Source organism: Callospermophilus lateralis, chromosome 4, assembly GCF_048772815.1.
Source record: "Callospermophilus lateralis isolate mCalLat2 chromosome 4, mCalLat2.hap1, whole genome shotgun sequence".
NCBI lineage: Eukaryota > Metazoa > Chordata > Mammalia > Rodentia > Sciuridae > Callospermophilus > Callospermophilus lateralis.
The window spans coordinates 78,354,257-78,415,204 of NC_135308.1; the positions used below are offsets into that span (position 1 = coordinate 78,354,257).

The following is a 60,948-nucleotide window of genomic DNA, read 5'->3' on the forward strand; positions in this document are numbered from 1 at the left end:
AACAAATGGGCCAAGGACCTGAACAGACACTTCTCAGAGGAGGACATACAATCAATTAACAAGTACATGAAAAAATGCTCACCATCTCTAGCAGTCAGAGAAATGCAAATCAAAACCACCCTAAGATACCATCTCACTCCAGTAGGATTGGCAGCCATTAGGAAGTCAAACAACAAGAAGTGCTGGCGAGGATGTGGGGAAAAGGGTATACTTGTACATTGCTGGTGGGACTGCAAATTGGTGTGGCCAATTTGGAAAGCAGTATGGAGATTCCTGGGAAAGCTGGGAATGGAACCACCATTTGATCCAGCTATTCCCCTTCTCGGACTACTCCCTAAAGACCTTAAAAGAGCATACTATAGGGATACTGCTACATCAATGTTCATAGCAGCACAATTCACAATAGCCAGACTGTGGGACCAACCTAGATGCCCTTAAATAGATGAATGGATAAAAAAATGTGGCATTTATACACAATGGAGTATTACTCAGTACTAAAAAATGACAAAATCATGGAATTTGCAGGGAAATGATGGCATTAGAGTAGATTATGCTACGTGGAGCTAGCCAATCCCTAAAAAACAAATGCCAAATGTCTTCTTTGATATAAGGAGAACAACTAAGAACAGAGCAGGGAGTAAAGAGCATGAGAAGAAGATTAACATTAAACAGGGATGAGGTGGGAAGAAAAGGGAGAGAGAAGGGAAATTGCATGGAAACGGAAGGAGACCCTCATTGTTATACAAAATTACATATAAGAGGAAGAGAGGGGAAAGGAAAAAAAAACAAGGGGGAGAAATTAATTACAGTAGATGGTGTAGAGAGAGAAGATGGGAGAGGAGGGGAGGGGAAGAGGGAGAGTAGAGGATAGGAAAGGCAACAAAACACAACAGACACTAGTATGGCAATATGTAAAAAAGTGGATGTGTAACCGATGTGATTCTGCAATCTGTATACGGGGTAAAAATGGGAGTTCATAGCCCACTTGAATCAAATGTATGAAATACGATATGTCAAGAACTATGTAATGTTTTGAACAATTAATAATAAAAATTAAAAAACAAAGTACTATATGTTAGGTTAATTTCTGGGTTTGATGATTACAAAGAACATTTGAGAAAAGATTTACTACTGGGCTAGTTAGACTAGAGAATCTTATGGAAGGGCATTATTTTAAGTCATATTAGATGTGAAGGGGTGCTAAGTCTGGAATTAAATGACAGTAAATATTCCAGATGTGGTAAAGTAGAGAAGGCAGAGAGAAATAAAGCAGTGTTTCATATTGTATATGTGTCAATTAAACAATTAACTTGATATTCTGAACTTTAACATAGATTTACCTGAGACAAAGCTGACCTAACGGTAATAATGTCATATTCTAAAAATCATTTTTATTTCTGCGAAAGTATTTTAAATATCTGATTTCCAAATGTGATTTCTTTTTCTTTTCCTTTTTTCAGGTTTAAAAGTAACATAAATGACTTAAATAATAAGAATTGTGGATATATACACAGACTCCATGTTTATTATGCTCCTTGCTCTTATAAGAAAAAAATTATGTGTGAGAAGATGGCAAATTCAGTGAAGATTGAAAGTATATTAATGAGTGAAGATCCAGATGAAAGAATGTAGTCAATGCAATTATTTTGCTAATATCCTAAAATTGATAGGACTTTGGGGCAGCATGCATCACACAGATCACACGAGTTGGATAAAAATGATATAACTAAATTGCTGCCTCTCTCCTAATATTTATGTTATCAGACTTTTTTCTTTTGCCTCATTTGCTGAGGAATCTAAATCCTATCTTCTCACCTACATACAGTCCAGATATTGTTCAGCATAAAGACAGTATTTCTGGTAAATATAGGAATTTGAAACTAATATTTTTTTTGCATTTTCAGAAATAAACCAAGGAAATTTCTGTCTTCTAGAAAATCAGAGAAAATTAATATAGGAATAAATTTAATAATACAATATGAACAATTTTGATTTATTCTAGTAATGTAGATTAATTAAACATTTAAAATGATAAAGAAAAAACTATATAGTTTTAATAGATGTGCAAAAAGTATATGTTGATATACAATACACAATTATAAAAAAGCTTCTCAGAAAACTAGAAGAATATTTCTGTAACGTTATAAAAGATTGTTGAAATAAAACCAAACTTTAAGCAAACAAAAAACTCTAAAGTTTCAATTAACAGTTAACATCATGCTTCTAATAAGAAAATGAAAGTTTTTCTTTTGAGTGCTCTGGAACAAGATGAGGATGATCTTTATCAAAAATTTCATTTAATAAACCCTGTTGTCTATTAGAGGTCCTCAGTGGAAAAAAACAAGAATAAAAATTTAAAAAAATGGAAGAGAGAGAAATAAAACATTTTTATTTGTAAATAATATAACTATGCACATAAAAACAATGATTTATAAGCTATTAGAATAAATAATGTATCAAGGTCAGTGGATAAAATCTCACCATACAAAAATCAACCATATTTCTATGTATTGTGTATTCTATGTATGTATTTGTATGTATTATGTATTATCATTGAACCAATGGAGATAAAATTTTAAATTTAATATAATTTATAATGGCACACAAAAAATATAAAATAAGTATCTAGTAAAAATGTAGACAACCTTCATGTGCAAAAATTTTGTGCAATTTCCCCCTTTGTCTCCCTTTCCTAGAGATCTTTACATTCCAGCACAGAAACTTTGTACACATTCTCCAACATGATCCATTTCAGTTTCAGAAGTTTACAGAGACAGTCAATTATTTTATTAAGAATACATCACTGATCAATTTCTCCTTTTGTCAAACTTTGCTTATTTTCCTTCTCCTGCACAGGTAGGGTCCAGACACACATGCTCCATATTAAACCTGTAAGCTAACTTCTGTCAAGGGGTGTTTTGTGGAAAACAACCTGCAACAGTAGGTAGCAAAAAATATCTAAGAAAACAGATGCTAAGGTGGGATTTGGGGCTTGAATCACCAGCTGCCCACTAGCAATGAAAAACAAATCACTGCTGTTAGGGAAGAAAAAAACACAAAGGCAAAAACTTATGGTGTAATTGTTAAAATCTTGGGAATTGTGAAGACCTGGAATGACAAACCAATGGAGTCAAGATTGCATTAGGAAAATGTATCAGATACTTGAAAAATATGGGTAGAATAAAAACAATAAGGACGGTGGAATTACGCATTTGTTGGCAATCTCAACTGACCTTTCAGAAAAATAACAGGGAAATCTGAAAGTGAATAATCAAGGAAAAAAATCTAAGGGTGAATATTGATAGGTATTAAATGGTAAAGGTTAACATTTCATCAATTAGAAGGCAGGAAAATAGGAACCAGTCTTATAACTTAGTAATAAGACAAAGGCGACAGAAATTCAAAGAAAGTTAAAATTTTAAACTGGGAAAGCCTGTTTTGCCAGAATCAGGGTCCTGTTTGAGAAAGCATAAAAGGAAGACATCTTTGGATGATAACTTCCCAAATCTTGATTCACATATTTTTATGAGACCTCAGAAGTGACCCAAGTCTCTCAATTAATGGCTAACGCACTCTCTTTGATTAAAATATGGTATAGGTTTCCAGTTATAAGTCAAATTGCATGCTCCCGGACAAGAGCTTCATTCACCCATTCTCCTGTCCACAGGGCAAATAAAAAGATAACCTGGCTAACGATATGACTTGTCTCATAAAAAAAGAGATTGTGCACCTACCTATTATGTCTCAGCAAGATAGAGAGCATACATCTGATGAGACTTTCTAAATGCTAGACCAGGTTGGTGGGAAAAGTGACACAAAATTGAATAAGGGAAGTTTATTAATTTAGGACCACTCTCTTGGAATAGTGAATTTAGTAACTGAAAAAAAAGACTTTGAGAAATGGTGCAAACACTCTGACAGGAAGCTTTCAAAAAATGTAGAGAAATAAATGGCCCACACTAGATTAAGAAGAAGTACCATATTTGCTTTGGTAGGAAAAAAGAGAATAAAAATTTCAAAGATGTGGAAATATTAGAGTGGGTACTATTAAAAAATAATAGTTTTCTTAAGCCAATCAAAGAATAATATTCCTTAGGAAGCAATAACATATATGTTGTTAAGAGGGTCACAACATCCTTAAGAAGCTCTTCAGTGACTCCTTAATTGTCAGTGATGGTAACAATAGAAGTAATTACATAACTGAGTTAATTGATAGCAAAGTTGTTGATAGTACACTGAAACTGTAGAGTGCAAATCATTGTTCATCTAGTCTATGACATCATACTAATAAGGCCATACTAATAAGATTTTCATTTTATTCATCAGAAACATTGTTTTCCTCATTATAGAAGTTGTATATATTTTATTACATTTAATTACTATTTTTTGTTTGAGGATGCTCATATAAATGATGTTGTGCTCAGTTTCAAATTGCACTCTTCCACTTGTTCATTACTGATATATTGGAAAGGAATTAACTTTTATATATTAACTTTGTGTTGTGCAACCTTAATTCTGTTGCTTATTTGTTCCATTAGTTATTTTGTATTTGTTTGTTTCCTTTTCTTGATTCTCTTTGGATTTTGTATGTAAACAATAGGTGATCTGCAGACATTTTCATTTATTCCTTCCCAATAAATATATCTTTTATTTATTTTTCTTGTCTTATTTTATTATCTAGTATTTGCAGTATAATTTTGCAAAGGAATAATTAGAAAGAACATCTATGTAGAAAAGTCTAGTTTCTCATCATTAATTATGATGTTATCTGTAGATATTCTCCATTAAATTGGAAAAGCCCCCCCATTTCTAGTTTATTGGATATTTTTTTCATGAATGGGTGTTGAATTTTGTAAAATTCCTTTACATCTACTGATATAATCATATGATTTGTCTTCTTTAGCCTGTTGATGTTCTGGATTACACTAATTGATTTTAGAACATTGAACCAGCCTTGCAAACCTCAGCTAATCTCACTTGGCCATGATGTTTAATTCTCTTTGTACATTATTGGATTTTGTTAGCTAATATTTTGTTTAGGACTTTTCATCTATGCTTATGAGATATATTGGTTTATAGTTCTCTTGTCATGACTTCATTTGGATTTACTAGTAGGGTAATGTTAGGATGAATTTGAAAAGAATAGAATAGTTTCTCTTTTGAAAGAGATTATGGAAAATTGATATAATTTGTAAATCCATTTGATCTTGGTAGTTTATGCTCCAGAAGCTTATAAAAATGTGTTGATTTCTAAAAATTGATGTAGGCCTCCTTAGGTTGTCTATTTTTTCTTGTTTATTTTGACTGATTGTCTTTTAAAGGATTGATCCAAATTGATTTATTTTTATCTCAGTTATCAAATTAGTAATTTGAGTCCTCTTTTTTCTTAGTCTGGCTAAAGGCTTATTGATTTTATTTACCTTTCCAAATAATTTGGGGTTTTATGGATTTTCTATTTATTTCCTACTTTCAATTGTATTTATTTATGTTTAAATATTTATTTATTTTCTTCTGCTTATTTTGGATTTATTTTGCTCTTCTTTCTCTAGTTTCCTAAGGTGAAGAATAGATTATTCATTTGGGATCTGTCTTATTTTCCAATATGCACATTCATTGTTATAAATTTTCCTCTAAGCACTGCTTTCTATCCCATCCCACATATTTTGATAAGTTGTGTTTTCATTTTCATCTAGTTAAAAATATTTTAAACTTTTCTTAGGATTTCCCCTTTGAATAAGAAACAATTTGGTTTGTACATTGAGATGTACAGTGAGAGGACAGAATCAAGTGTCCACAAAGAGACTCATATATAAAATAACCTGATTTATTTTTGAAAAAAAGCAACTTATAGTGAAAAATAGTGGACTTTTAAATAAATGGAGCCAAATCAACCGGATATCTGCATAGAATAAAGAGGAGCTTGCTATCTACCTTATACATAAATGCTTGTTGAAAATGCATTATACAACTAAGCACAAAAATACAAAATATAGTTTCTAATAGAAAACATGAAGAATATTTTTGTGGTTTTATGGTGGACTAATAGTTTATCAACAGGACTTCACAAACATCAATAATAAATATAGGAAAATTAGACTTAATTAAAAATAAGAGCACCATTAACAGAGGAAAAATGCAACCAGGTCTTAGAAAGGATGTCTGCTGAGTTTGTGCTAATATAACATATGCATATGCACAGTTATATAGGCATTATTGTCGCAATATGCAATTAACCCCTATTAATCAATAATAAAACATTCTTATTAAGAAGCAGGCAAAAAGATCTACAGAGAAAATTTATGAGAAAGGATACTCAAATTCCTGAAAGCATAAGAAAGATACTTAATGTTGTAGTTCACTAGAAGAAAAAAAAAAGTCAAAATACAGTGAATGGGGCCTCTAATTCTTCTATTTCTTCACTAAATATTATTATAAATGAAAATAAATCATAAAAATTATAAGTTATAAAAAATTATAGCCACACTACTGTCCTGTAAATCACTAGAACTTATTCCTTCTAACTAGAAATGATAAATGTTTAGGCTATCAATGTTGTTTACATTGATTTGGTCAGAATGGCTTAAATTAAATATATTTCCTAGAATCCTTTTTCTTATTTTATTTCTAATCATATTTGGCAAATAAAGGGAACTCTTGAAATAACTGGAAGACAAAATTAAAGGAGAGGTCTTTATTCTCAAAAGAGTGCTGCAGTCAAGCAGGATGACAGGTAGATGCTGTTGTACCTGTTAGGCCTTAGAGCATCATCTACATCCTTCTCCTTCACATCCAGCTCATCTTGCTGACTTCTTGCCTGTCAGTGGGCAGTAATCCTGGCTCTATCAACAGATACACTGTAGTGGTTCTGCAAAGGAGCATTTTACACAGAAGCAAAGATTCCATAAAGACAATGATTGATGAAGAGAAGTAGTGCTCCATAGAGGCAATTGCTTCCACAGAGGAAAAAGTTTCCATGTAGAGTCTGGTTTCTACCAAAAGGGTGGATTCCACAGCCCTCTCCAAATAGTCCTTCTTTCTAGTCTCAATTTGAAGGTCTGATGAACATGGCTACTTGGAATTTTTCTCCTTCTGGATTGCAGTAGAATGAAAATGACAACCCAAAGTTATCAATGCCCAATTCATGGAACGTATACAAATCAATTTACAAGGAAAAGAGGGTCTTTGCAGATGCAATTCAGTAGAGGGTCTTGACAAGGGAAGATTATCCTGAATAATCCAGTTGGCCTTTCATCTAACCATATGTGTTCTTAAAAGTGAGGCAAAAGGAGTTAATATGCACAGAAGAGGATGCAATGTGGATATCAATGCTACAGAAATCCTGACCAAGACATTTTTCTGATACTTCAGTCAAAGTACATTTTCATATAACATGTTACCCTGTGTCTTTGGGCAGCTACTACATGAGATTAAGTTAGAATTGGCTACTCAATGTACCTAAATTAATTAAAGGTAAATAGGCCCTATTATTCTGAAAAGTGGTTTAGGATCATAAGTTGTTTATACAGAATACAAAAAACTATCTGCTTGGCCAGTGAAAATGGCTTACCATATGTACCAGCATGGTTCAACTCCAAAGTGGTCTTTTTAGGTTATTGAAAATCATGCTCAGTTTACAAATTAATAAATTATTCCAATTTCCCCAGCTTATTCAATAATTTTAATTATTATTTATTCAATTTAAATTTATTCAGTTGAAATGATGGTACCAAAAATAAGTGAATGAAGAAAAAAGAGAAAGTAAAAAAGAAAAAAGATTAAATCACGTATTCAATCTCTGATTCTTGAATCTCAAAAACAAACATACATTCTTTATTTTAAAACAGCCTAAAAGATTAGGGGCATTTTGATATCTGTGAAAATATGCAAATAAAAACATTTACTCACATATCTAAAATGAGTTTTAATGTATTTTTACTTTATCTTTGGCTATAATTCTAAAAATGTTGTTTAGAAAATAAAGAGTAGAACTTTATAGATTTATGTAAAAATGGGAAACTATTGAAATCACCAAAGGAAGCAAAAATGAAAGAGTTCAGCATAGTTAAAAGAAAGAGGAAATGAATGTTTGAAGTGAAACTAGTAGTACTCTTGCTATTTTGGAGATTGATATTCTTTAACCCCAAGTGAAGAAAATTCTACACTTTAAAAAATAAAGTTCTTGCTACCAGTTATATGGAAAACCCTTTTCAAGTTCTACCATATTTCAGCTACAGTTTACTTCACAAATCTACCTTATGCACAAAAACCTGGTATGATAATTAACACAACTCTCATTAAGATTTAAAAGAGTAGAATTATTTGTTGCCTCACAAAGCTATTCTCTAGAAGAAATGGGAACCAAACCAATTGAACAAAAACTAATTTTTTTTCCACTTCACAACACTACCTTTGTTTTATGACACACCTCCAGCAAGTCCTGCTATGTTCTTAAAAACCTTAAAAACTTTCTGTCTAATATTCCGCTTATGTATTAAAGTTCACTCTAATAAACATTATTTTTCCTATTTTCTTTTCTTCAAGGTAAACTGCCATTTAAATAATTGGACCATTAAATTATGCCTAAGAGCTGATAGCAGAGAATAGATACTAGAATTTAGGAGTGGTTCAATAATAAAAAAAATACACCTGTTTCTGAGAGAGAGAGAGAGAGAGAGAGAGAGAGAGAGAGAGAGAGAGAGAAAGAGAATGTGTGTGTGTGTATGTGTGAATATATACAGAGCTAATTTATACAGAGCTAATTAAGGGATGCTCATGGCCTGTACTTAGGAAAACATAAGTAGACTGAAAAACTTGTGGTGTTGTGGCAGAGCACTTGCCTAGCATGTGTGAGGCACTTGGTTTGATTCTTGGCACCATATATAAATAAATAAAATAAAGGTCCATTGATGACTAAAAAAAATTTTTTTAAAAAGAACTAAAAGGTAGAAGGGATTTCCAATATTTAGTTAATCCATAAAGAACAACTTTTCTTAGAAACAAATTCTGTCTAAAAACACAGAAATCTGGGGAATTAAAAATGATGGCCTTTTTATTTGGTAACTCCAAAAGTTATTGATTCTCTATAATTTCCAGTGCTGATTGATAAAGAAGCAAAAAGAGGAAAAGGCCTGTACCCTATACTTTTCTACCTTATGTCTGGCTTCCATATCGTGGGAGGCACAGAAATCATTAAAATAATCCATAGGCAATAGTGCCCATCTCAGGTAGATACCTAGAGTTAACATTCACCTACCATCTCCACTGTTGCTTCCTGCTCTTTCTTCCTTGATGTACTGGCACTTGGCTACATGAAACCACTTTCATTTATATTTGTATTAAAAATGCTGCCTTTCAGTTATGCTAAGATAATTTTCCTAAGATGAATGGTCAATATAGAAGTTGACATTCAGTGTCTCTGTGCAAGAACAAGAATATTGGTGGTGAGAATCAAGGGAGCATTCCATGCAGCAGTGTGCATAGACCTTAGGAATCTGTTGCTCAAGAGGAAACAGGAGATAAAGATAGAAATGATGACTAAATCTAATTGGGCATTTGCAGTAGCACGTGCATCTTACCCACTGCCCCCATATATTTTTTTTCCTTCACAAATATCTCAGGGAATAGAAGTTATTTTTTGTTACCTTTTAAGCAAACTTAAATGCTGCTTTTTATTTGTAATTGGCATCATTGTGATTATATATGGTTATGAGGCACCATGTGACATTTCAATACATTGTATAATATATAATGATCCAATCAGAATAATTGGCATATTCATTCCCTTAGACAGTTATCATTTATTTGTATTGGGAATTTTTATGATCCTCTCTGCTAGCTCTTTTAAAATATATAATTAATTGTTGTCAGCCATAGCTATCCCAATATACTATTGAATATTAAAATGTTCCTCCTATTCAGCTGTATTTCTGTATACTTTAATGATCCTTTTTCTGTTCCTTCTCCCCATGTTCTTCCCAGGCGTAGGTAATCACTATTCTACTTGTTAGAGTCTATCAGATCAACTTTTAAGCTCACACATATAAAATGTGTGGGATGTCTTCTCTGTACCTGATTTTTTTTTCCATTGAACATGATTTCCTCATCTCCATTGAACATGATTGCCATGCATGCTACTGCAAATGACAGAATTGTATTCCTATTTTATGGATGAATAATATTTCATTGTGTGCATGAGTGTGTGCATTTTTTGTATATTTTAATATATCCATCTGTAAATAAATACCTCGGTCTATTCTATATGTTGACTATTGTGAATAGTGCTACAATAAACATAGGAGTACAAGTGATCTTCAGTACAGTACAACCTTCAAAACGTTGATACCTTTCCTTTGGATATATATCCAAGAACAGAACTGCTGGATCATATAGTAGCTCTATTTCTCTTTTGGGGGGATACTTCTATTCTGTTTTTCATAATGGTTATACTAATTTACATCTCCACTAACAGCCTATTTCTCCTTTCTCTGTGTTCTCATCAACATTTGTTATTGTTGTTTTCATAATTGTCATTTTTAGTGCAGTGGGATGATATCTCATTGTGCTTTAAACTTGTGCTTCCCTGATGGCTAATGAAGTTGATCATTTTTTCATAAACTTGTTGTCATTTGTATATGTTCTTTCCAGAAATATCCATCAAGGTCGTTTGTCCATTTTTCAGTCAGATAATTTGTTTGTTTGTATGTTGAGTTGTTTGAGTTCTTTATATATTCTCAATACTAATCCTTTGTCAAATGAATAGTTTGCAAATATTGTCTCCTATTCCACTGGTTGTCTCTCCATTCTATTAACTTTTTTTTTAATTTGTTATAAACCCATTTGTCAATATTTGTTTTTGTTGACTATGTTTTTGAGGTCATACCTAAAAAGTCTTTTTCCAAAGTCCTTATGTTTTCTTCTAGTAATTTCACAGTTTCCATTTTTATATTTATACCTTTCATTTATTTTGGTTGATTTTTAATATGATGAGAAATAGAGGTCTTGTTTTATTCTTCTGCATGTACATATCCAGTTTTCCTAGCCCTATTTACTCATTGTCTTCTTTCACTGTCTTTGTCAAAAATAAATTGTCTGGAACTATGTAGATTTATTTCTTGGTTCTCTTTTCTGTTACCTTTATCTATATGTATGTCTTTATGCCAGTACCATGCTGTTTTGGTTAGTGGAGCTTCATATAACATATTGTTAATGGCACCACCTTTGTTTTCTTGTCAGGGATTGCTTTGACTATTGGAAGTCTTTTATGATTCCATAAAATATTAAGAGTCTTTTTCTTTTTTCTTTCTAGTTCTGTGAAAAATGTCTTTGGTATTTTGATAGAAGTTGCATTAAATCTGAAGATAGTTTTGAGTAGCATGGACATTCTAACAATTGATTCTTCCAATTCAGAAACAGGGCATGTCTCTCATACTCCTCCCCTCTTTTGTTTCTTTGTGTCTGTCCTCTTTAATTTCCTACATCAGTGTTTTATAACTTTTATTTCATATATCATTTACTTTCTATGTTAAATATTTTTCCTAGATATTTTAGAGATGAAGAATTTTAAGAATACTGTCTGCAACGATTTCACTGTTTATTTAAGATTCATGTTGAAATTTAATTACAAGTATAGCAGCATAAAGCATCATGATCTTTAAGATATGATCAAGGAGCTGGAGTTGTAGCTCAGTGGGAGAGCACTTGTCTCGCAAGTGTAGGCATTGGGTTCAATCCTAGCACCACATAAAAACAAATAAAGGTATTGAGTCGTATACAATTAAAAAAATTTTTTTAAAAAGTTACGATGATCAGTCCCAGAGGGCTCTGAATGGGATTAATGTTATCATAAAAAAGCAAATTTAGTCCTTGTTTGCCTCTTGGCCCCGCTGTCTTCTGCCATGTTAGAATATCCAGCCTTCCTTCTTAAAAAGGACATAGCACATGAGTTGCCATCTCGAAAAAAGAGATTGACTTCACCAGTCACCAAACCTGCCAGTTACCACATTAAGCTTTCCAGCCTCCAGAATGTGAGCAAATACATTTCTTCTGATAAATTATTCAGTCTCCATATTCTGTTTTAACAGCACAGAATGGATGAGACATTATCTAAAACACACAGCTCTTAAATTAAGAATAAGAACATAACCCATGGCTGTCTCAACTCAAAAAATTATGGTTAGGTGGGCTGGGAATGTGGCTCAAGCGGTAGCGTGCTCGCCTGGCATGCATGCGGCCCGGGTTCGATCCTCAGCACCACATACAAACAAAGATGTTGTGTCCGCCAAAAACTAAAAAATAAATATTAAAATTATCTCTCTCTCTCTCTCTCTCTCTCTCTCTTTAAAAAAAAAAATATGGTTAGGGTGTAACACAATAGAAAAACATTCAGGCCCTGAGTTTGATCCCCAGTAACACACACACACACACACACTGGTTCAGGACCACCTTGTTAATTCTGATCATCTTACTCTCACTTTCAATTTTTAGATTCAAAATGGATTCTCAACTCAAAAAGTTTATTATCTCCTCTTCTTGTCCAGTTTTTCTACCATCATACTTACCCCAAGTAAAATAGTATTAGTGATGTGTCATACTTTTCTATATGCCCACACAAATATGTACAAACACAAATGAACATGCTTATATGCAGTCTGGAATATACAATTAGCCCTCGATTCAAATAGTCAGTCTTCTAACCCTGTCAATCACATGGAATTCTTACCAATGGAACTAGTTTACCTGCTTTCTTGATATGTAACAGAGGTTTGGTTATTTTACTGATAAAATTGGCACTGGAGTGACTTCAGTACCATGATTTTTTAATCTTAGCTGCATATTATCATCACATGGGAAACTAATTTTTTTAACAATCCAGTCATATTCAGATCAATTAATTCATAATCTTAACATATGAAACAATCTCAGACATCAGAATTTATTCACAGCTCCCCAATAAAATTTCAAAGTTTCACAAAATTATTTTCAAAAAGTGACATAGATCTAATTACCTATTACCTGTCTATCCTGACCATTTCAATAACTTTCGTAAGTCAGTCATTGCTGTCCAAGTTTACAGCAAAGAAATTGCTGAGCATTGTCATTGTTTCTGTCCTAATTTTTACTTGCCCTGACCTAACTTGGACTGATTCAGGGAAAAGTCCATTATACAAGAATCCACCGCTAAAGTTGGAGAGTGCCATGAAATCAGAGACAGAAGCTAACAGACCCCGGATTGCACAAAGTACAATTTATTTGGGACTTATGGGTACATCTTAGGCTACAGCAAGATAGGAGAATCTCTGCACCCCAAGGCAGAAGGAAGGAATTTATGGTAAGATAGACCAAAATAGGTCTTAACCAACTAGAATATACTCGTGACTGCTCATAAACTATTAACATATTAAACATCAGTTAAGAAACAGTCTGGGTGTTAGTGGCCAGCAGGAAAAGTTTGGCTTCTTATCTCAAAGACTTTGTTTAGCACTTTAGGGATTGTAATGCAAGGGTCTCTTGGCAGACAAGATGTTGGTTACAACTAAGGTAGCTGTTTTCATGTCACACTACATCCCTACAAAAACCCAAACTATTTTTTTTCTAATGTTACAATAGAAATTTGTCCATCTGGAGGTTGCTTCAAGCACATTTGTCTCTGGGCCTGTTTGCTCAGGAAGTTGGTATTAAGGTCATTTTCCAAACATTGCCAAATACTTACACTAAGTTACTAAAAATCACTGCAGAGTTTTTGAAACTTGAGAATTTCCAGTTTTGCCCTTAAGTTATTCTGATTATGTACATCTTAGACATAGCCCCAAACTCTGTGCTTTAAATCTGTTGTGTATACAGGTTTGGAAACCACCCTTGATGGAAAAAAGTTATCTAAAATAAATATTAAACAAGGTTGTTTTAGTCAGTTTTTTCACTGTTGTGACTAAAAAAACCTTACCAGAACAACTGTAGAGGAGGGAAGGTTTTAGAGGTCTCAATCCATAGACAGATGACTCCATTCCTCAGGGCTCAGATGAGGTAGGATGTCATGGCAGAAGAGTATGGCAGAGGGGAAACAGCTCAAATGATGATGGAAACAGACAAAGAGGCCTGTCTCACCATATACAAATATATACCCCATAGCCATGCCCCTAAATGAGCCACTTCCTTCAGCCACATCCACCTGCCTCCAGTTACCACTCAGTTAATCCCATCAGGGATTAATTCACAGGTTAGGCTGAAGCTATAATCCAATCATGTATCCTCCAAACCTTCTTTCATTGTCTCTACACATGAGCTTTTGGGGGGATACCTCACATTCAAACCATAACAGTGATCTTTCCCCAGGAATGTTGAAAGTATATGTAGTATGTGTGTGTATAATATCTATCTATTTATGAATCTATCTATCTATCTATCTATCTATCTATCTATCTATCTATGTGTCTACTGTCTATCATCAGTTCAAATTCACTAGGAAAGGATTTAAGATAAATGGAAGGCTTTATTTAAAAACAAACAGCAGTTCTCAAAGTGGAGAGTTGTAATCTTCAGTAAAAAATGAAAATGTACCCTTAGGGAACTGAGGAGCCTGAAAAAAATGCAGGTCCAGGTTCCCACTCTGCTCCTTTATACAAAAAAAAAAAAAAAAAAAAAAAAAAGATGCCAGCCTGCAACCTGCTCAGTCCTGATGCATTGCAGGTTAGAATTCATTGGTCAAGCCAAGTGGCAAAATGGGGCTTTCTGAGAGCTATTTATCTTGGCAGCTAGAACAGGAACAGGTTTGGGCAAGGGCCACAAAATTTTAATTTATGGTTCTTCCAGGAAGAGTACATGTGTGACCCCCAACTCAGCAACTGGCTACCAGATTTTACTTGGGGCCCTTCTTAGAGACTCAGCTTTTCTTAAAGTTCATTTTATCCATATATCCATCTAAGTATAAAATGTCTTCCAGGAATTTTGATTGGAGAGATTGGGAAAGAGAGGGAAAAGAAAACTGAAGTTCTGGGATCTAACCCTGTCACATAAGCCAAGATAGGAGAAAGCCACAAAGAATGAAGTTTTTTGACAAACAAAAGAACTTTGGATTTCCTTGCCAACTGCAGAGGCTGCTGGGAACAGCGTGAAGCTGTGATGACAGCAGGACAGCAGGGAGGGGGTTATGAACAATAGTAGCTGATCCAAACCCAGAGCCACAATGAGGTCAAGGTCAGATGCAGAAATCCCTTCTAATGAGAGTAAAAGATACGAACAAAAGAATACAGGATACCAGGGGAAGAAAAACTGTAACCTCTTTACAGGAAAAAGATAACAAAGACAGTTAGGTTACAAATAGTACATCATTCTTTGGTTAGAAATAAATAAATAATAGAAGAGATTATCTTTCCCTTGGGAACAGAGAAAACCAAATGTGCGGGAGTCTGGTGCAGAGTTTTTAATTTTTAATAAATAAATTTATCTATGTGAGAGTGGAAGTGACAATAAACAACTAAAGAGAAATGAAAGAAAAAAATTTCTCTTTTAATCCATGTATATGTAACTTGTGTTTCAGTCCTGGATAAGAACCAGTAAACTCTGTTCACCTATGCTATGATTTAAAAAATGATCTACATTTAAAAATTTGTGTTTAAATATGTTTTGTTTATAAATCTTACTAAATATTTATGTTGAACATTATTCCTTAGTTCTAAAGTTTCTTTCCATATATAGAGGAAAATCAATTAGCTAATAGTTTTAAATCTTTAAAGAATAATAAACTACTAGATGGAATATATAAAGTTGTTTCAAAGAACTATAAAAGTATTCCACAATGCAACTGGCTTTGAACTTGAATCATATCCATTTTCCAGTAAATTATAGATCACTGTCCTAGTAAAATTAATATCACAGATTACTTTAGTTTTTAGACTATACATAACAATGCAGTTATTTGGGGGAGAAGATGAAATCTTTATCTTTTGAAAAAATTCTGCAATCAGCAATTTTGTTCTGGAATAGGTCTTGAAATCATTTGCTTTAAGCTTTGAGTGTGCCAATACTGACAAACTATTTTATGAAAGGTGTAAAAAGTAAGGATTCTTATATCTTAATATCTTCAAATGTTTCTGAAGGAAATAAAATATGAATTTTAAAAGACTAAAGTTTTCTAAATATACTAATGCCCAGATTACCAAAACAATAACTTCAATATTATTAATTTGAATCAATGATAAAGTTGTAAAGGTGAAGTTATTATGCTACATCACTAGATTATGAATTGTCTAAATTTTAAAGATTAATAAGAATATATTTTCATAGGAAAATGTAGGAAGAGTGGTTATGCACATGAAGGCTATGGTAGACAATAGTACAGACAAACATTTGCTAAGCTGGTACATTGCTACTGCTCCACCTACCAGGACCCTTACCTTGAGATATCTCAGACCTTCATGTGATCTAGTAACCTTCACAACAGGAGTTTCCTTAAACTTGTTCCAGTCCTGACCTTTGTCCCTTCTGGTTATTCGTATTTAAATATCACCAAAGTGCACATCTAAATATGTTATAATAAAGCAAGAAAAGAGTCTTTTATTTGAGAGAGAAAAAAAATCAGTGAGATGATGCTGAGATAGAAGCATAGAACAAGTATTCTCCTGGGTCCAAAGGATAATTTTAAGACCTGAATAATTAGAACATCAGATCAGAAGGCATCAGACAAGAAGTGGAGACTGTTCTGTGAAGCAAGTTCATTTGCCTGAGAGATTCGATACAGACACTTTTTAATCTGTTTTTGACTCTACGACTGTAGCTTTTTTCTTCATCACATGAGCTTGCAATCGCAAGTCCCTTGTTTCTTGGTGAATTTGAAAGAAACATATTAATATAAATCTTCAATCTTCACTAGTTTAGCTGTCTTCTCACATATCCAAGAAATTTCAGCACTACAGCGGGATACATAAATATTTCCTCTTTGAAAATAAGCACATCCTTTGGATCCATTGATCTGGGAAAGTTCACTATTACTAAATCTGAAAATTAAATGATTTAAAATTAGTAATAAATACTGTATTTGGAATTTGATCACCATTGAGTATTCCTAGGTACCTTTGCAGTCAACAACTGGAATATTCTGATACTTTTGTCTTATAGTATCAAAATCCTTAACCTGACACATCCAAATTCTTTATTTCTAGTTAATTATTTTTCTAGGTAGAATTATTATTTAAGAACACTTAAGTTCTATGTCAAGAATTTGTATTTCCTTCTCTAGTATGGGATTCCATTAATGGAATTCCCTTGGTCCAGATTAAATTAGAAGTGCTAGAATAATTGTACTTTGGGACTGTAAAAAGAAAAGTAGAAAAAATGAATCACATTCTCTACAAAATTTCATTACATTCTATTATGCAAAAGCCTAATTTTACTTGTGTTTACTTATATGTAGGGTTAACAAGAGAACAAGGCTGAGATTAAGAGAAGAAATGAATTAAAATATAGATGTGGTTCTGATAATAGTTCTCAATTTCTCTTCTAGGAAATTGATGATAACTCCCAAATAATGTCATTATAAAATTAAGCTTGACAACTAAATCCTCTATGTGATCAGTATTGTTCTTGTTCAAATGACCTGCATTACTACTACCATGTTCTTTTCTTGCTTCAGGATAGGCTTCTTAAATCTTAGTCTTAGTTAAACACTCGATCAGCACTTAAGGCCTCAGGAGCCAAGGAAATGGCTATGTAATCCCGAAGATTACTCTAACTTGAGTATGATGAGTGGTTTACCTGAAGCTGCATGTTCCCTGGGGTCAGTGTCTGCAGGCTCTGAACCCTGCTCTGGGACCCTCTTCCATATTTTGATCAGGAGTTAAAGGAGGGACTAAGGATGATTAAAATCCCTTTGGGTGAGGGGAAACATCTTAGATTCCAAAACGAAAGCTGAATTGCATTTACATGAGGTTGTGGCACCACCTCTTAGATATTCTTAGTCTAGTAGCAACACGTGCCTCAGATTAATTTTAATCAGCGCGTGACCAATATTACTCCAGGTACTAAAAAGTTGCTGTAATTTTGTTTGCTAATGTGTTATTCAGCACATGCTTTTTGCCATTATTGCTTATGTGAAACCAGACTAATCAATTTAATATGACTAGTAATGGTGATTAGAGAATATTAGAGATTGTTATTTGGGTAGAAATAGCCATGGCAAAACTTGAGGGAATGAATGAAAATAAAGTGTCTTTGGGAAGAAAACAATAGACATATTGTTGTTCAAGGAGTTTGATGTATAAGAGCTGAAGCACAACATCTTTTTTCAAAAAATGAATACCATAAGTCAGTTTAAGAAAACTTTGACAACATGCTTCAATGAGTAAAATAGAAGCAAGTTGGATGCATTAGGTACTTGTTGGGAGAGGGCTGTGGAGAAAAAAACTATACCCAAACTGATGCCAATGATCTTAAATTTCATCTAATACAAAAATACTATATATTACATTTAAAATATGAAAAACATTATGCCATTTAAACATAGTTATCAATGAAAGGTTCACCAAAATTTTTGGTTTTGTATTCTTTAAAAGAATCTTTCAAAGCTATGTGCTCCCTTACACATTTTTTTTTTTTTTTTGGTACTCTGGATCGAACTCAGGGGCACTCAACCACTGAGCCACATCTCCAGCCCTATTTTGTATTTTATTTAGAGATAGGGTCTCACTGAGTTGCTTAGCACCTCGCCATTGCTAAGGCTGGCTTTGAAAGCATAATCCTCCTATCTCAGCCTCCGGAGCCACTGGGATTACAGGCGTGTGCCAACTGGCCTTACACATACATTTAAAAAAAAAATGTTTTTCTGAAGAAACTTTCATCTGTGACATGTCCTACAGATAGAACAAACACTTACCAGCACACCCCTGCTTCCAAGTGGCTGCCTATTTTTGGCCCCAGACTGATGATCAGAAGCAGCACCTGGACTTCCAGGTACTAGGAGATGGAGTCTCTTTCCAAGGTTTTTTTACAGTAGATACAGAAAATGGCAGACATCTATTTTTTCCATAACTTTAGATAGTTGGAAAAATGCAATTTTCAATTGCTGTATCCAAATGTACTTTAAATATTTTCATCAAAATTTTGCAATGGCAGATTTAGCTCAGTTTAGTTTATGAAAGACATTTGCCATATAACCTAATTGGAAAGTCTTCATCATGAAATTATTTCAAAATTACTCTCTGTTAGAAAGTGACTGACTATTATTTGATCCAAATAGATATGTTAATTTGTGTTCTTGTGACAAACACAATTCTGGATTCTAAGTGCTGGAGAGCAGAATAGCTAAGTGACTAAACACAGGGTCCCTAAAGCACTAAAGTCCTGATTTGGTCACATTTGAGCTGAGTCATCTTTAATTTAGTCTCTTTGTGACAATATTTATCTATAAAATGGGAATATAACAATGCTCTATTCAAGGGTTTGTATTTATAAAGTTCTCTGAAGATACTAAGCATTATATTTATATGTTAAATAAAGAAAAAATTTAATAGGCAAAGTCTAGTGACTTGCCCTGACTTGGTCATAAAGATGAAATTAGATATACCACTAAACAATATTTGCTACTCTTTTCTTTGTACTTTGCACTCCTTTTTAAAATCTAGATTTATAATTCTCATAATTCACTCTCAGGACTCTAAGGAAATCTTGGTTTTCCATTCCCAATAGACTTACAAGTATGGAGAGGGAACTGAGCCATCTTCCCATAGCCAATTTCCATCAGATGGGTGCCATGATAATCCCAGCCAAAAAAAAGAAATCATGGGTAATGGCTGTGACGTTAGAAAATTCTGAGGGAAAAAAACGGAGGGAAATCTTTAAGAGAAAGTCACATTCTAGGTTATAGAAATAAGACAGAAATATTTACTAAATTCATCTGCTGGTTCTTATTCAGAATCCACTGAATTTCTATTATGTGAATCAGAAATTTCATTCATATACCTTTCATTGTATGGGATAATTTCTATAACCAAGGAAGGAGATTCAATCATACCTTTTCTTCCAAGCTGTCAATCTTCAGCAATGTGGAGTTCTTTTCTATGCAGTCCTTTCTACTGTTACTCCAAGTTTTCTCTTTGTTTATTGTGAAATAATAGCAACTTTCTTGGTACCACTGCCATGTCTTAGGACAAGGATTACATTTATGATCTGAAAAAGGAAATTATACTCAATAGCATGAACAATGAAAACTACATTGGACAATAGAATGTGAGGTCCAGCACCCTGAAAACATGCTGTTTTAGGAGCCTTTGAAAATGAAGTCACTCTGGTTATGGTTTGCAACACTGTAGATACTCTTTTCAGGGTTTGGTCTTCTGGCCTCAGAATTTATAGCTATGCTTTTAACTTCATATAATAATGGGATCGCTTACAAATAGTTAATAAAACAAGGGGATGAAGTTTCCAATTGATATTCTAAAATGATTCCCATATTTGCTTCTGCGTCTTCAAAATTATTAAATAAATCTATATCTTTTCCTAAATTCTATCTTTTCCTAAATTTAGAGTGACATCCTCAAAACATCATTAAATGACATAACTGTCTCATACTCTGAGGTGCCACACATGGTCAGCTTAAATCAGAGCAACTGATATATTGTGACTGGTCAGCATATCTAATTACCTGAAGTGTGAATGATTAGCTCTCTGCAGAGTTTGATAGCTATTTGCCCCTGTCTCTTTAGTAGATTAGATATCTGAGATTTGAGAAATTCTTCTTCCATGGGTAAGTTCCTGTGGTTGCTCAGTTGCTGGGATAAATTTTCCTGCTGGTGGTGGATAATTTTCTGAAGTCGATTCAATGTCTCTGAATCTGAGTTAATTTTGTTAGACATCTGCAAAACTCCAAAAAATAACATGACAGGAGAGAAACTCAAATATCCTTCCATTCTCATAATAGCCAACCATAATTCTCTTGATTCAAAAACATTTCTTATTGTTTAATATTTATTAGTAACTCCTAATAATTGAGATTTCATGAAAGAAACATACCAGATACTTTTCAACCCCAAATTGTTTAGAGTTTACCTTTATAATTTTATTCATGTTTTGACTATTGTACTTGTGTTAAATAATGAATTAAGTATTATAGTACTTGTGTTAAAATAATGAATTAATGATTACATATCTGATATTTCACCAAAATTGGTGTCAGTAATTTTGCCCCTTATTTTGGTATTTTTTTTTCTAATTGGAGTTTTTGGATAGAATTATAGTTTTAATAGAAATGAAATTCTTTGAGACAAGGGATGTCTCAAAATATAGTATCTTAACCGCCCTTTTATGGTAAATAATTGAGCATATATAATGGCAAGTTTATTCATTTTCAAAGAGTACATCATTGCAGAAGATTAGCTTCTAATTCTCACAATATTGAGCTACTGAATATGTTATCTCTGCTAGAACATTTCTTTACAAAAGAAGAAGCTACATAATTATCCTTTATTTGTCCAAATAGATGTGTAGAAATCCTAATTATCCATTAGATTTTAAATATATAGATAGAAATTTTAAAAATAGAGATGTTAGTATCATTCAACAAATGACAGGTTTTTTACTTTAAGTTGCCTGAAAATGTTGTACCAAATCACTACTTTATTTCACGCACTGAACAACATTCTATAAAATACGTATTCTCAGGATGTTTTTCCACTTCGTTAGTCCTGAATTCCCACTCCCAATGGAGATAAAAGCAACCCCAACTTTCTAAGATTACAATAATAGGTCAGAATCAAGAAAATATTCCTTTTTGGCTCTGGTGTTGGGGAGCAGAGCTTCCATTGTCCTGTAGAGATGGCTCAATTCTGTCTGCTGGGTGTGGTATAGCAGGGCACTCCCTCCTTGCTTGTACTGCCACTTAGACGTTTTTCTCTGCACTAGAAAGGTCTTGGGTAAACAGAGGGAGCTAGTCTTCAAGGTAAATGAACAGCATGCCATTTCTTAAACACAATCCCCCAACTCCTTTTTGTTACCACTGGCATAGTAAGTGAATGTGTATCTGGAAACAAAGGCTCCTTGCTCTGACTAAAAATTATAAAAATAAGTCTATTTTGCTTGTCAAGAGAAAGTAATGAGTTGGGACTGAACCTCCATATTAAAGTATGTCCCAAAATGATTTGTTTTGACAACATGGAGATGGGACACTTATGAGATGGCAAAATTATTAAAGGATTCAGGATGCTGGCACTTGTCCATAAATTGAATTTACGTAGTTTACAAGTTATACTTAATTGCCTTTCTTGTGTTTTATGCAAATATACTTACACATAATCCCCAAGGTCACCAGCCCAATCAACAGCATCAGGCAAAGAGTTAGCAGACCTTGGGCAGCCTGACGCCATATGGGGGATGGAGCTCGATGCCCTGTAAAGTCAACAGAGGAGTGAGCCAGTAGAACTGCTATGTGGGTTGTACACTTAGGGCTGTTTATTCTTCCAACTTAGGAATCTTCCAGGTACTAAAATTCCTCTCTTGTTTCTTCAATGACATTATTTAGAAAATTTCTACCATGAAGCCTAATAAGAGTCCATCACCAGTTCTCCTCCATTATTTCACCACTATCTTTCCTTCAAGAGTAAATGCCTCCTAATTTTTAGTTTTTGTTTTTATATCATCACCCACCTTTAATCTTCAAGTTCACTGATTTCACAAATAACGTGCTATGAAAACTTTCCCTGGACTGATGCTGACAATAGGAGAGACCTATTGTCTCCATTACGATTACAAATCTCCAAAAGGCAGGTTATTCTATACTTCGCATAAAGGTGAATTCTACCTTTAAAAGCAACTGTTATCTACTAAAATATAATGTTTATATATTATCCATGCTATTTATCACCCAGTAAATTATGAATTAATATAGAAAAAAAATAATGCACAGTTTAAACTGCAAACAGCAGAATAGGCCAGGAAGTCTGTGTCTAGTTCTTCAAATTTCAGCATCTTATCTTTATTTTTTTAATGAAAATGTTCTCCTATTTCTCTCACCTTCTCTTTGATTCAGGTCCTAAGGTGTCAAGTCCAATGTTTTGATAGATTGAAACAATCTCCAGATGCACTATCACATGCACTATATCCAGACCTCCTTTTCCCTCAAGCGTTAGAGTAAATAAAAAAAGCCAAAAACATATAATCACCTTCATTTCACACATGTAAAAAGCCCATTCTAATCATCTTTTTGGTATATCCTCCCCACAAACCTCACTCACACATGTACACATATTCATAAACTAAAAATAAGTCTAATTAGTACATGAGAAAGTAATTCATAAGATTCAAATGATTTAACATGATGGCCTGAACATTGAGCAGACCTTCTGAAGTTAAGGGATAGGGATGTCGCCTTTTACATTAACCAGAAACTTCCATTTCCTCCAGTTGGTTACAAGGGAATAAGCTGAAGACCAGAACTGAGACTGGGCTTCCTCCATAGCAATTGTATGGACTTTGTTCAGACATTTAATTTATTTCAGTCTCAGTTTCCTCCTCTCTGAAACCAGTAATATCATTTTGTTTACTTTATAATTATATCTCAATAAAAATATGACGATGAATATATAATACTATACAAGTATTGCTATTAATGATTCAGTATTACTAATTATACTTGGGATTTCAACTATCTTAATTGAAAAAAAACTTATAAATGTGAAACTGACACTTGCTCATGCCTGACCTGGCCATCCTCTACTTTTCGCCTTCAGTTACTTACACCATGTAAGAAAAATGCCATGTTCTCTGTTTAGAAGCCTCCAATTTGACTTATAAAAGAATATTCTTCCAGCAACCTTATAAAGTATAATTATCAAGGACATTTATAAAATAGAAACGTCTCAGTTTCCAATATCTATCTCTGAAACATCCAACAAAAACGTCTCACTAAGAGGTACAGCTTCTTGACACATACAGTTATCACACAACTTAAAACAGGTCCCTAAAGGCACAGATTTTCTCTTCAACATTAGGAACACTCACTCCATGAATCAATTCCATGACTGTTTCCACCCTGAAGATGCCACTGCCCATGTCAAAACCAGCACCTCAAAGCTTTTAACACCTGTCATTCCACAGTCTCAGCTTGCTTTCTCTTAAACTCCTACCTCTTTTTCTCAGGTTATTTCCATCTTGATTATTTCTTGCTCCAGAAGAATCCTGAAATGTGAGTGTCGCGTAGGTCACTTCGTCGGACATTATAGAAGAAAGCACTACCACAAATTATGTAACTAATGTTTCAATATCTTCAGGTCTGTGACAGAGTGTTCTTTTCAAAGCTGGAAACTTCTCCATAGACACTCAATTGACCCTACTGGCCCTTTGTTAGAACAGAATAACAGTTTCTCTGCAGTAAAATTGAGAGAAGTCAAATATTCTCCTTAGACATTGAAATGTTACAGATTGCAAACTGTAGCACCATTGTTCTTTGTTGGGAACCCAAAAGGGGGTGCCTGGAGGCAGAGCAGGAATGGTGATTTCATCCTGAGGCTGCTCTGAATATTTGAAAAAATATCCAAGTTTGCTAATTTACAGACATCTAAAGCTAGCTCATCCTGTATAGAGACCATATAACATAGCAAGCAAAGGTACACATACTAAACCAGAAGAGCCATGTCACATGCATACCTATCTACTGTTACAAGTAATCCAAACGTTTGTGCTTGTGTGTGTGTGTGTGTGTGTGTGTGTGTGTCCCACACGTGCGCACAAGCCTGCTCACATGGGAGACAAGGAAAAGAGGGAGGGAGAGAGAGATGGTTTCCGTAATAGGGGTTATGTGACATAGAAGGAGATTAATAGCTATTGGTGAACAAGAAAGGCACAAAATATACGTGTATGGAAATGTCACAGTGTAACTCATTAACCTGTATAATTAATAGGTGTCAATTATAATATATATTATATATGTGAAATTAATAGCTGTTAAAATTGGACATGAATAAAATATGGAGTGCATATTCATAAAATTAATCATTCCTTCTGGAATAATTAAAATCTTTAACAGTATAATCTAGAAGAATCTTCCTGCAGGTAACCAATACTCTAGAACAAGATTGTTGAAATAACTACCTGAAGTTTCAGGAGAGTGAAAATAGCTGGAGGTTCCAGAAAGACAGACTGGTATATGGTAAAGTGTTTTTATTTTTTAATTTGTTCTATTGTCTTTTCTTAATATTTTTATTAGTGCATTATAGTTACACATAATAATGGAGTTCCTTTTGACCCAATTATAAGTGCATAAAATACAATTTGTTCCAATTCAGTCTCCAATGCTTCCCCTTTTCCTCTTCTCTCCCTCCCCCTATTCCTCTTCCTCTACTGGTCTTCCTTCTATTTAATTATTGTTTTTTTAACTGTTGCTTTATTCACTGTGATATATTCATATAATGTACCTTATAAAATTTGGTCAGTTTCATTCCATGGTTCCTTCCTTGTCCCATCCCTCCTCACTCCCTGTCAATCTCCTTCCTCTACTCTACAGATCTCCCTTGTTTTCCTTCCCACTCTTCTTATTTTTTTCTAGTTTCCAAATATGGGAGAAAGTATTTGATTTTGGACTTTCTGAATCTGGCTTATTTCATTCAGTATGATGTTTTTTTTTTTCAGCACAATGGCAGTCTGCAGCTAAAACTCTTATAAAATACATTCTGTCTTTTGGATTTGAAATATCAGAAGATGGAGCTTGGGGCAACTACACCCATAAATACTGCTAGAATAACTGGATACCCATATGGAACACTTACTATGGGAAATGTCAAGAGTGTTTTGGGCCTTGAAGCCTATTGAGCTACGATTTACCTATATTTCATTTTAAAATATTTGATAAAATAACCTACTTCTCTTTTCTATTTCTTAAGTCTAAAATTGCTGAAAAGCATGTTTCCAGTAAAATTGAATTAAAATCTCTACATAAGAATTTAAACTGCAATACTAAACATTTCAACAACATGACATGAATGATAATGAGTTGAGAAATTTTATAGAAGGTGTTGTGACAATAATTTGGAAGAAGGCAAGAAAAGATAGCACAATGGACATGCCTTGGGTTATTTAGTCACAACAGCCATAAGACTCACAGGGGTCTTTCTGAATGACTGCATCTATTTCTAATCTCACCACAATTTTTCATACAAATCTATTAACATATATAAGAAAATAAATTATTTAGAATCTTTGATAGGTATAATAAGAGGCCCTAAGGATGCCTATGGTTCCATCCCCAGACACTATAAATATAATATAGTTCAAATGGCAAAACTATCATTGCAGATGTGAATAAGGTTTTGGACCTTTAAGAGGAAGAAATTACCCTGTATTACGTAAGTGTACGTAATTTGATTATGTAAGTCCTAAAAATTGGAGATGACCTCTAGGGTGGTCAGAGTTGTGTGACAATAAAGAAGAGTTAGAGAGATACAGCATCTTTGGGTGATAATGAAGGAAGAAAGCTAAGAATCACAGAATCTTGACTAGAAGATGGAAAGGTAAGGAAGCAGATTCTCCCACACAGCCTTCGGAAAGGAGCTTGTCCCTGCCAACAGCCTTCATTTTAGTCTAGTGAGACTCGTATCAGATTTTTAACCTACAAAGCTGTAAGATTATAAACTTGTGCTGTTTAAGTGGCTAAGTTTGTGATAATTTGTCATAGCACAAATAGGAAACTAATTACAAAAATCCCAGAAAATATTTAGGAGCTACACAAGAGCAAGGGTATCTCCTTTAAAGTTTTCCTTTGGACGAGGCAAGAGAAGATTAAATAGCTATGTTTCAGGGAGGATTTGGCATTGGTTTTGTGTTTTCAGATAGCTAGGGAGTGATTCAAGATGTCCCAGGTCTATATCTGTGTGATGTGGTCCACACAGGGTTCATATCTGTGTGAGATGATCTCAAAAGATCTCCAGAATGGGGAGCAACCACTACCAACGTGGGAAAGAAGAACAGGAACATTTGTACATGATCTCCAATAGTATTAATGTACTTACATATCTTGCTCATGTTCATTTTTTTTTAACCAATGGAGTGTTGAATCAAAAGGTGTTTGGAGGCTCTATGTTATACATTAACTGAACTTTGCTGTCAGAATATATGAAAATGAATAATAAATCTATCCTCTTATTTACCATTCTAGGTAAATTAAATAATGAGAGAGAAAATTAACATGAGAGAAAGTTAAACCAAGTAGATGATTATAAAAATAACAAATGAAAGTTGTTCATCTGTCTCTGCTCTGCTCCTCCATTTTCACCAAATTTTGCAAACTATTTTGTTCTAATTTTTCCTGATTTTTCATGTACCTTAAATTTCCCTGAGAATGTATGCAACCTCTTGCTATGGTACAGGAAATGATGCTTGGATAAAAGAGTGATATATAATTGCACCTGACTCATGATTATTTCTAAAAGGAAAAAAAAAATGAGTCATACCTCCTACGTACTTTCTACTATTGTGGTACTAAAAGGGTAAATAATCTATTATTAGCTTATGATTTTATTATTTTGAAAATCACTGTATGTTTTTTAAGCATCTCAATAGCTCATTTCATCAGTTATATTCTCAAAAAAAAAACACCTTGATATAATCATCTATCAAATGCTCAATCTTCCTTATCCCCTTATTATTTTTCCAACCATCTTAAATCTCCTACTCACCTCTATTGCTCTCATGATCTTAGTAATTTTAATATCCATGTAGATGATAATTCAATACTGTGGGTTCTTAGTTCTTGTACTTACCTCCAATAACCTCATCCATATCCACAAATCAACTACCCACAGTTGATTATACTCTAGAGCTACACTGTCCAATACTATAATCACTAGGCACAGATGACTATTTAAATTTAAATTTATCAAAATTTTTAAAACTTAAAATTATTTTTCCTAGTCACATTAGTCATGTGTTGCGTGCTCAGTAACCACAGATGCTATTTATTATGAAATCATACAGCACAGATATATAAGGTCTCCAGCATTAAGAAGGTCCTATTGAATAGAGCTGCACTGAATCTAGAAAATTTCATTTCCCATGAGAACCCCTTCTCCATTATCTCAATTTTAGGTATTCAACTCTCTGACCTCCAACTCCTGTTTTTCCAACCCACTCCTTCTAGACAGTCCATACTCCTTTAATACCCTCTGGGATGTCAAATCCACTGATGTACATATGTACATCATTGTTGTACATATATAACCTTTTCAGTGCCATCAATCCCTCACGACTTATTGACTATTTAACCTGACTTAGACCACATCAGGATCAATTATAATAATCATTTCCTTACATACCGCTACCACTTGTTGCTTATCTCTTCATTCATCACAAGCATCTAGAAATTGCAGCCTGGTTTAGTCTACGCCTATCTGCACCACACTTTCTTGAAAGTGGTGATTGTGATCAGAGTAAGTGGTCTAATCTCCAGGAAGATTATTCACAAATTCTCTTCCTTTCTCAACTTTCTTTTCTCTTTCCTCAAATCCAACTGATGACCTGTTTTAATATTATCTTGGGGAAAAAATAATTAGAAGAGTTTCCTCTGCTCTGCCAACCAAATGCACAAAAACCGTCTTATGTCTGTGTGTAAGGCATTATTCCTTTCAACAACAGTTAAGTTGAACCACCTCTTATTTACCATCTGTCTTCAGCTGTATTTTAAAATTCATCCTATCTGCCTATTTAGAAATTTTGAATTTATAATTCTCTTTCTTTCTCTCTCTGGAATCATTGATTTTTCCATTTCTACTGGCTCACTCTTTTTAATGTACATATTTAATAAAATATCTCCCATTTTAAAAACAAAAAACAAACAAATTTAAAAAAAAAACCCTCACGTATATCCTCCCTCAACACACACTACCACCCCATTTCTCTAATGCTTTTAACAACAAAAGGGTTCTGGCCCTGCTTTCTCTTCCTACTTTTCTGCTTTCTCTTCCTATTTTTCCTGAACACTTTTTTTTTCTTTTTGAATCCCTTAAAATAATTTTTATTTTATTTTTTGTTTTGTTTTAATTAGTTACACATGACAGTACAATGATCTTGACATATCAGACATTTGAATCAGATGGGATATAATTTCTCATCTTTCTGGGTGTACAGGTTGCAGAATCACATTGGTCATGCAGTCACGTATATACCCACAGCAATAATAATGTCTATTTTATTCTGTTGTCCTGAACCCTTTCTAATCAGGTTTTTCCCCCTCACTATTTCTGTAAACCTGTCCTGTTAAAGTCAGGATTAACCTCCCTGTTAATATCCAATGGGTATTTCTTGGCAGTTATCTTACTCACCCTGTAAGCAGTATTTGACATAACAATTTTATTGAACTTTCTCAAAACACTGTCTTCTCTAAACCATTTTATACCCCAGGACACCGTTTTCTTATTTTCTTTAGATTCACTGACTCCTCCTTAACTGATTTCAAAATATTGTATCCCAACACTTGGTTACGCTCACCTAGATGAGCCCATCTCGGGGCATGGCTTGATGAAACAGCCATATCTTGATGATATCTAAATGTTTATCTCCAAGTCTGTGCTTGATCTTTAGGACCCCATATCTCCCTGTATTCTTTGCATATCTGCTTAGTTATTTTTATAGAATTTTAAGATTAGTACATCAAAAAGTGAATGACCCCTCTCAATAAATTCTCAGTAAATGAGAACTCCATGCTTGCGGTCCCTCACCCAAAAGCTTGGAATAACCTTTGACTTTTTTTGATGCTCTCACTTGAATTAAATCCATCAGAATACTATTCACTGAAGAACAGAACAGAACAGATGTGAAATATAGAAGTATGACTGATTCAGAATACATTAAAAATACTGAGTTTATACCATGGGAAGTTGTATCCTCAATCTGTTCTTTAACAGTCTCCCATTCCCATGTGTTACGCCTGTTTCAGAGAAAACTAAAGAATGGCCTACATTGGTCAGTACCCAGAGAATAGCTAGAATTGGAATTAATTCATAAGTATTGATGAAAAAGCATTGGGAGAAATGAAAGGCAGAGATGTTAAAACCCAAAGAAAACAAAAGATAAATTAAAAGCAGAAAGAAAAAAAGTGGCCACAAGGAGGAGACAGAGGATGAACACAAGATGGAATTTTTTTTGGAAATGTGTCTTTACCAAATAGGAAAAGATGTCCTGATTCAAATAAAGGTCTATAAAAATGCACTGATTGATTCAAATCCTAATCAATACTTGCTCTGTGACTAAAGGCAAATTACTTATCCTCTGTGTTTATTTTTCTTATTAGTGAAATTTAAATAGATACCTGCAAAGGTAATTGTTTAATATGCATACTTTGCTTCTAGAAGTATCTATCTAATTATTATAACAGAAGCAAATCTGGTTTATTTTGGATGACTTTTAAAATGGAAGAAACCTGTGTAATTTCCCAAATGAACCCTCCAGTAAGCCCAACAGGGTCTTCCTGTAGCCTTACCAGTCAAGCTCTATTAGCTCAATTGATTTTCCTTCAAAGCATAGCACTTATCATGATGTGACATTATCTTGCTCTTTGCTTTCTTTACTTTTTTTACTGTCTGTACTCATTACTCTTTAAGAAGAGCACAAATAATGTATCAGTGACCACTTGATACTCTGAAAACAGCAGTGCCTGAGACATCCACAGTGTTGAAAAAAATTATGTTCAAATAATTGACCAATTATTCCTGCCATTTAAGTTTTATAGCAATTTTCATAGCAAAGTGCAATGTTTTATATCTCAATATACTGGGATATGAATCCTCAATTCAGATATGCTTTTCATCAGTTACATCATGTTTACTCAAATTTCCCAACTTTTTTACTCAGCTATTTTCCTTGCTTGATAAACATTCCCCTCTCCTTTTTATTTGTATGCAAATCTTTACCTTTCCTTATATACACTTTATTCCATTTGATTGTCATTTAACTTTTTACTTACGTAAGTTTTCTATGCATATGTAGGACAAGTTTAGTGATATGGATGCAGTCTAGTACATCTTTTCTTCATTTTCTCAACTATGTCTAACAAAACACTCTTCCATAGTTGTCGATTAGTTACTATTCAATTCAATAATTTTTAATGAAGCTCATTCCATTTTTTTTTAGGAGGATCACAAGTTCAAGGCTACTTGAGCAACTTAGCCAAATGCTTTCTCAGAATAAACAGGACTGAGGATATAGCTCAGTAGTAGAGTACCCTTAGGTTCAATTCCCAGTACCCACACACACAAAGAAAAACAAATGTAATGCAGAGGGCTGAGAGAGGAAACAGGATATCACTGATAAAAGGACTCAAAACTCAGCTTAAAAGGGGTATACACGAAAAAGTCTATACATAGAGAGAACCAATTGTAGAATGTTCCTTTTATTTTTCAGTTTAGAGACAATTAACGATTCTTATAGTAATCAACATCATTTTCTTGACTGTGTCTTTTTCACATCCACTAGCCTTCCTTGAATATTGATTGGTCCTATCCACAATGCTATCCATTCAAATATTTCACTTTGTTATTATACCAATATCTCCTTGTTCTGATCCCAGTGTCTTAATAAGTATTTATTGGGTGGTAATTGAATGTCAGTTACTAGTTTAGAGCTATAGAGTATATATCTTTCCAGGGATTTAAAAAACAATTTAAATATGTGAGTGGGGATGTAAGTCAGTGGTAGAGTACTTTCCTGGAATGCACATACCATGAATTCAATCCAGAGCACTGCCAAAAAAGAAAAAGAATTAAATATTTAAGATTACTGTCTGTGTGACAGTGTTTTAAAAAAGAGGTAAAAGAATATGAGCTTGTGTATATTGGGCTGGAGGAAGATGTTCTAAATGTTAAAAAATGAAGATTACATATTTAAATTTCAAGACTGTGCTCCATGATCAATATCATGGCTTTTTCCATAACTATTAAACACCTGTTTCAGTGTCAGGAACCTAATCAATATTAATTAAATGTTTGATTTAAATATAAAGGATAATTCATGCTAAAGTGCCTCAATCTCTAAACTACGTAAAATAGATTAAAACATGTTCTTCCAAATTTAAGATTCATCAGGAAATTTGGAATAAAGAACACTTTTTTAAAGGTACTGTCTTCTAAACAAAGAAAATAGAAAAGAGATAAATATTCAAGCCAAAATAAGATATACTAAGAAAAGACTTTGTAGGATGGTTAAGAGATACTACCAAAGCCTCTGGACTTGTAAAAGGAAGAAGAAAATTTTGTCATATCTATCTCTTTTTCCTGCATGTCTCTGCTTAATTTTTGCTGAGTAACTCAGCTTCTATTTATAGGATATGTGGCAGGGTAGAGCAAAATTAAGACTAAATGTTATCAGAGGCTTTTTTGACCCTGTAATTATGCTCTGTGTTTCTAACACCCAGAGTCATGATGGTGAGGGGACGAAGATTGCAAATAAAGGCATATTTATTTTATAGAACATTAGATCTAGACAGAAGATTATCAGACCACAGCTGGAATTATCAAAGGCAAAAAAAAAAAGACAAATTACAATGAGAAAGAAAGAAAAAAAAAGGAAATTTAGAGCAAAAAAGAAACTTTATTATAATCTGTTAACCTATTTCATATATATCTTCTTCTGATGCTAAATATATAGTTCCATACACTAATGGATCAAGAAGTAAGAAGTAAGACTCCTACAGTCCTGGTGGTTTCCAAGAATAAATTAGTCACTTTCACATTAAACCAATTGCCCAGGACTCAGAAAATAAGAAATCTCAACAAAGCAAACAATTGTTATGTTTAATTCCTTCTTAAAGTTTATATTAATGAAGAAGAAAATGTGTATAAAATCTAAAATGTTTCCTAAATATCCTCTGATGCCACAGCTATACATTCAATTAAATTAAAATGATTAAATTTTTAGAAGTTACCTATTTGGTTACTAAGAGAACATGTAAAACTTTACTGAAAATGTATTCTTTGAATTATTACCTCCATCCCCATTTTATTCTCTTAAGTCAGAATTATTTATTCAAATGTTTTTTTTAATATTTTTATACATAATTAAGAAAAACACTAAAGTAAGGCAATAAGAGAAAGAGCACAAAAGGAGGTTTATATTTTTAAAAAAGTGAAACAAAATAAAAACAGCTTTGAGCGTTGGTGCATTAGTGTATGTGGGCAGAAGAAACCAGAAGGGTCCAGCTCTTCTTAGGCTTTTCTGGGAGTCCAGCTCACCAAGCACTGTGAAGAAGAGGAGGAGCCACTTTAGGTGAAACAAAAGTTACACAAACAGAAATAGCTGTAGGTATTTGCTGAGATGACAGTCTGAATTTATCCTTCTTATGGTTGGAAATCATTGAATATTTTAACTAAGAACTCATTAACAAACACCATATTGGGGATATAAGAAATTCAATTTATAGTACTTTTATCAAAATTCACATTTATTTAAAGTAAATGAGGGTTTTTTTAAATGAAGGATTGGTTTATGGTAAAAATATTGGATTATACTAAATTTGGTTTTCCAAAATCAGGAATGCCTTTCATATTTGTTTTGTGTAGTCTTCACATCATTCTTAAAATAATTTGAGGTGTATAGGGAGATAAATGTTAAAATATGAGTATTTTAAGTGAATTGGTGAAGATTTCAAAGTGAAGTGTATACTAAGATATATTAAAGGTAATATTAGCAAGCAAAATTTTACCTGCCACAAGATCCCATGTCATTATTGCACTAAAAAATAAAGTCTAAGATTTTATTAAATAAGGAGAAAAATAAAAATAAGATCATTTATAAGATAAATGCTACTAGTCAACTCTAAAGGAACACTTTACTGGCAGTGGAGTTAACAAAAGCATCAGTTTTAAAATTATGTAAGAGCTACCCTAAAGGCAAAACAGACAACATTCTCAAGAATATTCCTGCAATATATCAGCCAATTTTGTATATTTGTTCTTATAACTACTTTCAATATAAGCTAAATAATCATTTAAAAGTCTATCTATGAAGTTAAATGTGAGGAATGAATACTGTATTATGATGTAAAGGGCATTAGGAAACCATACTTTCCCAAATGTGTTTATCTAAGCACTACCATGATAGAAATGAAATGATGTCATTCAATTCAGACTATTTTTATTCCAGGAAATTCACTTTAAAGTATAAACATCAGTAAAGGGAATTATATCAAGTCACTAACTTTGTGTTATTTCACTTTGTTATTTTCCTTCAATGTCTAAACCTAAGTAATATGAGGCCTACAGAGTCCTCAAATTTTTGAAAAACCTATTTATAAAAGATGCAAGAATTTAGATGAATTCTAGTCATAATTAGTCAGGCTTCCTTCCAACATAAGACTATGAACATCTAATTTAGCTCCATATAATTTCAAATAATATTAGACTTGCTTCCCACAGTGGGATAGACTATATATCTGGGGATATTTTCACCTATGAATTTTCATCAAAAATTGGTTCATTTAAGCAATATGATTTAAGGGTTCATAGGGTTAAGATGAAACATAAACTTTTGTTCTTTGAAAGGATACACATGAGGGAATCTCTCCTCATTCAGGATTGAAGATAAGGAAACAGGAAACAAATACTACATCTACTCCTTTACCACAGTTGTTATTATTTTTGTGTTTTCATGTTCAAGGTCCACGTATCTCAGAACAGCCATGAAAGGGCTTCCTGGAAAAACAAACCAAACCAAAACAAAAACCATGTGTCCCAACTCACACGGTTCTACCCCCCAACCACGGAGAGGAGGATCACAGCCTGCAGACTCTGGGATTGTAAAAAAAGGGAACGCTGCATTTCACAAAGTCATTGAAACTCTGAGCTCACTTGCAGTCCAGGGGCAACCATGCAGGATGAAGACGGCTACATCACTTTGAATATTAAATCTAGAAAGCCACCTCTCTCCTCAGGTAAGAATGTAGGGAGCCCTCCACAAGGAAATTAATTAGTGAAACAGGTCAATCCTATTTTCTCTTTGCTACCTGTGATAGCATGTATAGTTGTACTTCATCTTTTCCTGAATGATGTTCTTTCTCTGAAGTGTTTGAATAATGTCTACAAAGGCTTATATGGACATATTTAGAATATAAACAGCAAAGATACAAGCAGGGAACATTATTTTAAGGCTCTAGAATTTAGTACTGGAAGGCACAGAAACCAAGGAGATAAAGAAACGTAATGTTTGAAAATTCCATTTTCTGAATGTCAGTATGGTTGTTGCTTATTAAAGTAACTATTTATGTGGGTGGCACACACAACAACAACAACAACAACAACAAAAAGACAAACTACATGAGATCTTAACAGCCAGATATGTTTTGGCTTAGAAAGAGAGAATCCATTGGGAATGCAGATGGATGTGTGGTGTGGAGTGGGTTGTGCTTATTATCCATGATCACGAAAGGAACAAAGGCAAGTTCCTTTGTCTTGGCCCTTTGTGAGACTGGAAAATCCTGAGAAGGCATGTGGGGGTGGAAGGACCATCGTGCTCCCTGATGTCTTTGTTGTTTGCCTACAGCTGACCCCACTTCCTCTCCTTGGTGGCGTGTGATGGCTTTGGTTCTGCTGATCTTGTCCATGGGGATGGTTGTTGGGCTGGTGGCTTTGGGGATCATGTGTAAGTATTGAATTTTGCCAAAGATCTGATCTGAGAAAGGCAATACCTAAAGGTCCTGTTTTATGCTGCTCAGCTTCTTGTCACTATTGTCTATTTGTTGCACTCCTCCAATCAGCCTATGCGTAGCTGCCACTATATTCCAAATGAAGGAGAACTTTGACCTTTACTTCTGATTAAAATTACTTTTAAAATTCTCTCATTAATCATAATTACTTTCAGAATTCAAAACTGGCCCTTAAGATCTTCCTTAGTGTGGATCCAAACTATCTTTTGAAACTTTCAGCTTTCCTATCATACATATCCTAAGACCCAGCCAACCCAGAGTTTTCTTAATTTCATAAATAAATCTGAATTCTCCCTGTTTGAAAGTTTGTTCTATCTATTCCCCCTTCCTGAAATATCTTCCTTGCTATTTCACTTACTGAAATAATTGGCTTTCTCTTCCTGTAAATCTAAGGGCCCTACAATGTCACATTGTAGGTTGTGTAGTTATTACTTGTTTGTATATTTATTTTTATAAGTGGTTTTAGAAGTTTTCATTTATCATGTTTTATCTATGTGAATACCCACAGTTATTTTAAGCATAATAATAAATAAATATACATCCTTAAATAAGTTAATATTTTGGTATTACATGAAGAACAGAAAATAAATGGGGTCACTCTATGACCTCTATGATGTCTGCTCTGAAATTTGTATTCAAGGAAATGTCAGACAACTGCTTTGGCGTATTATTTGATCATGGGATTTTCTTCTTTGTGACTATCTCCTTCAAATAATTAACTTATTCTTCTGGATAGCACTGACATATCTTTTTCATATTTCTTACTTTGTTCTTTATATTCTCCTTTACTCTTATCCTTTTTCATATATTCATATGTATCAAATAATCTCTTCATATACTGGTCATTCTATAGAAGTGGAAATTAATGGAAAGATCCTTGCATCACCTTTATGATCCTGACTACAAATTATAATTTTATGTAATTTTTTTTTAAATCTAGCTGTCACACAGCAAAAGTACCTACAAGCTGAAAAAGAAAATCTATCAGGAACTCTACAACAATTAGCAAAGAACTTCTGTCAAAATTTAATAAAACAATTAGAACAAAAGCAAAAGGGCAGTTTCTGTAAGTATGATTTGAAAACCTCTTCCTCTCCCCAACTCCTAGAACATTTCTGTGATGGTAACCAAAGGGAGTCATGAGATAAACAGTAAATAATGAACATGGGGAAAATGTAAGCGACATGTAGAATGAAGAGGTCCCTATACTTGGTTTCTCCTTCAGACCATAAATGCAGCCCTTGTGACACAAAATGGAGGTATTACGGAAATAACTGCTATGGATTCTTCAGGCAAAACTTGACGTGGGAAGAGAGTAAACAGTACTGCATGGATATGAATGCAACTCTTGTGAAGATTGCCAGCCAGAACATTCTGGTAAGAAAATTCTGATGTTAAATATGTTGGAAGCATAAAGGGGAAAAAACCTGTAATATATGACCTGTTTCTTTCTTTTTAACATTTTCTCATGTTTGTAATAATCAAAGAAACTTGTCAAGCTCAATAAAAGTTACAGAGTTCAAATATTCAATCTAGTCATGTTCCTCAGAATCACTATAGTTGGTCAGTAAAATTGACTTGTACCTTCCTGAAGACTAAAGTGCACAGTGGATCTAACTAGAAGAGTCAGCCAGGGATGTTCCCCACCACTAGTGTTCCCTGTTACTCTAACTTGTTGCACCATCTACTTACTCTTTCTGTAAGCTCAGACTCACAGAGAATATAATCAACTAAATAAACTTTTCATTCCATTCAGGCAAAATAGGAAATCTCAACTTCTAAAGAGATTAATTGGAGATATATGTGTACTGAATCTTGTTACTCTAGGGTGATGGCAGGGTGAATATTTATACCTAAAAGAAGTAATATAATTTATGAGAAAAAAATAAATACTGAATTTGAAGTAGAATTATCCATCAGGTCCTATAGTGAAGCAGCTACTGTGGATATATTTTAAAGAAAAAAAAAACAGATATCATCAGAAAGTTTATGGATGGCTCAGACTTTCATAAATAAACAATAAGAATGACATTTACACAATATCTCCATGGAATGTCATACTGAGTCACATATCTGTCAAGAAACTCAAATTACTTTCTTTTTCCAAAAATGAATTCCCACCTGTTATTCTGGGAGGCATGAGAGTATACACCTTTTAATTTGGTTCAATTGATTGACTGCCCATTCATTCACTGGTTCAACAAATATATACTGGAACTGTTCCAGGACCTTGACCATGCATTTTTTAAAAAGAGACAAAAAAATCCCTAATCTCCAGGAGTATGTATTCTAGTTGGAACAACAGAAAGTAAATAAAACAAATATACTCAGTATATAGAATGATAGTAAAAATTATTGAGTAGAAAAAAGTAAATCAGGAAAGGTTTGATGCATGTAATTCATAAATCCCTTTTAGAAAGATGTCATAAACATTTGATTCTCCCAGTCAACTAAAACAAATTAAAATTCTTTATGTATGATAAGTGGTAAAACCAAAGCAGGTAGAGTTGAATTCTAGGTACTAAAAATCTCATCAACAATGCATTTCTTTTTGTGTTCTTCCTCTAGTTGTTTGCCATTCTTCACATTTGAATCATATGTTCTAGTCCATTTGGAACTCCAATCTTCAATTGATGGAAAATATAACCAAAGATTATAAAGACATAGAAAGACTAGAACATCAGCTTTCAGTGACTAGTTTTCCTATGTCCTAGAAGTCTTTTCATATTATGAAACAACTCAATTTGGTACAATTCTAAATGCTAAATAGAATCCATTCATACTAACACAGACATATAATCTAACATTTTGTGCAAGGTCTTATTATTAAGCTTTGTCTCTGCTATTATGAAGAGTTGTGGGTATATTCTGAACATTTTATATTCATTTGTGTTTACAATAGGAGTATATCAAAGCCAGGACCGTTTTAATTCGTTGGGTTGGATTATCCAATCAGAATTCTAACAAGGTCTGGATGTGGGAAGATGGTTCCATATTCTCCAAAAATATGTAAGTCACTGAACACTTGAACAGAAGACACTACTAGAAACATTCATTCTGGGAAACCATTTCCTCTTGAATACAAGTTATTGAAAATTGAGATATGTCTCTATACCCTACTATGAGTTTTCTAAGCAGCAGCTGAGTCATTGATAACCTACTTACTCTTAACCGGAGAACACTGATAATAAGACAATTCTATTTTTCCGTCCATCTCATTCTATTTTTATCTAAGTCATAGTTCACCTGTATTCTTAGTATTTTCCTCATTCATTTCTGTCTGACTTAACCTTTGGAACAGTGTGTGTGTGTGTGTGTGTGTGTGTGTGTGTGTGTGTGTGTTAAGCTTGATCTGATTCTCTTCACATATTTTTAGACACAAATAATCACCCTCATTATTTTATAGTTGACAGTTATTAACTTGATGATTCTGTTGATTTTCAGTGTCATTTCGCCTAGTCTGTATCCTAGGAGCCTCCAAGGATCAGGTACACTGGAGGTCACAAGCAATTCTCATGTTCATGTAATGAGTTGCCATCCTTCCACAGAAAATCCAGGCAAATGGCCTAATTGCATTGAAAGATGAGTGAACATCTTGGTTCTCCAATTTCTAATTTCAGCCCATTTTGTTCATCCTGTGTATACAAATTGAAGTCTCTCTCCAATTCAAATTTAAACTGATAACAAAAGTTTTTGCAATCTGATCATTATTTAAATTATTAATCAAGTTTTTAACATATATTTACTAAGTCTTTACTTTGGGAAAGAGACCAGAACATCATAACTACAACAAGCCTCTTCTAGACCTTGGGCTTTATCTCCTGTCACTGGCTGCCTCAGTCACAATATCATAGGCAAAGTAGCATTCTCTCTATTCTTCTGACAAGTGAAACTTGGTTTTGTTTTAGAGTTTTTTGTTTTGTTAGTTTGATTTCTTTGAGGAAATGACTGAAGGCCATTGTATCTGCTGGTTTTTCTTCTAGAATGCTCTTCCTCCACAAGTTCAGGTTTGGGTACCCCTTTTGAGTCGACTCTCAGCATAACTTGTTTGGTGAAATCAATTCTAATTACCTGAACTAATTTAGTCTCCCTCCAACCCATGTCTACACAGTCCATCATACTTTCATTGTTGTGTATCTTCATAATTCTTGTCACTGTTCAATTTTCTTGTCTACCTGTTTGTAGGCTTTTTACCAATGTTCCATTGTGTCATATAAGAGCCCCAAGAGAAGAGAGGATCTTTGTTTTTATTTACCATTCTGTCCTCAGTATCTTGAACAACTTTTTGACACCTGACACATCCACAGATATTTGGCAAATAAACTAGTAAATATATATTCCTCATCTCCTCATAATAAGCAGTCTGGCAAGGGGTATAGACAAGTTAAAGGGCAAATACAATGCAGTGTGCTCTTGTAGATCTATGTGCTCTTGTAGATCAATAACTAAGTCCTCAGTTCAAAAATATTCAATCAACTTTCTTTTCCCTGAGCCTATTCCCATCTTGTGCAGCTTGCACTCTAGGATCTCCCATGTCCTCCCTGCTTATCTGAATCCTAGCCTTCCTTCAGTACTGATCTGATAGGTAAAGCCTTTGCTCATCACATCAGAACCATAACCATCCTTTCTCTGCACTGCCATTAAAGTTAGTGTTCACTTCATCTTTATCTTATGCATTATAAAATTTCTACTGGGCTTTTCAAATGTACATACCTTGTATTCTCAAGCAGGGGTGAAGTTTCTCAATGGTGAGAATGTTGGGGGCTTTGTTGCTGCTGCTGCTTTTGTTTTTACATTTTTCCTGTCGTCTCCAGCTTGTGCAACAGTGTTTTGCACCCAGGGTTTGACTTTTGATTATTTATTCATTTTTCAAAGGCATGCACTCTACCCTTTTTTATTCACAGGCTTGATCTTTCTGGAGATGAAACAGAAAACATGAATTGTGCTTATTTTCACAATGGGAAAATCCGCCCTGCCTTCTGTAAGGACAGACATTATTTAATGTGTGAGAAGAAGGCTGGCTTGGCAAAGGTGGAACAACTGCTTTAATGTAAAATGATGGACAGATATCAGAGAAGTGGTGGTTGTATAATAAAAGATTTGGATGAAGAATCTATAGCCACAAAATTGCTCATTTCTCCTTTTCTTCCCCTTGGAGTCATTTTTATATTATTTTTACTTCCAACACCACTTGCCTAGTCCCTTCTTTGCATATCCAGAAGCCAACATGTGAGTTGATCATCTGCATATCAGTTGCTCTATTTTCCACTAATTTTTTCTTCCTGTATTGCATTCCTAATTATCTGAACATACCATGACTCACTGCATCTTCAGATACACACATATTAATTGAAATTTGGACAAGAAAATTAGCTCTTAGTTGACTTAAGCTGTACAAAATATCTACGTTAGAAACACAGCATAAGGTATTAGAAATAATACTAAATGTGGAATAAGGAGAAAATTTAGATAATGTGGTCCCTTAACTAAAGTATAGCCATGCAACCTCCTTAATTTCCATTTTTTCATATTTAAAATGAGATATTACCCAGCTAATATACCTCACCATTCTACAACCTAAGATGAACTTAATAGTTTTAACTATACCAGAAACTCTATGAAGCAGAGACCATGACTTCCCTGTTCACTGTTCTATAATTAGTACCAAATACAGTGAACAGGGAAGTCTGGATCTCACTTAATAGAGCTCACAAGAAACTGTATGCTGTGTATTATGTGACATAGATATTTAGAAAACTCTTTAATCAGTACAACAAGTGTACAAATATCGTTACTATTTTAAGTCCACTCCTGATCAAACTCAATGCAAAAAAACAAAGTTGACGCAAAATCCCCTGGTGTTCATAAATGAGGAAATGCTTCTTAACAAGGCCCAGAGATTAGAAGGCAGAAGAAACACGTGAAAGTGTTTTATCTATTCTTCCCCCCTCCATAAGAGGCTTATGTTTGGTTTTTGCTGAATAACTCAGGAAGTATTTATGGAGTATGTGGTCAGGTACCATTTAACAGGATAACAAGTAAAAATTGCCCTTCTTTCCCACAGTTTCCTTCTCTAACTAGTGGGCATACAATTTATGAACATAATTCTCCACCTTCCAAATTAGTTTGTTTGTTAAAACATGGAAATATTACATCACAAATACTGATGGTTCTTGGTTTGAAGGCTGAGGAGACATAGCCCTGTTTTTAACAAACACCTCTACATGATTCTGATATGGATAGTCTTTAATACATTCCAAAAAACATTGTTTTAAAGCTTATGTGGCTTTGGGTAAGTAATTTAGTCTCTTTACAACTCGGTTTTCTATCTATGAAATGGGTTCAATGTTATTTTCTTATCCAGAAGGTAATTGTGTGGATTAGTTAGTATAATGATATAAAGTAATGGTCAGAGTTTTAAGCATATAATACTTACTCAATAAATATGGGTTATATTTATAGCTTCATGCATTAACTCCCAAGCATTCTCAAATCTCTATCTTACTGTCAATAAACAAAAATGTGTTAGGAAACTGAAGAAAAATATCACAAATTCTCCAGATTCTGCTTGTCATTTCAAATGTCTAGAGATATTTGATTTGGTAGAGTGGGGTATTATTTTCTTTCCTTTCTTCCTTATTTTACTTTAACCTGTTTTTTTTTGGGGGGGGAGGGGTTTGTTTTTTTTTTTTTGTGGTGTGTGTGTGTGTGCGTTTTATTATTGTTGCTTGTTTGGTTTGGTTTTTAAGTGGAGTTTGTTGAACACCTCATGTGTCTTGTTTTTAATTTTTTTCTGTTTTCTCTTTTTTAAATTTATTCTAATTTGTTGTATATGACAGCAGAGTGCATATCGATTCATATTACACATATAGAGCAGAATTTTTTATATCTCTGGTTGTACACAATGTAGAGTCACAGCATTCGTGTCTTCATATATGTAATTAGGGTAATGATGTCCATCTCTGCCTTTCCTACCTCATTCCCCCTCCCCACCTCTCCCTCCCCTTTGCCCTATCTAGAGTTCATCTATTCCTCTCATGCCCCCCCCCCCCGCCATCCCCATCATGGATCAGCATCCTCATATCAGAGAAAACATTCAGCATTTGGTTTTTTGGGATTAGCTAACTTCACTTAGCATTATATTTTCCAACTCCATTCATTTACCTGCAAATGGCATGATTTTATTCTCTTTTATTGCTGAGTAATAGTCCATTGTGTATATATGCCAAATTTTCTTCATCCATTCATCTACTGAAGGGCATCTAGGTTGATTCCACAGTTTAGCTATTGTGAATTGTGCTGCTATAAACATTGATGTGGCTGTGTCCCTGTAGTATGCTGTTTTTAAGTCCTTTGGGTATAGACTAAGGAGAGGGATAGCTGAGTCAAATGGTGGTTCTCTTCCCAGTTTTTCAAGGAATCTCCATACTGCTTTCCATATTGGCTGCACCAATTTACAATCCCACCAGCAAAGTATGAGTGTGCCTTTTTCCCCACATCCTCGCCAACACTTATGTTGTTCATATTCTTAATAGCTGCCATTCTGACTGGAGTGAGATGACATCTTAGAGTAATTTTGATTTGTATTTTTCTAATTGCTAGAGAAGTTGAACATTTTTTTAAATATTTATTGATTGTATATCATCTTCTGGGAAGTGTCTGTTCAGTTCCTTGGCCCATTTATTTATTGGGTTATTTGGGGATTTTTGGTGTTAATATTTTTTAGTTCTTTATATATCCTTGAGTTAGTTCTCTATCTGATGAGGATGTGGTAAATTATTTTTAATTGTTTATTTAGATAAAATAAATTGGAAATAATAATTCAGAAAACTTCTCCCAAATTAGCCATATCTCTGAACTTTACTGTTTCTTATTTCCAATATGGAAAAGCATATATTTATACACAGCTATAGCACATTCAAATTTAGAAGAATGATATCTTAATTTATAGCTAAAACACAAATAAAATATGTAAACTAATTGAATTATGCCTACAAAGATTCCTTTTTTTTCTGGTACTCACAGCTAAATCATCTTATACATGAAACCAGCTTAACACAGACATTAATAAAACTTATGCTATGATCAGGCCACTAAATGTGAAACTTACTAAGTGAATTTCAGAAAATTTGACTTCACTGTGCTTTAATTTACAATTAAGCTACACTGTACTAATAGTAGTACCTATTTCATGGATCTATTGTAAGAATCAAAATAATTCATGTGAAAGATATTTAAAATAGTACAATACACAATGAACAGCAAATAATGGGAAATATGATTAAAATAATCAAATATAATATGAGAAGCATATTAATTTTTTACTGGAGAAAACCAATGGCCCTCCCAAAGAAATTTATCAAAGAATACAGTGTATTTGATAAAATCAGGTCTTTCTGAACTCAATGCTTAGTGCTAATAAAATCTGAAGAGAAACTGGAAATGAATAATAGCTAATAGAACCTTTGTTCATGTCATTCATGTCAGTTCACATTTGGTATGATTATGGCTTCTTCCTCTTTTTCTCCTCTAAACAGAACTTGGGACATTTTAAAGGTTACATAGATTTTAGTCACCTGGTTTATTCAGATTAGCATCTCAAGTCACAAAAACATTACATGAAATGTTTAGAGAATGTGCTGGATATTTTTCATTTGTCCCTGGAGACCCTCTCAGCCCCATCATGTGTCTTGGGAAGCTGAACTCAAAAAATGAACTTATTATCTAGACAAGCTTGGCCTCTGGCTTCCAGTTACCCCAGCCAATGGGAGGCACTGGCAATGATCAAAAGCAGAATATTGATTCCACTGACTCTCTCCCTTCAGGGCCTTGGTTTAGCAAAGTCTGTTTATTCTATATGAAGTGTAATTGGTAAAGAAGGAAACCACAAAGTTCCAATAAACACCCTCCATAAGCCTAGGACTGATAACAGCTTCCCAGTGTGTATCTCACCATCCTGATTTTCTTCTCTTAACCTTTGCAGAAACTTTAGTCCTTTTAGTGAATTCCCTTACATGTGCTGTTTGTTTGCTTCTGGGAGCCTATTATGAGAGCAACAACCGATCTAGTGAGACACTGAAACAACAGTGACACAGTGAAACACTGAAGTTACTGAGGCATGACCTTTGGCCGTAAGAACAAGTGGCTAAAAAATGAATAATGATTAAAGGAATGAATTTCTCAATACTGATGCCATAGTCACAGGATTAACACAAATGGCCATCTATGCTCTAAATAATGTGTGCCTTCCTTCTAAAGTGAAATTACTATTGAAAGCTTGCTGTCTAGGCAAAAAAATAAATAAATATATATATATATATATATATATATATATATATATATATATATATACTTTTCAAACCTAACCTTTATATCCATATATGAATATGCCCTTGGTAGATGTGGCTGTGATACATTTTAATTCTAAGTTTTGGCTTTCAAGAAGTGTGAATCTACCACTTTCTCTTTTTCCTTTCTAGTGGATAGAAGTAGAGGATCAATGTCTCACAATGTGCCAGAAATCCAGGTCCCATTGGAAGAAAAGCTGTCCACCAATCAAGATTACTGGAGCTAAGGTGTTTTGTGAGGAAAAAAAAAAAAAAAAAAAAACTTTTATGGTGTTAACCGATATTTGAGGTTTACTTATCACAGCTGTTAGTATTACCCAAATTAACATACAGCATATAAATTTATTTTAGGAATGAAATCCCTTCCTAACTTTCTTAAGGACACATAGCGATGATCTACATCCTGGTTTGCCCATTGTGATCTGCCTTGTATCTCCATTGTCTAAGCCATCTCTCTGCTTCATGTCTTGTGCCAAATAGAAGGACATTGTTTGCACATATATCATTTCTAAACTAAACCAGGGCCATCACCTTCTGTATTTGTGACACTTTGGAAACCAGAGCAGAACCATGTTCTACCATTGGCCATATCAAGTTCAATATGATCTTATTTCCTTCTTTACCAATTATACTTCAAAAACTTCCACTTTCGAATGAAGATGCATCAGTTCTATTCCTTAAACCCAAACATATTTTCCCACTACTGCGAAAAAAGTAGACAGTTTCACTTCATTCACCAACTTGCTCCTAACCACAAGTGGAGCTGTTTGTATCAGCCTCCTGCATGGACTGGCTGCTTTACCTCTCAAAGCTTCTCAGCCATGCACGAAGAAGAAATATACACCTCTCTTCAGTGGGATAATCCAACATCAGAAACTTCTCAGAAATGTCTGACTTCCACCAAACTTTCAGGTAATGAGTTCTAATTTTTTAGGGTAAGACTTGAGTTTATGCTTTGTTTCTTGTTCTATGATGAGTCTAAGATTTATTTTTTCTAATCTGAGATAACCTACTTAGAATATTTTCACATGCCTGACATACTAAATGAGATGAAGTGGAGTAAATAAAGATGAAAAAGGAAAAGAATGAGAGACTTAACAAGTATGTCTCCTTTTCTCTTAAGAAAGAGAGAAAGAAAGAAAGATGCATTTCAAGATTTAGAAAATAAGTAAAATAAATTATATCAGTTTAATTATTTTAATTTTTGAATCAAACACTCTCTAAATTATTTGATAAATACTAAGAAATAAAAAATGGGAAAAGTGAAAAAATATCATCCTGGAGCTGCCTGCTATAGTAGTCAGTTATATCTTCTTATTTAATATTGGCATTAGTGTGTTTCTGTTGATGCAACAAGTCATCATAGACTTAGCAACATAAATTTATCATTTTAAAATTTTAGAGATCAAAATTTGAAATGGATTTTACTGTGCCAAAACCAAGATGTTGGTAAGGTTATACAGGTGAATCTATCCCCTTGTCATTTCTAGTTTCTAGACTTTCATTTATTGCTTTCTTTGGCTCTAGGCTCTCTTCTTTCATCTGCAAATCCAACAGCATAACACCTTAACATTTCTTTGCTTCTATCATTTCATCACATTTTGTGTCTCTGATCATCTGATTCTTGCTTATAAGAATCCAAATAAGCCAGTGTAAACCTCCCATTCCAAATCCTTAATTTAGTAACATCTTCAAAGTGTCTATTGCCACATAAAATACTATTTACAGGTACCAAGGATAAGGAACCCTACCACACTATCTAAAGATAAATTCTATTTATTTTTCTTTGAGTAGTGTTAATATAATAAATCACAAATTCTTAAATTTTCCTTCCTAAGAATTATAAAATTAGCTGGAAATTTATTCTTTATCCAAAATTATATAACTAATAAAGAAATATATTTTAATCAGTCATATTTAAGTGATACTTAAAAGAGGTACGGGAGATACAACTGCATTCTTGCTCTCAAAAATTCAAGGCAGCTCCTTGGCTTGTGACAATTCCTAAAGATTGTTGAAAAAGAAAACATGTAATTAATTAGTAAGGTTGTGATACTATGCATAAAGACCGAGAGGTATACTATTAAATCTATTTGATAGTTTCCAAATCAGATGCATTCCAAATTATCACTTTCATTTCAAAAAGTTTTTAAAAAGGCTTTCGTTTTCCTATTACACATAATAAAAATTCCAGGCCTTCATAATTTTCCAGTGAGAACGCCCAGTATAAATTCCTTCTTTTGCTCAGCCTCATCTTATCTCTGACCCATCCCTTTCTGGTACTTTCTCTAATTCAATTTCATTGTCCCAATTTCATGTAAGGAACATGCTGTGTTGTGATGGTGATTTCATGGATTTTCTGCATAGGCTTGTTAACAACATCCATTTTCTTGGGCATCAAATGTAAGTACAAAAGAATATTTTTAAAAAATCTATTGACATATATAAGTTATAAATTATACGTTCATATAATTATATGTATGTCATTACATAAAAACTTCATGATTTCCAAGTGAATGAAAAACCAGTTAAAAACTATTTGAATGTGTCTAAATGATATAAATAAAGGTTTTCTGATTTAAATTATAGGATAATTATTTATTATGTATCTATGTGCACTTGGATATTACTGATAAACATCAATGATGGCTTACATCTTATTTAACTCAAATCTAATCTTATATATTTCCTTGAGAAAAAAACAATGAGAATAGTTTCTTACTCTTTGTTTCTTTCTTTTTTCTTTCATCTTTCTTTCTTTTATTTATTTCATGGTGCAAGGGATCAAACCCAGGGTCTTGTACATACACTAGTCACACTCTACTACTGAGCTACAATCTCCCTCTCATTACTATTATTCTGATTCTATTTGTGAGTCACATTAGCATGCCAAAGGATTGAAAGATTTCAGATATATTCTTCTAATATACAGTTATTCCAAATGACTTTTTCAGATTATTTTAATGTGTTTCACTGCACATTAAGCAAGGTACAATTTCAAATGTTTAAAGCAAAGCTAAGAGCTATATTTGAGCCATACTTAAGCACACTGGTTTATTCCTTTTATTCATATTAAAGAAATGTTTCCATGTCTAGCAAATGAAATTTTTATAAAATAGAACAATTATGGAGTTTCCAAATCCATAAAAAAACTAAGAACCTCTAATATGGCTTCTGCTAGCACTGAAAAAATATGCTTAGAAAGATAGTGATGGAGGTTATATTTGGATAATTTTTGTGATGACCTTGGCAAATCATTTCTCTATCAGAGGCATCTGCTGAACAGGAAGTACAGTGAGCTCTGAGAAGGCTAAAGGAAAGTGTTAGATTTTCTTTGACAAGCTTGATCTTGCTCACATAGTGCTAGAAGATTAATTTTCTAATGATTCTTAGAGAAATATTCTAAAACTCAAATCATTCTTGTTACCCTGTGTATCTCCTCAGATGAAATAACGCAGCCCAACACAAATGTTGGAAATTCCAGGAAGCTTCCCTTTTCCATCTACCCTCCTTCTGTTTTGTTTTCAATATTTTAAGTAAATTCCAGTCCATCTATTAAGATGCTTGTATGTTAAATATCTGTTTATCAAACACACTAGAAAAATTCATTTAAATAGAACTAATGGTAAGTCAGTAAACATCTTGATATTCTTCAGTAAAAACTGAGGACCTTTATATTATTTTTTATTAGTTTATTATAGTTATACTTAATATTGTAGTACATTTTGACATAACCATACAAGCATAAAATATAATTTGGTCCCTTTCAAAACTTGGGATGTTTAATGAAATATCTCCAACCTCTTTTCTAACTTTACAACACAAAAATCCATATTGAACTCATTGCAGATGTAGTTTAAATATTAATTCTATAAAATAAATTTCAATGTCTCTTTTATAAATATTAAGGGAATAAAAGAAACTTAAAAATTTAAAAAGCTGTATCTGATTAAGAGCAAAATTAACTGAATAGATAACACCTTATAGCAATATTGTCAAGTGAATGGAATATAAAATTTGGTTATATATAAAAATAAAATCTAGAGTGTTCAACTACAATAATCAGATGATAAAAAATCATATATGTCTATAAAAGTACATTGGACATTTTAAATGTCTTCAATAATACTTGATGTCAGTATATATATAATTTTGTCTTAATCTCTGTCTAGTGCATGAGATGTGTTTAGATAAACTATGACAATCATATTTCTAAGAACTGTTAGTTATTGTAAATGATACTAATTAATTTTGTCCTAATAATACCACATTATAAATTTCTCTTATAGATAAACTTGCACACACAGCAGTAGGAAATTTTTAAAAATGGAAAAATCCAAATGGTACATCAATAAGAGACCATTTAAATAACTAATATTTCATCTATACAATAGAGTACCATGAAGGGGAGGAAGAGAGAGAGAGAGAGAGAGAGAGAGAGAGAGAGAGAGAGAGAAGCAATCTTTTTATGCACTGCTATAGAAATATCTCCATGGTACACTATTAGGTTAAAAAAAGAGCAACATTCAAAATACTGTATATTATGCTATAATTTGATTTTAAAAGAATATTTTCTTGAATTTACACAAAATAACAATAGAGTATATAAGTATGATAGATGATGATAATGATGATGATAATAAGCTATGTCAGTTATACTTGCTTGTGTTTTTTAAAAATATTTTAATCCTATGAATGTAGGATATGCCAATTTTTCTTTATATCTTTAGACAAAAATATTTTGAAAAAAAATAAAGTTACTTTGATAAAAATAATGAGACACTAGCTAGACTCTAATATGTTTAGGACTAGCAGTAATTTCTGGAAAATTCTTACAACTAAAAGATTTTTTGTTTTATCTTATAGCTGTAAATAAGTATTACACAGATGTAATGCTTTTTCCTTTGAATTTTGTCCAAATGTAGTAGCTTTCATTTATTTTTTTGTTGTTATCAACCTTAGGATTTTCCTGGGTCTTCTCATATATTCTTAGCTAGATTTACTGTACATTGTACAGCACATATTTTTATTTGGGGTATTTTAGAAGTATTTTGTTATGCTTCCCCAGGTAATTACAATGGTAACCTTACTTGTTGGAAATTAATTCCAACCTCAACACCAATAAAGGTGAAGTATTTTGCTTCCCATTTAGGATAAAAAAGAGAAGTCTCATTTCCCTTTCTCCAGTTTTAATAGTTTTGTATAGTACAAGCTAATCAGAGAGTAATAAACAGAGCAACAATCACTTCTAAAATACAGCTAATCTAAAAAAAAAGCATCTTATATTTCAAGTTCCTAAAAATTAAATTATTACATTTTACTAAGTTTGCCAAATAGCTAACAAGATAAAATAAAGAACACCATTGTCCTATTCCCCCACTCTGGTTAGGTCCAAACTTTGATAAGAGAAAAAACAATCCAATCAGCTGAGCCAGAGTTTCTTGATCCACAGAGAAGCAGGGCATGAACTCCTGCTTTCTCTAGTTCCTGGTTATTGATTTCCAATATTTTCTTTTTAGCAGCAATGTTGGTGAGTAAAACAAATCAGAATGTGAAATATGTGATTTAATGTCCTATTGTGTGTCCTGCCTTGGCCAGTAAGGGGGAGATGAGCAAAGTAATGATGATGCAAGTTGCTTTATTCTACAAATTATAATCTTCCCCTTCATGATAATATTCACTATTAGGAGCACAGCCAAATTGTGTCCTTGTTTCCCCAAAAGGCAGAGTTAACTAGATCTTAAGTGGGCCAATCTTAAATAATATTTACTTTGTTTTCATTTTTCTAATAATTCATGAACCTAAATGGCAGCTAGGAAGAGTAGAGTTTGGCCAATTCATTTATTACAAGATCAGCCTATCTTTATCAGGCTCCTTTTTTGATCTTGTTTACCTCCTTTTTCTTGTTAAAAAATAGAAATCATTTTACAGTTCTATTCACTTTCTTCCTTTTTCCCCTATTTTTCTCTAGAAGATCTGAGTTTTACTCCTTTAGATTTGGCTGACATGTATAGTTTATTATTTTTAATTTATTAATGATTGCCAATTAATTAGTAATTTACCAATTAATTAACTAATTAATTTACTAAGAGATTGACATTCTCTCTCCTATTTAACAACATAGGCACTTAATGACTGCCAGTTAGTAATTATTAATATGTCATGAGCTTATTTGAAGCTAATTCTGTAGCTCTCTATTAAACTATCTCTACAGAGTAAATGGCGCTGGCACAGATCTTCTACTCAGAACTAACAAGTTCATTTAGCAAAGTCAGAATACAAAGGAAATACACAAAAATCAATTTTATATTTATACTTTAGTAATGAACATGAACATCAAAATTAAAAATGTAGTACTAATTGTATTTACTCCAAACAATGAAATGCTTAACAAAACATGTTCAGAATGTATATGCTAAAAACTACTAGATGAAAGAAATAAAAAACCTAAGTGGAAATACAGGCCATGTTCATGAATTGTAAGATTCAACACAGGAAAAATGTCAGTTTTGCTCAAATTCAGATGCAGATTACTGCTCCCCCTGGGGGAAATAACAATCACATACACAAGCCAAAAAAAAAAAAACAAAAAACTTTTCAATAAATACTGATGTATAAATTATATATCTCTAATATTCAAGTGTGACATTTTCCTGCATATTCAATAGTTTTTATTTGTATGTTCACTATTACAAATTCTTTTTTATGGTTTTTCTGGAGCCTCCTTCTTTTGGAGGGAGGGTTGTTGTTACTGTTTTGTTTTATTTGAGGAACTAGAGAGTGAATCCAGGGTGCTTAATCACTGAGCCTCATCCCCAGTCTTTTTTATTTTTTATTTTGAGACAGGATGTCACTAAGTTGGTCAGGGCTTCACTAAAGTGCTGAGGCTGGCCTGAAACTTGCAACCCTCCTGCCTCAGCCTCCTGAGTTGCTGAATATGCAGGTTTCGTGCAATTCTTTTCAAGATATGAGCAAGATTTCTTGTGGATGTAGATAATGTGATTCTAAAGTTCATATGCAGCATCAAAAAAACTAGAGTAGTTAAAGCAAGAATAATGAGGGAGGAAACAATCTACCTGATTTTGAAACATATCATATAGCAGTATTAATGAGGGCTATGTGTATTACTGAACAATATAGCAATAAAATACAAGAGAACCTGGTAATAGTGTCACACAAATATGCTCAGCTGATTTTTTATATAGATATTAAATCAACTCTATGAAGCAGAATAACATTTTCAACAAATACCGATGTATAAATTGTATATTTATTGGCAAAAAAGTCTAAGTCTCACATCTTATACAAATATCAAAAATCAACTCAAAATGTGTCACAGTATCAACTATAAAGCATAACACTATAAAACTCTTAGAAAATATGGAGAAAATTTTTTCAGTGTCTAAGGGTATGCAGAGATCCTGGAATTGACATCAAAAGAATAATTAATAAAAAGAAAACACTGGTAAGCTGCATGTTCCTCAATATTAAAAATGTTTTCCTTACAAAAGACACTATTAAAAACCATTTACAGATGAACTAAATACTTGCAAATCTCACATCCAATAATGGACTAGAATATAAAAAGAATATAAAAACTTTCAAACTCAACAGTGAAAGATCAAACTACTCAACTAGAAAATAAAAAACAAATCAAAATACATTTCTTCAAAGAAGATATACAGATATTAAGTAAGCATAAGAAAAGACAAACAATGTGATTAACATTCAGGAAAGGCAATTAAAGCCACAGTGAGATATCACTATATACCTTTCAGAGAGCTAAAAATAAAAAGTAATCACAACATCAAGTGCTCATGAGAGTAAAAGAGAAGCTGACTTACTTCAGTAAAATGGAACAATCACTCTGGAAAATCTCACAGTAATTTCTTTTAAAAATCTAAACTTATTACCCCAACAGAACATAGCAATTGCACTCCTGAGCATTTCCCTCAGAGAAATGAAAGCTTATATTTACTAAAAGCTGTACAGGCAGGTGTACAGCACCTTTATTTGAAATGAGCCAAGCCAGAAAACTACACAGATCTTCTTTAATAGGCAAATGGTTAAACAGATGTGGTAATCCATATCAACAACAAAAAATGAATTATCTATTTACTTATACAACAATGCAGTGAATCACCAAGAAATTATTGTGAATGGAAAAGGCCAATTACAAAGTGCTACATACTGTAAGATCCCACTTATGACATCACTGAAATGGCAAAACTATAAACTAGAACATAGATTAGTGTTGGGAGGGATGGGGCAAGAGTGAAATGTGTATGCTTATTTATAAAAGGAAATATGATGGCCATACATGGTGATGGAGAAGCTGTGCATCTTGAATGTATCTATTTCTATATCCTGGTATTGTCATTGACCTATAATTTTGCAAGATGTTACTCTTTTGTGGAAAGTGGACAAGGGGTACCTGAAATTTTTATTATTTTTTGTAGCTGCATATGAATTCACAATTGCCTCAAAATAAAATTTGAGTTATAAAGATGAAACTTTTATGTGATAGTTAAGTTCATTATTTCCATTGTAAAGATAGTCTGTTGCAGGAATATATGCATGAAAAAGTATCAAATGTTCAATCATACCTTAATAATACATTAACAATTTCAACAGCAATGATCTGCTCTAACATTGGCCCCTTCCCCTGCAAAAAAGTTTAATATATCCCCTGAGCTGAGGGGCAAATTAATAGATTAGAAAATAAAGCAGAAATAATATATAGAATAAAAAAGAAGTTGTGAAAAAAGAGCAAAATATACAAAAGTGAAAGAGAGACACAAAACACAAGAAACACTAGAATATGTGTTATAGTAGAGCCAAAAGTGGAAAAGGAAGTGTTGGACAAAAGTACTATTATAAGGCTTTTGAATAAAAATTTTCCAAAATTGATTAAAAACATTAAGCTACAAGTTCAAGAAATTCTATTACAACCAAATAAGATAAATACTCAATGCATGTTAAGAGAAGTGTTTACTGTAATAGGAATAGGTAGCTACTTTATAAAGTGATTTTTTTTAAAGAAATGGGCTTAGTAAGCTAGTCAGAATAGTAAGTGGAAAAATACTAATACAGTATTGAAGTATCAGATACTAAAACAAATTAAAAAGTTAAAATAATTAAGGTCCTGACATGCTGACATATGAATAAATAAATAAATAGATGAGTTGAATATAATTAAAACAAAACTAAATCCGAGTAGTTTATTAGATATTTACAGTGATTTAAATGCAGAAACTAGAAGAGTTATGGGGGTGGAAGATATTCAACAAATGACTAAGACTACTCTGTAGATACCTGGGGGAAACATTGAAGTTATACCTTACAATTTACAACCAAATAAATTCCACATACATCAAAATATAAATTAAAATATAGAAGTATAATCTCACATATAAAACTCTTTTACTAAAAATTACTCAAAAATACTGAATCTATGTGGCATAAACTACCACAAACCCAAAATGCAAACTAGAAACACATAACTGTAGCTCATATCATACAAAATCTGCCTCCACATCATGTTTGTGCACACAGTATCAGATAACAGGGTTGGTTGTTAAAAGAGACTCGCCTGACTCAGAATGAGAGCGTTTATAAATCTAGTTTATTATAAGGTAAGGACACAACTTAACAACATCACAAAAGTAAACATATATATTAGCCAAAGTCTGTCTCATCAGAAGGATCCTGAAGAGATGGCACCTTTTCCTGACTCTGAAAGTGTCCTCTGAGGACACAGGTTCTCTCCTGGATCTGAAATCACTGACATGAATATAGGGTATGTTGGTCCTAAGGAGCTCAAAATGGAGCCTCACTTGGGGATTATTATATTTTGCTGATCACAAAGGCAAAACTTTGCTGAGGCTAAGTAACCTGGCTCAGCACCACAATTCTCTCATGGTCTCATTATAACCAAGGACAAATCACATATTATACTGTCATCAATAAACAATGCTGACAAGATAGTATAATCTGGTCCCCTAATTCCTGGACTCTTGGTTATAAAAGTACACTATTAATCACTATGTCTCATGCCTTTTCTGAAGGTCAGTGGCATTGTGAACTTATAAAACACTGCTCAGGCTGATTTGGGGCTTGCTGGAACTATTTCTCAGAGCACAATAAAAAAAATAAAAGACTAGAAACTCAACAGGAAGAAAATCACAAAGGATATAATCATACATTTCATACAAAGGAAAATACATCTGACTTTATGCATGTAAAAAGAACTTTAACTTAAAACATAAAAAGATAATTGCACATTTACATATTTCTATACTATACATGTGTAAATTCATAATATGGATGGTAGTTTGGAAATATCTAATACAATTTAAATGTCCACAAATTTTGACCTTATCTTAAAAATACACTTGCACATGTAAAGTGATGTAAGACTAAGATTCTTTATGCAATAATGCTTTTTGCCATACAAGAAAAATTACAAATCACCTAAAAGGCAATAGAAAAATATGGGACATTCACATGATGGAATCTTACAGGTATGATGAAAGAGTAACAGAAAGTTCTTGATGTGTCATTATAGAACTAGAACCAAAGTATATAAGTTCTTACCTTAGGTACATATATGAGTGCACATATAGTGCAATGCTGCTACATCATGTACAAAGAAATGAAAAGTTGTGCTGCAATTGTGTACAATGAATCAAAATGCATTCTGTTGTCATATGTATATGTACCTAATTAAAATAAATAAATTTTAAAAATATATATTTAAAGTAATAAAAGGTACAGCATCATGTAATAGATTGTCACCGTTTGTATAAAGGGGAGAAGAGTATTTTATATTCATTGGTTTGTCAAATTAAAAATGTCTTCGGAAAAATAAAGAAGAAATTTATAAACTCATCTGCTCTTAGTGAAACTGGGTAGTTTGAAAAAAAACCATGGATACCAATATGGCATTTTGCTCTGCATCCCTTGAAACATTTGATTCTTTTTATAGTAATTACTTAATCATAGTAAGCGTAGTAATTAATGGGTTTCACTGTGGCATTTCCATGAGTACACATATTATGCTTTGATTATATGCACTCTCCCTACTATTCTTTCTTTTCCTTCCTTCTGTTCCATTTTACCCTATTCCTCCACTTCTTCAATAATCCATCTTCTATTTTCTTGTCATTTTTGTTCATTCCTACATATGAGAGAAAACATGGTATACTTAATCTTTGTGTGTCTAGCTAATTTTAACATTTGATTCTTGAAAAATATAAATTTTAAATTTTTCAAAAATCTAAAATAATGCATATTCAAGTCTCAAAACTTATCAGTAATTTAGAGCTTTCTTTAGTCTGTGTTGAAGGATTACTTGGTTATAAAATGTCAGTATTTTGGTAGGAATGAGTATTCTTGTCTGTAGTTTTCCAGGTATCTACCATCTCAATGCAGCAGCAAGAAAAACTCATCCACCAGGAAAGAGCATTGTTGAACTTTACGCAATGGAAGAGAAACCATGACCTTCAGATGAAATATTGTCAAACCTTGATGCAAAACTCTTTCAGTTTGGGTAATTGATATAAGATCAGTTGTTTTCAGTAGAAATCCAAATGCATGCACTAACTCCTCAGAAAAAAACAATGATATATTTTATTCTCTGCAAAATTGTTCTTCAGAATTTTATAGTAGGGGGACATGATTTTGATGCTTTTTACTCTTATCTACTCCAATAGTATAGGGAAAACACTAAGTTTTCAAAAAGAAAATGCAGCTAAACAACAGTTCTGGAAGTTTAAGTATCTTTTCTCCTGTAAAACTGTGCCAGATCTCTTGGTCAAATTTTTGCTCTTTGTTCTACTTTATGCAGTTGATCTTCTTTTTGTGATTACATTCTTCCTTAAAACAAATTCCTTCAAACATTGAATACTAATGCTTACCTTTTAGTTACGTCGAAGTCCTAAAATAAGCAAACTGTTCATTTACATCCTTCTTCCATTTTCTTCACCTACATGTTTTCAAATCATTCCTGAAGTTGTACTGTTTGTTCTGTCTGCTAGACATGAAATATTTCTTGCTTAATTCTCAGAATCTGAACATGAACTCAAGGCTTACTATTCAATTCATCTAGTTATTCAGTACACTTCAGGTTAAATTTGAGCAGTAAGATTAACAGGCCTGAGATAATAAGTGAACAAGAAAAGATTGTAAATTCAAAGAAAGGAAAAGATTGATAAAACTGAGAAAATCATATCAATTTTTATAGAAGAGGAAATATTTGGGTAAAAATGTCTCCAAATTACTTTTAAATAAACCAACTCTTAGAGACCTATTGTAGGTCAAAAGTATTATATAAATCTTACGGTTTTCAGTATCAGAAAAACTGGAATTGCTAAGTGCTACACATGGGAATGGCTAAGTGTTGCACATGGTTATAGTGTTTAGTTTCCTGGAGGTGACAGAGGGTTAGTCTGGGGAGATATTCTACTAATTTTTACAATGGTGACAATAATGTGAAATGTTTCTATTCAAAGCCTGTAACTGCAGTCCTTGTTCCGACAACTGGATTCAGAATGGAAAGAGTTGTTACTATGTCTCTGATATTTGGAAAAGTTGGCTAGCCAGCAAAGAGGCTTGTTTGAAAGAGGGCTCCAGTCTTCTACAAATAGACAGCAAAGAAGAAATGGTAAATTCAGCTTTATGGTTACATGTCACTCTGAAAATACTATGTTACTTATTAAAAGAAAGAATATTCTCCTAAGATAGAATTCTTTAATATTTATAATAGTTTATAAAATTTATAAAAATAAATACTTATAAAAATAAATTTATAAAAATAAATACTTAAAAGATATAAAGTAGGAATTACTATGCTTTATTTTCCTTTTAATGGGAGAAGCAAAAATCAGGTTGCTTTTCCAGAAGTCAAGGAGAGTATATTAGTTCTATATCCTTGGTTAATGAAAAAGAAAAGGAAAAGACTAGACCATAAGAAAAACAGTCTTCCTTGACATGTAGCCCACTTCAACATACACATACATGATTATTGCATATATTTTCCAATGTATTTTTCCATGCTATAGAGAAATAGAATAATCTGGAAAACCAGAAGTATAAAAAACTGAGGTGATGTCATGAAATGAATAGGTCTAATAAAACCAAGTATTTGGTAAATGAAATGTTAAATTGGTATTAAACATAGTTCAGTAATATTTTAACAAGTGAACAAGATATTTCTCTAAAATCATTCTACACATAAATATATATGAAACAGAATGCATAATTACAACATATCTTTTACTACATTAAAAACGTATTCTGACTATATTCAGTAATTAGTTGAAGCTCATTTCTACAAGAATAGTGAGAAAACAATGTGTTAATGATATATGGTAAGCTAGGAAGGCTTGAACTATTATAATTATGGGTATACAAAATTATTTTCTGTGTAAATTTGATGATGAAAGTTATAAATGTTTTTTAACAAAATATATTTGCAGTTACATTGCTTCTGGAATCTCCTAAACTATTGGTAATATTGAAGTATACTAGGAAAGAGTGATCCACGTGTCATATGATATAAAAAATCTTTTTACGTCTGCTTATGAGGGGTCAGTATAACCTACCCCCTTCCTTCTCTTTTTTTTTTTTTTTGTTGACATCTATTGTCAGACTCTGAATCCATTCATTAAAATTACTTTAATATCAAATGCCTTTTTCCCATTGTCTTTAATACTACATTGGTCATACAGAAACAGAAGAAAAATCTGTAAGATGTATCCCCACTTTTTTTGTTTCATTTTGTTTTTTTTAAATAACCCCCTCTCTTTTTCTTCAGCACTAAAGTTACCATTTATTTCCAGCTAGGCAAAATGTCAGAATTCATACTTCATGATAGTTTTATTCGTGGTTTATTTTTTTCTTGGTTCATGTTCAGATCTTCTCTCATAGGTTTTTATCACCAAAAACTTGCAGAAGCTCAAAGCAGGCTATGCGTACTGGGTGGAAATATCTCAGGATGGACTTCAGGCACCTTTGCTTTGGCAAGATGGCTCCTCTCCTTCCCCTGACCTGTAAGTCTCAGAGGAAAATGTTGTGAGAATAATTAGAAAGATGAGGCAATTCAAAGGTTAATTTTATTGTGCACACTGGATGCCCTTCAGGAGACATATTAACATTTCAATATCACAGGCTCCTGATTGAAATTAAAGCTAATGTCATGAAGAGGTAGTTTCACAGCTTCTAAATCTTCTTCTCAGCCCTCCAAACATTATCCTACAGAAAATAAATCAAAATATGAGTGTCTAAATGAGCAATATAACATAATTATCAAGTACATTTTCTCTGTATCACTTAATGTTTAGAGAGCAATAAGGGAAACATTGTAATAATTATTAAGCAATTATCATATTGAACTTTTCAGATAGAACTAGAGAGACTGGTGAGCAGAATCAAGTACCCTACTACCTTGAGAATTAAGAGTCAGGAGACATATACTACCTACTGCCTATCTTTGTGTATACATGGCTTCCTTTTCTTCATAAACTGTTAAAATTACATTAACATATTTTTATGGAGACAAAACTGCTGCTGTTGAAGGAGGAGTATAAAACCACCACAGGAGGGTGCCATATTAAAACAAAAAGGCCTCTCTCATGTGCTAACCTCAAAAGCATCCTTGTCACACTCCCATCTAACCTCAGATATGCTGACTTGCCTTTCCAGGTTACCAACAAAGAGACCCCAGTCAACCAACCAGCTCTGCAGATTCCTCAAAGACAACGTCCTTTTGTCAGATAACTGTAACAACTGGAAATATTTTATCTGTGAGAAGTGCTCATTAAGATGCTTTATCTGAAAGAAATTGCTCAAAAAGATCTATAACTCTGGTATTTGAAACAGGCCATTGAAAAACCTGCCACAAAAAGACTAAGAGCAAATACAGAAGTAAACCAGTGTATGGGCTTTGAAATCAACTTTCTGGAAATCAACCCTGCCTTTCATATTTTCACATGGAAATGTCTTCAACAATTTGAAGATTTCAGTTGACATTGTTCAAATTGCCAATAAATTGATTGGAACCACAGAGGACCAGACATTGATGCTCTGTGAACAAACAAGGACATAATTTCCTTCCCTCCCTCCCTCTTTCTCTTTTCTTCCTTCCCTTCCCTTCCCTTTTCCTCTCTTTTCCTCTTCTCTCCTCTCCTCTCAGGGCCATTGAGAAAATAAAATTTGTCTGTAAATTGTCAGTGACTACTTGGAGAGAATATGTTTGAAAGTCAATTAATCCTCTTCAAATAAAATTCTCCTCTATATTCAATCTCCTCTCCTTTCCTCTTCTCTCTCTCTTTCTTTCTCTTTCAGATAGAACTAGGAGTCTCTCCCTCTCTCTCTCTCTCTCTCTCTCTCTCTCTCTCTCTTCTTTTGTCCAGAGACAGTATAAATATCACACAGAAATCAATATGTGATTGGAGGAGGTGGTCCAGTTATAACTGATTGATTTTTTTAAAATAAATAAATAAATAAATGTAAAGCTTGCAGCCTGCCAAATCTTTCTAAGCTTTCAGGCATTATGTTGTTGGACTGACAGAGTAAAAGGAAAGAGATCAAGTTGGGATTGAGGAGAAAAGGCTTTTCTCTGCAGTGTCACTGTACTCTTTTTCAGGACTGCAGAGTTCCATGGAGAAGTGAACCCCTAGAACTTGCCAGCATTAGTTACCCAGTGAAGGAAAGCTGTGAGCTTCCTGACTCCCTCTGAGTACATTCCCACCACTCTCAAATGGAAGGGCTCATGTCTGAAGCCCCCAGATTAACATACCATTACTTGTAACTGTATTTCTCAATGCCCCAAATTCTCCATCAAAAAATAATAATTGGATTTACTTTTAAAATTGTTGGAAGACTAAATCATAAATATATGTAAATTGTTGTGAATGATGTCCTATGGAGTTGGATACTGTA

General features: G+C 33.2%; 4 protein-coding genes across 4 annotated transcripts in view; 3 read left to right on the plus strand and 1 right to left on the minus strand.

Moving 5' to 3' along the window:
• Clec12a (C-type lectin domain family 12 member A) overlaps positions 1 to 1,731 on the plus strand; it is a 14,619-nt gene extending 12,888 nt beyond the window's left edge. Inside the window, exon 6 of the mRNA XM_076852643.1 lies at positions 1,461 to 1,731. Coding sequence (XP_076708758.1) covers positions 1,461 to 1,632 — 172 coding nt within the window. The 3' untranslated portion in view covers positions 1,633 to 1,731. The remainder of the gene's footprint in view (positions 1 to 1,460) is intronic.
• A 15,106-nt stretch (positions 1,732 to 16,837) lies between these two features.
• On the minus strand, positions 16,838 to 24,195 carry Clec12b (C-type lectin domain family 12 member B). The gene is made up of 6 exons (XM_076855328.1): positions 24,105 to 24,195; positions 22,270 to 22,368; positions 20,630 to 20,848; positions 20,000 to 20,154; positions 19,681 to 19,796; positions 16,838 to 16,988 (listed from the first exon to the last, which is right to left on the minus strand). Exons 1-6 carry the CDS (start codon positions 24,193 to 24,195, stop codon positions 16,838 to 16,840), a joined length of 831 nt encoding a protein of 276 aa, XP_076711443.1.
• Positions 24,196 to 26,377: 2,182 nt separating this feature from the next.
• Positions 26,378 to 40,735, plus strand: Clec1b (C-type lectin domain family 1 member B). Its single transcript, XM_076852644.1, has 7 exons — positions 26,378 to 26,483; positions 34,615 to 34,888; positions 35,497 to 35,595; positions 36,600 to 36,725; positions 36,885 to 37,036; positions 38,562 to 38,668; positions 40,564 to 40,735. The coding sequence occupies exons 2-7, from the start codon at positions 34,825 to 34,827 to the stop codon at positions 40,706 to 40,708; spliced, it is 693 nt and encodes a 230-aa protein (XP_076708759.1). The 5' UTR covers positions 26,378 to 26,483; positions 34,615 to 34,824; the 3' UTR covers positions 40,709 to 40,735.
• Positions 40,736 to 45,774: 5,039 nt separating this feature from the next.
• On the plus strand, positions 45,775 to 60,244 carry Clec9a (C-type lectin domain containing 9A). Its single transcript, XM_076852645.1, has 6 exons — positions 45,775 to 45,918; positions 47,329 to 47,409; positions 56,411 to 56,557; positions 57,519 to 57,670; positions 58,936 to 59,057; positions 59,710 to 60,244. The coding sequence occupies exons 1-6, from the start codon at positions 45,828 to 45,830 to the stop codon at positions 59,840 to 59,842; spliced, it is 726 nt and encodes a 241-aa protein (XP_076708760.1). The 5' UTR covers positions 45,775 to 45,827; the 3' UTR covers positions 59,843 to 60,244.
• Positions 60,245 to 60,948: the final 704 nt, after the last annotated feature.

Excerpts from the sequence above, each read along its gene's own strand:
- Clec12b (XM_076855328.1), bottom strand. The coding sequence starts at position 24,195 with ATGTCCGACGAAGTGACCTACGCGACACTCACATTTCAGGATTCTTCT. Across the intron at positions 20,849-22,269 it reads GGTGACCTTGGGGATTATGT|TTTTGCAGATGTCTAACAAA; the intron begins GTAAGTATATTT and ends TATTTTTTGGAG. Across the intron at positions 19,797-19,999 it reads TTGACAGCTTGGAAGAAAAG|AATTTTCTAACGTCACAGCC; the intron begins GTATGATTGAAT and ends TTTTTCCCTCAG.
- Clec1b (XM_076852644.1), top strand. The coding sequence starts at position 34,825 with ATGCAGGATGAAGACGGCTACATCACTTTGAATATTAAATCTAGAAAG. Across the intron at positions 35,596-36,599 it reads GGTGGCTTTGGGGATCATGT|CTGTCACACAGCAAAAGTAC; the intron begins GTAAGTATTGAA and ends TTTTAAATCTAG. Across the intron at positions 36,726-36,884 it reads AAAGCAAAAGGGCAGTTTCT|ACCATAAATGCAGCCCTTGT; the intron begins GTAAGTATGATT and ends TTTCTCCTTCAG.
- Clec9a (XM_076852645.1), top strand. The coding sequence starts at position 45,828 with ATGCACGAAGAAGAAATATACACCTCTCTTCAGTGGGATAATCCAACA. Across the intron at positions 47,410-56,410 it reads CATTTTCTTGGGCATCAAAT|TTTTCCAGGTATCTACCATC; the intron begins GTAAGTACAAAA and ends TCTTGTCTGTAG. Across the intron at positions 59,058-59,709 it reads TCCTCTCCTTCCCCTGACCT|GTTACCAACAAAGAGACCCC; the intron begins GTAAGTCTCAGA and ends TTGCCTTTCCAG.